The sequence below is a fragment of the Heterodontus francisci genome, chromosome 9, assembly GCF_036365525.1.
Source record: "Heterodontus francisci isolate sHetFra1 chromosome 9, sHetFra1.hap1, whole genome shotgun sequence".
NCBI classification, from domain to species: Eukaryota; Metazoa; Chordata; class Chondrichthyes; order Heterodontiformes; family Heterodontidae; genus Heterodontus; species Heterodontus francisci.
In genome coordinates this window covers 99,033,200-99,088,548 of record NC_090379.1, presented here as the reverse complement: position 1 = coordinate 99,088,548, position 55,349 = coordinate 99,033,200, and the positions used below count along the sequence as shown (strand labels likewise).

The 55,349-nt window shown below is 43.0% G+C and overlaps 1 protein-coding gene across 1 annotated transcript; it reads left to right on the top strand.

The window, feature by feature from the left end:
- The first annotated feature begins 24,148 nt into the window (after positions 1-24,148).
- On the top strand, positions 24,149-54,998 carry ppp1r14d (protein phosphatase 1 regulatory inhibitor subunit 14D). Its single transcript, XM_068039582.1, has 4 exons — positions 24,149-24,730; positions 48,704-48,784; positions 50,559-50,591; positions 54,668-54,998. Exons 1-4 carry the CDS (start codon positions 24,320-24,322, stop codon positions 54,734-54,736), a joined length of 594 nt encoding a protein of 197 aa, XP_067895683.1. The 5' UTR covers positions 24,149-24,319; the 3' UTR covers positions 54,737-54,998.
- The last annotated feature ends 351 nt before the right edge of the window (positions 54,999-55,349 follow it).

Below are 55,349 nucleotides of genomic sequence, written 5' to 3'. Positions count from 1 at the left end.
CTGTTGTATGACACATAATCAGGTGCATGCAGCTGTTATGACATGTCATCATTTACAGACATGTAAGATGCGTTGTCATGTGCACACCATTATATGATAATCAAGTGTATGCCTCTGAATGACATGTAATCTGTGTGTATATAACAATGTTCAATACAGGTTTAGCATGACTTCTCTACTTTTCAGTTTTATCTGTCTCTGGTTTGCTTCATCTGTCACGTATTTGTCCATCCTGTAATTTGTTGCTATTCCCCACTCCCTCAACCACTGATCCTTGTGAAACATTACTTCCCACCTTCTGCCACTGAATAACTAGCCTTCCGCTCTGTTTTCTGTATTGAAGCCAACTCGCAATCCATTCTGCTACTTGTCCCGACTCCACATTCTCTGGCCTTCTTCATTATGGGGCACATTTGAAAATCCAAATAAATTACATCTGTGTACTCTCCTCAAAAAAATCAATCAGCCAAGCAACTTTTTCCCTTTTGAAATCAGCATTTTATTTTATTTTCGCTGCACTATTGAACAATAGTCACACCAACAATATTCAGCCTGAAAATGTTCACACTGACAATGTTCACTCGCAGTAAGGTCATTCTCACTAAGTTCACACTCACAAAGGTCACTGTGACAAATAAGGTCATTCTCATTAAGTTCACTCTATCAATGTTCACTCTGACTGTTCACATTAACAATGTTCACATTGACAATGTTCACTCTCACTAAGTTCACACTGACAAAGGTCACTGACAAATAAGGTCATTCTCATTTAAGTTCACACTAACAAAGGTCACTTTCACTAAGTTCTCTGTCAAAGTTCACACTGACAATGTTCACTCTCACTAAGGTCACTCTCAATAAGGTCATTCTCACTAAGTTCACTCACAAAGATCACTCACAAAGATCACTCACAAAGGTCACTCTCACAAAGGTCATTCTCACTAAGTTCACACTGACAATATTCACACTGACAATGTTCACGCAAAAGGACTAAACCAAATCAGGCGTACATCCCTACAAGAACCTCCACTCTGTGTCTCTAAGTGTAGAGATACGTATTGAAGAGTTTCCCAGACTCTTATAATAGCTGAAATATTTATGACAGCCATAATTATTTTTTAGAAATAGGCTATCCGAAAGATGTTAGTTTTGTTAGTTTTCTATCTTTGTGGGAAAACTAGTTCAATCCTTTGAACCTAAACAAGTGTCGATAAGAATGTCTGGTTTGAACTTAATTAAAGGGGATTCAGAGGGATGTACGCCTGATTTGGTTTAGTCCCTACAAGGGGTTAAAGTCATAAGTCACTTCAGTTCACACTGACAAAGGTCACTCTCACTAAGGTCATTCTCACTAATTTCACACTGACGATGTTCACTCTGACAAAGGTCACTCTGACAATGTTCACTCTGACAATTCACACTGACAATGTTCACACTGGGCTGTGTGCAATTGCACATTGAGCTTTGTGACAATGTACACCAGGCTGTGTAACAGTAAACACCAGGCTGTGTGACAATGGACAACCTAATATGGCACAATGTACACCCTGGAAAGTACCAATGTACCTCCTGATATGCGACAATGTGCACCGGGCTATGTGACATTTTACTCCTGGTCTGTAACAATGTACACAAGGCTGTGGAAAATATACATCAGGCAGCACAACAATATTCACCAGGTATCTGACAATGTACACCCTGGTATGTACCAATGTACACCAGGCAGTGTAACAATGCACACTGGACTGTGTAACAGTGCACACCACGCTGAGTGACAATGTACAGCCCAGTAAGGTACAATGTATCCCTTGTTATGTACCAATATTCACTGGCCTTTGTGGCAATGTACACCCTAGTATGGGACAATGTACATCAGGCTGTGTAATGACGTACACCAGGCTGTGTGACATTATTCACTGGGCTTTGTGACAATGTACATCCTAGTATGGTACAATGTACACCCTGGAATGTACCAAAGTACCTCCTGGTATGTGATAAAGTACTTTGGTCTCTGTAACATGACAATGGACACCCTGGGATGTACCAATGTACACCCTAGTATGTAACAAGGTATGTTGGGCTGTTACAATTTGTGACAAAGTACTGAGTGACGACGCCTACTGTGCATTGTGACAAAGTACTGAGTGACAATGCGAACTGTGCATTGTGACAAAGTACTGAGTGACAACCCCTACTGTGCATTGTGACAAAGTACTGAGTGACAACCCCTATTGCCCATTGTGACAAAAACTAAGTGACAACCCCTACTGTCCATTGTGACAAAGTACTGAGTGACAACCCCTATTGCCCATTGTGACAAAAACTAAGTGACAACCCCTACTGTCCATTGTGACAAAGTACTGAGTGACAACCCCTACTGTCCATTGTGACAAAGTACTGAGTGACAACCCCTATTGCCCATTGTGACAAAAACTAAGTGACAACCCCTACTGTGCATTGTGACAAAGTACTGAGTGACAACCCCTACTGTCCATTGTGACAAAAACTGTGACAACCCCTACTGTGCATTGTGACAAAGTACTGAGTGACAATCCCTATTGCCCATTGTGACAAAAACTAAGTAACAACCCCTACTGTGCATTGTGACAAAGTACTGAGTGACAACCCCTACTGTCCATTGTGACAAAAACTGTGACAACCCCTACTGTGCATTGTGACAAAGTACTGAGTGACAATCCCTATTGCCCATTGTGACAAAAACTAAGTGACAACCCCTACTGTGCATTGTGACAAAGTACTGAGTGACAATCCCTATTGCCCATTGTGACAAAAACTAAGTGACAACCCCTACTGTGCATTGTGACAAAGTACTGAGTGACAACCCCTACTGTGCATTGTGACAAAGTACTGAGTGACAATGCGAACTGTGCATTGTGACAAAGTACTGAGTGACAACCCCTACTGTGCATTGTGACAAAGTACTGAGTGACAATATATTCATTGTTGTGTGCTGCAGCGGCCAATTCAACTGAAAATTTCAAAACATATTATTTCCTTCCTCACTCCCTGGCAATAAAATCAAGCTCTGCCACCTCTAAATACAATTACCTTTCACAAATAAACTTCCTTATATAAAGCTAGTTTTAAAACTCTTTCCTACAACTTTACTTGGGCGAGCAAGGACCAACAAAGGAGGAAAAAATTGGGGCATGGGAGGGTCGCGTGCCCACAGGGCAGGTCACATGATTTCTGTTCACTTAAACAAATGAGCAGAATGTCAGCTGTTCCTCCTTGGCAAATTTTCCTCTATTATATGCAGAGCACATAAATATAATTAGTTAAGACTAATTTTTTCATTATACAGGGGAGACCGTGGCATAGTGGTAATATCACTGAATATCATAGAGGCCCTGGCCAGTGCCACCATGACAACTGGCGAGATTTAAATTCAATTAATTAAATAAAAATCTGCAATTGAAAGCTAGTCTCAGTAATGAAACTATTGTTGATTGTTGTAAAAACTCATCTAGTTCACCACCGCCCTTTAGGAAAGGAAATCTGCTGGGCTACATATGACTCCAGATCCACAGCAATGTGGTTGACTCTTAACTGCCCTCTGAAATGGCTGAGCAAGCCACTCAGTTCAAGGGCAATTAGGTATGGGCAACAAATGCTGCTCCTGCCTGTGACGCCCACATCCCATGAAAGAATAAAAAATTTTTAAATAAATAATTCCTACATTCTGAAGTTGCCAAGCTTAAGCTAATAAAATATTTATGAATGTTTTCAGAAGCATAACTATGTTTGGCCTTTTAAAATGTACTATTTGCAAAAAAAAAGTCATAATTAAACATTAGAGAAATACATAGCTTTGTATCTGCTGCTTGGCTGCCTCCTTCTTTGTCTCCATGTTCTTGACATCTTTTCTTGGGAGGCTTAAAGAAACAATCAACAGGTTAATTCAATGAAACAATTGGAATCAGCAAAGATGAAAAGATTGCACAGCTATATATGGGGTAAGGGAGGGAGAGAGGGAGAAGTCAAACCAGACCAACAACATCCACCTTTGGCAGTGGACAATTGCAGCCCTGTGGCTTTATATAACGTTTAGGGACAACAACATCACAATCAGTGATGTCAAATGCATAACAATGACTGCAGTGTCTGGGCATCATTTCATTGCCATATAAGGCAATAATATCTTACGCATCAGGCTTGGCAAATGGAAACCGGTTAAAAAATCTTTGTTGTTGGTGGTGACCATAGCAGCAAGTGGCATCATTATGATATCATTGTGACATCATGCAGCAACAGAAATTTATTTCAAAATTTAAAAAATAATTTGTGGGGCTACGGGGAAAGAGTAGGGAATTGAGACTAATTCTATCGCTCAAGAGCCAACACAGCATGATGGGCAAAAAGCCCTTCTTCTGTGCTGCATCATTCTATAACTGGTATTATGAAGGAATCTGGCTATCATAACGGGTTATAAGGTTACTGTCCTATGAATTAGGGATTTTAAAAAATTAAAAAGCACAGCTTCATCTGCTTGGAAGGGTAGAAAGGGGGGGGGGGTCATAAACATGCATGTTCAAAGACGCCAATATCCTGTGGCATGTTAACGTTACCTCCTAACACAATGGCAGTTTCTGAAAAACAGGAACTCGCTCCTGAAAAATATGAACATATTCACTTCAGCAAATTGACCACGCCCGAAGTCTCGCCCCCTTCGCGCAATGCCACCACGGTGGCTGTGGTGGGGAAGAGACGATTGCCCACCTCCTCCTGGAATGTGTCTTTGCAAAGCAGGTGTGGAAAGAGATGCAGTGGTTTTTGTCGAGGTTCATCCCAAGCAGCTCTATAACACAGGAGTCTGTGCTCTACGGGCTGTTCCCAGGGACGCACACCGAGACAAACATCAACTGCTGCTGGAGGACTATCAATTCGGTGAAAGACGCCCTTTGGTCTGCCCAAAACCTGCTGGTCTTCCAGCACAAAGAGTTGTCCACGACCGAATGTTGCAGACTGGCACATTCCAAGGTCCAGGACTACGTGCTGAGGGACGCACTAAAGCTTGGGGCAGCCGCAGCAAAGGCTGAATGGGGTAAGACCACTGTGTAAGGTCCCCCCACCAAGGCTGAACTGAGGGGCTGGATCCATGGGAAACCCCTCGAACTGTATCGGGAAAATTTCTATCTCCTGTATAATGTAAAAATGTATCTGGCAGGACAAATGTGAAATGGAAGGGTTGTGAGGCAACTCATAATTGTATAGAAGGAAACTATCACCTTTGCACTGTTTGTATTTTTTGACTTGATGCTGTTTTAAACTGTTTGGGAATGTATTTTTTTACAGATTTTTATGAATAAAGTATATTTTGGAAATAAAAAAAAAATTGCTCAGCAGGGGGGCCAGGTGCCTGCGAGGCTAGTACCAAGTAAAGCTAGTCCACTCGTCTTTAAGCCAGCCTGTACTTCTTAAAGCGAAGGTGCACTCTGGCTGCAGCAGGAGCTGGAAGTGGCTGTGAAAGAGATTCTGAGCAGGGGGACACCGGAGTAATGGATCAGAGAGAGGGCTCCCAGATTTTCAGGTTCAGTGCTGGAGACTTGAGTGTAGGAGGTGGAAAGGAGAAGTCATCATTCCGCAGGGAGATAGGAGGGGGCCCTCCAGACATGGTAGGCAACGGAGCAGATAGGCACACTGGTCAATGCCAGGCATCTGGCCCCCAGGACCTGGACAATGCTGGAAAAAGTTCAATGACTTTCAATGAGGCCTTCAAATGCCATCTCCTACCCATCACATCACTAACCTCACACACTACTCAATGTACCACATCCCCATCATTCATCTATCAACAATCTCGAGCAATCAGGACACATGCCAAACGCTCTCCACCTCAGCCTCACACACTTAGCACTGCTACAAGCCTCACATCCACATCTCACAGCTTCCACATACTTCCAGATTTTCAGCCGTAACAGGCACATCATGCAAACACATTGCAACATGCTCACCAAAACATTTTCCTCTCATGCAGGACACGATGGCCCATAACAGGAGGGAGCAGCAAAGAACCGGCAGGACAGGCATAGCTGCACCTCCGGAGCCATGTTATTCGCACAACAGTCACTGAGGCGTTGCAACCAGCATCACTAAAGCCATCCAGGGTGACAGTATGCTCTGCCTTATGCACCTTCCTAAATCTCACATCACCCTCATCGCACAATCTGGTATGACATATATGTTGTAGACATGCACCTCTCTCTTTCCCCCATCCATTGTCCCTCACTCCAACCCTCCCTTTGTGCATTTAAGCTTTCAGATGCCTAAGAATTGTCGCCTGGCCAGCCAGTGGTCCCTGAAGATAAAAGGCCAGAGGAAGAGCAGATCTATAAAGGAGAAGAACCTTCACTTGATCTGACACTCACAGCCGCAACTCAGATACTGGCACTGTACATACATTAAAAGGTAGAAGAGAGGCAAGATCTGCAGGCGGTGAGTCTTTGGGCACAAGTAGGCTGCAATCAGGCCAGCGGGGATGGACCACCCACATGCCAGCTCACCAGAGTGCATGGTCACATAAGGTTCTACTGCAGAAATCTTAGATGAGGACTGCAATGTGCAGTATACTGGTGAATGCTGATACTCGTGCACACAGATATTTTGATGCACTGGCAGGTCTGTGAAAGAGCCTGCTGTCATTGTGAAGGAATGTGGAGGAGTCCGGCTCCAAATTAGCACAGGGCCCTACGCAGAACATGGAGTTCATCCTTTCCAGCATGGAAGTGGTAGCAAACACCATGAAGGCACTTGTGGACCCAGCCGTGATGCAGCATCTGGTGGTCGCTGTCTCAGCTTTCAATGCAGCACAGAAGATGTAGTAGAAGCTGAGGCTGTGGTCACGAGATCATTGCTTGCTGCCATTGTTACAACTGACAGCTCAAGACGAAGCCCCCGTTCAAAATATATGATTCTGATTGTGGTGGGAGAAATGCACCGTTGATTCAGTCCCGCCCCTCCACAGATTGCCTAACGTATCATTTTAAACTTTCCAAATTAAAGATAGACCCAGCCAAATTGTACCATCTATTAACCCTTGAATGAGGTTAACCAAACCAGATGTCTTTAAATCAACAAATTAACTGTTTAATTAGAAAACTAAATTCTTAAACACTACTAAGATACAAAAAACATTAAAAAATAGAAAAATTAGAGTTCTTGCATATTTACACTCCTGCCAAACTGACATCTTCCAATGTGGAACAGTCCATGGCTGCCTGAAATCCTCACAGCCGTCTGATGGGGAAAAAAAGGTTCTTCAACAGTTCTTCTTCTTTGGCCTCCTTGTCTCGAGAGACAATGGGTAAGCGCCTGGAGGTGGTCAGTGGTTTGAGGAGCAGCGCCTGGTGTGGCTATAAAGGCCAATTCTAGAGTGACAGGCTCTTCCACAGGTGCTGCAGAAAAATTTGTTTGTCGGGGCTGTTACACAGTTGGCTCTCCCCTTGCGCTTCTGTCTTTTTTCCTGCCAACTGCTAAGTCTCTTCAACAGTACAACAGTCCATAGCCTACTTCAGCAGTTGAATTGATGCTTTTATTTTCCAGCGATGAATTTCAGTAATTACAGTTCAGTAGTTAAAGGAATTTGGTTATTATCTTTTAAGAAATTAATTTGGCTTGACATCAGATTTCTGAGAGTATAATAAATAGGGTTTAAATAAACCGAGAGAGAGTTCTCATTTCCTGCAGTATATGTTGGTCCAGCTCTCTGTCTTTGTATCTGTTAACTGTGTCTCAAAAGCCAGTTTTTCAGCCAGTTTCAAATGTCAATTGGCAACATTGTATCTTTGTCCTTGTTCTACGAATGTCTGTATCCTACGGCAACAAGAATGCATTCTTTGACTGAGTCCCTGGAACTTGTTGCCTTAAAGCAGTACTGATCCTGTTACAGCCTAAAAGGCACACCGCATACCTCTTGAAAAAAAAACTACAGGATCATAACACCTCCGCCCCTGGCGGCATGAAACACCATTCCTGAAATGTGTTTCATTGCAATGTGTAAAAAATACAAATTTAAAAAAAAGCTAACATTTTTCCCTGCATTTACAGATATACAATTTCTCTAAAATGGTAAGATTCCAGCAACAAGTTCCACCAGAACATTTTTGGCTTTAAATTTACAAAAAGGTTGTCCCAATTAACCCATTACAAATTTCCAAGGATTGTCTTCCAGTTGTTTCATGTTTTCCTTCCAAGTGTCCCTGTTGTCCATCACCTCAGCCAGGTGAACTGCACATCTAGGAACACAGGCCACTACTGGGTTCACGATTCTCTGAGCTGTTTCTCGAGTACCCCTTAAGCTATATGGCATCACTTGACACTGGAAAACCCTATATGGTGTAACAGAAGCTGATTTTTTTCTCACCCTGGGGTGTCAAAGGAATTTGACAGGTTTCCTCTGACACATTTATCTCTTTAAGACACATGGTATTGCCCATTCTGTCCATACAGTCCTTTAAATAAGAATTTGGGTAGAAGTCTCCCTTCTTTACCACAGTGACTTTTCTAGAGTCAATGCACGTTTTGAGCCGTCCCACCAGGTTTAGGCATCAAGACCACCTGTGAATTCCGGCTGTCCTGACAAGGTTCAACTAAGCTGCCCTTCAGCATGTATTGTACCTCTGCTTTCACTTGGGCCTGTCTGTCTGAACCTAAGCAGCAAGGATGTTGTTTTAAAGGAATGGTGCCCCCCTATACCCACATCATGTGCAGCTAAGGTTGTACATCCCACATTATCCCAACAAACTTTTTGAAACTTGTGAAACCCCTGGTTAGGATTTCATCCTGTTTTTCCTCCAAGTGTAAAAGCCTATTGTTTAATTTTCCTAGTCAATCTGCATTCGCTAATCGGATAGGTGAAGGTTCAATCTGAGAATTTCCTAGGCCTGCTTCTGCCTCATCCTCACTATCCTTTATCTTCTTAACAGTCCTGATTACCTGACATACCAGTACTGGCTGATCCCTCCTCCCTGTGGTAATATTGTTTGAGCATATTAGTGTGACACAATTGGTTCTTTTCCCAGCGATCAGGAGTGTCAATCAAGTAATCTACCTTACCCACTCTTTTGATCACTCTATATGGACCATTGAACCATGCTTTTAATGGTTCTCCCTGTGATGTTAACAATACTTCATCCCCTAGTTTTATGGTAGGTTGTGGTTTTCCCACCATTTGACTGGTATGGCATTTCCTACAAAATGTCCCACATCCTTTGTAAGACCTGTCCAGTAATAATGTTTGCTTATCTGTGATTTGGTATTCCGAATTCCCTTATGTCCTGCAAAAGGAATGTCGTGTGCTAAGCTTAATAATCCTTGTCGATATTTAGGTGGTACCACTATCTGTTCAACACCTGTCCAGTCTTTGTCTGCAGGTCTATGAGGCAGTCTCCATTTCCTCCTCAAATCCCCGTTTGCCATACAATAGCCTTCCAGAACTCCTTTCGTCTCAGCTTATGGCAGAGCCGTTTGTGCTATTCAGTATATCTCTGGATCAGCTTGTTGTGCTGCAATGATAGATGATCTTTTAAACATCTCACTTGGATTATCTAAATCCCCAAATAAGGTTTCAGATACTTGGCTATCTATTTGTGGTGCCCCTTTTACCTGCTACAATGGATCCTGTTTAGCTATTGCTCGGGTAACTACACACGCAGGAAATATTTCCAGAACTTGTTCCTGTAATTATTCCGTTTCCTTAATTTCACATGCTTCCTTGAAACTATAGGAGAAACTGATACTTTTGATCCAGCCAAATCATTTCCTAGGAGTAGATCAATTCCCTTTACTGGTAAACTGTGGACAACACCTGCAGCAACTATCCCAGATATTAAGACACTCTCTAGGCGTACTTTATACAAAGGTATGGGTATATACTCCCTGCCAATTCCATTAACTAAAACTTTAGCATTCAAGGCGTTCTCTGGTGGAAATCTCATATGTTTCCCCAACAAGAGGGTTTGGGTTGCTCCTGTGTCCCTGAGGATAATCATAGGTTTTCCTGCCTCACTTACAGGATATGGTGTTACTCTCCCCTTTGACCGAAAATCATTATAATACTCAGCTATTTTATTCTTAACCTCTACACTCCTTTTAGTTTTAGTATCTGGTTTCACAGCTGTCATTAAAGCTATAGCCTGGTCTGCTATACTCTCAGTCAGTGTCTTTTCTTCTGCACTAACTTTGTGCACCCCAACAAGTCCTATGGGTTTACCTCACAATTTCTAGCACTCTGAACGAAGATGACCCATTTTGTTGCAATGATAACACTTTGGCTTGTGAACCTCATTTCTTCCCTCAGCACCTTCCTTTCCAACCCGAGGAGGTGATCCTGTGGCATTCCCAGCTGTTAATTCTTGTCCCCAGCTAGTGCCTTCCATTCACTCTTCCACTTTCTATCCTTCTCGGGTTTATGGGGGCAACAGGCAAAATAGGTTGGCCTATTCACAAGCTCAAAATCATCAGCAATTTCTGCCGCTTGCCTCGCTTTCAAAACTTTCAGGTTATCTATATGAGTTCTCACTACTGAAGGAATGGAGTTTTTAAACTCTTCTGAGAGAATCAATTCTTGAAGGTTCTCATATGTGGTTTCCATGTTTAATGCCCGTATCTAACGGTCAAAATTCATTTGCTTCACCCTCTTAAATTCTAAATACGTCTGCCTAGTCAATCTCCATAAGTTCCTAAACTTCTAACGGTAAGCTTCAGGGCCTAACTAATACGCAGCAAAAATACCCTTTTTTCGCCATCTCATAATCTGCAGAAGCCTCTTCAGGAAGCATTGCATAAACTTCATGAGCTCTGCCTACCAGCAGTGTCCAGCTTTCTCTCGGCCATTTCATCTGTTTGGCTATTTTTTCAAAAAATATGAAAAATGCCTCTACATCCCTTTCCTCAAACTTAGGAAGTGCCCGTGTAAATTTAAACAACTTTTCGCTGGGCCCTGTGCTAAATTCAGATTCTTCCTGATATTTTTGACTTAATTCCATCTCTTCTGGCCTAAATTCCTTCTCTTTCTCCCTGGCTTCCAATTCAAGTTTTCTCATTTCTAACTGAATCCTAGCCAATACCACTGCATCACTCTCGGACTTACTACTTTCTTGTTCCTTGTTATGCCCTTCATCAGCATCATCATCATCAACTTCTACCAATTCTAGATGTTCGGCTATGATGCCAATTATCTGCTTTTTTGGCACCTAATTTCAATGCCAACCCCAATTTCACTACCAATTCTTTTAAATTGTTCGTGTTAAAGTTGTCAAGTCACTCTGCTTTCCCAGAAACTCTGCTGTAACCACTAATGCCATTACGATGGTATAGACTGTACCCTATTGTGCAAGAGACCTGGTTCTTTTATTTCCTTGTAATTGGCGTTAGATTTAGATCCCAACAATAGAGTTTCCAATTAACCCCAATTTAAATATGTTTCCCCAGAAACGAGCAATTAATATGATTCCAAATGCGAGCCCTCCAAATTAGTCTGATTCTAATCCCAGACGCAACCCACTTAATTAAAATATGGTTCAATCTCAAGCAAGCACCCAATTAATATGATTCAATCCCAGACGAGTCCCCAATTAATATGTTATGACCGACCGCTCAAGACAAAGACCCCAATCAAAATATATAATTCTGATGGTGGTGGGAGAAATGCACCGTTGATTCAGTCCCGCCCCTCTACAGATCGCCCACCATATCATTTTAAACTTTACCAATTAAAGAAAGACTCAGCCAAATTATACCATCTATTATTCCCTGAATGAAGCTAACCAAATCAGATATCTTTAGATCAACAAATTAACTGTTTAATTAGAAAAACTAAAACCATACTAAGATACAAAAAACATTAAAAATAGAAAAATTAGTGTTCTTGCGTATTTATGCTCCTGCCAAAGTGAAATCTTCCAATGTGGAACAGTCCAAGGTTGCTTTAAGTCCTCACAGCCATCCGATGGGGAAAAAAAATGTTCTTCAACAGTACAACAATCCATCATTTAATTCAGCAGTTGAATTGGTACTCTTCTTTTCCAGTGATGAATTTCAGCAATTACAGTTCAGTAGTTAAAGGAATTTGGTTATTTTCTTTTAAGAAATTAATCTGGCTTGGTATCAGAATTCTGAGTGTATAATAAATAGGGTTTAAATAAACCGAGAGAGAGAGATCTCATTTCCTTCAGTATATGCTGGTCCAGCAGTCTGTCTTCGTATCTGTTAACTGTGTCTCAAAAGCCAGTTTTTCAGCTAGTTTCAAACATCAATCAGCAATATTGTACCTTTGTCCTTGTTCTACGAATGGCTGTATCCTGCGGCAATGAGAATGCATTCGTTGACTGAGTCCCTGGAGCTTGTTGCTTTAAAGCAGTACTGATCCTGTTACAGCCTTAAAGGCACACTGCATACTTCCCGGGAAAAAAACTACAGGATCATAACAACATGCATGCCCATCTTGGTGCCATTGCAGGCTCACACTGCTGTCATCATGGCTGCAGATATCAGTCCTCAAAGGCTCTCAGCAATCTATCTCACAATCAGTGCTCCAGCAGATTACTAGGACTGCTGAGACGCCACCCCGGGAGGAGTAACAGTGGCTCAGTGGTGCACGAGTCTGCTATCTTCTCTTAGAATGATAGCATTTGTGCTCTCACCACTGCCACTCAACCTCACCCCCAGACAGCCTCCTCCCTTCGCTGCTCCCTTTTACAGCACTGGGCACCAGCAGAGACTTAACATTTTCTACAATCCAAGTGCTGTTTAGGGCACAGATGAGGAAAGTAAGTCACCTGACAGATTTGCCTCAACATGGAATTTCCATATGCCCACCCATTAGCGAGCAGGTGTTCTAGTTATCCGCTCCCAAACTGACCAGCACTTCCTGAAGAGTGGAGGATCCCAAGTTCTCTCTACTCCTTTGGTCAACCATTCTTCCTAGCCACAGGGCCAAAAAGCCACTTGAGCTAAGGTGGCTGGTACATAGCTGCTCAAGGCAGGTGGATTGAAATAGGCTCAGGATATGAATTCAGGCCTGGAGGCATTCAGAGTTCTGAGGTAATTGAGCAGCTTTGGTCAAGGAGCAGAAGATCAGAAAAGGTTATAAAAGACATTTGCCACTAGTGTATGAAAATTAGTAACACATCTGAAGTGTAATGTAATAACAAATAGGGAGAGTCATAGAGAGATACAGCACTGAAACAGGCCCTTTGAGTCTGTGCCGACCATCAACCACCCATTTATTCTAATCCTACATTAATCCCATATTCCTTACCACATCCCCACAATTCTCCTACCTCTACTAGGGGCAATTTACAGTGGCCAATTTACCTATCAACCTGCAAGTCTTTGGCTGTGGGAAGAAACCAGAGCACCCAGTGGAAACCCACACGGTCACAGGGAGAGCTTGCAAACTCCACACAGACAGTACCCAGAACTGAACCTGGGGTACTGAAGCTGTGAGGCTGTGGTGCTAACCACTGCGCTACTGTGACAGAAGAGCAAATTTCTCAATTTCCAATCTTGAAGTCTTCACCTGTGAGTATACACCTCTCCTGAAGAGGAAATGAGTGACAATCCTCTACAGAGTGATCTGAGGCAGAAGTTTTAAAGAATGAACTTGCATTTATATAAATAAGTTTCTCATGAATTCCTTATTGGGGTTATTGGTGACTATATCATATTTCTGGCCCCTAGTTTTGGACTCCCCCACAAGTGGAAACATCTTCTACTCTATCAATCCTACTGTCACCGGTCCGAGAACTAGATCGCACTCCAGGTGCACCCGATGTACAGGTACAGGCATACATTGCTCTCCAATACCATTCACCACCATTTTAGTGTTCACTACACTCTCTGGGGGAAAGGTCAGGCCTTTTCCCAGTAAAAGGGATCTAGTGGCCCCTGTATCCCTGATGATTACTATGGGCTTGCTTGCCCCACTCGAGGGGTATGGGGTTACTCTCCCTTCAGACACAAAACCCTGATAACCCTCAGGAACCCTATTAAATTTTCCTGCACTTGCAGCGGTAGACTTTCTGGGTCTCACTTTTACTGCAGTTAAAGCCACAGCTTGTTCTGCTGTGATTTCCATCAGGTTCCTTTCTTCACTGAGCAGGTGTGCCCTGATTAAGCCTACAGGTTTTCCCTTTAGTTTCCAGCAGTCAGCTCTTAAATGCCTTGCTTTATTGCTTTATTACAATGGAAGCACACAGGTTTCTGGGTCTCACTCTTGCTCACAGCACCTTCCTTTTTGGCTAGAGTAGGGCCCCCTGTGTCTCCTGCTTTCTTTTCTCTCCCAAGACTGCTTGGGCTCCTATCACCTTCGCACCCTTTTCGGATTTGTGGGGTGACTAGGAAAGGTTCTCCCTAGGAAACTGACATAAATTAAAGCAAATTCATTGGCCAGAATGGCCACTTGCCGGGCTGTCTGGACCTGCTGCTCCTCTACATGGGTCTTTATGGAGAGTGGGAGATAGTGTTTAAATTCCTCGAACACAAATACTTCTCTGAGATTTTCATAGCTGAGCTGTACTTTAAGAGCCCTCGGCCACTGGTCAAAATCCAGCTGCTTACTTCTTTCTAACTCCAGACAAGTTGGTTAGCTTGCTTCGTGAGGGTTCTAAACTTTTGGCAATAGGCTTTGGGTACTAATTCATATGCCCCGAGGATAGCATTTTTGGTCAATTCATAATTTGATGAACTCTCATCTGGCAACAGGGGATAAACCTCATGGGCTTTTCCAGTTAGCTTGCATTGTAGTAAAAGAGGCCAGGTGTCAGCTGGCCATTTTAGCTGCCTTGCCAGTTTCTCAAAGGACACAAACATACTTCTACATCCTTCTCATTGAATTTTGGAATTAGTTGAGCTAGTTTTAACACTTTTGTACCCAGCCATGAATTATGCTCCTCCATATTGGCCTTGCTTTCACTGGGGTTACTCTTTTGACCCCTAGTTATCTCAAGCTGCTTCGACTCTCCCACTTCTGTTATGATCCTGTAGTTGTTTTTCTGGGAAGAATGCGGTGTGCCTTTAAGGCTGGAAAAGGAGCAGTACTGCTTTAAGGCAACAAGCTCCAGAGATTGAGTCAAAGAATGCATTCTCATTGTCCCGGGATACAGCCACTCAGAGACTGAGGATCGAGAGATACATTGTTGCCGATTGACATTTGAAACTAGTGGGAAAACTGGCTTTTGAGACACAGTTAGCATACAGACTGTCTGCCAGCATATACTGAAGGAAAAGAGAGCTCTCTCTCGGTTTATTTAAACCCAATTTATTATACTCTCAGCATTCTGACGTCAAGCCAGATTAATTTCTTAAAAGAAAATAATCAAATTCTATAACTACTGAACTGTAATTATTGAAATTCATCGCTGGAAAATAAGAGCACCAATTCAACTGCTGAACTAGACAATGGACTGTTCTACTGTTGAAGAACATTTTTTCTCCCCCATTGGACGGCTGTGAGGACTTCAAGCAACCTTGGACTATTCCACATTGGAAGATTTCACTTCAGCAGGAGGGTAAATATGCAAGGATATTAATTTTTCTATTTTAAATGTTGTTTATATCTTAGTAGTGTTTAAGAATTTAATTTTACTAATTAAACAGTTAATTTGTTGATCTAAAGACACCTGGTTTGGTTAGCCTCATTCGGGGGTTAATAGATGGTACAATTTGGCTGGGTCTTTCTTTAATTTAGAAAGTTTAAAATGATATGTTAGGCGATCTGTGGAGGGATGGGACTGAATCAACAGTGTGTTTCTCCCATCACAATCAGAATCATATATTTTGATTGGGGGCTTTGGCATGAGCGGTCAGTCACAATACTTCACATTCCTTCTGGAATATTCTTTCTCTCACCCTCTCCTCAAATTCAAGTTTCTTCTGTTCCAATTGTATCTTTGCTAACAATACCCTGTCAGAGTCTGCGTCTAACCCTTTTTCTGCTTCTTCAGACTCAAGGAAAAAATGGTTGGCCACTAACCTTAGGAGTTCAAACTTCCTAGCCTTGCCATGTACAGTGATCCCACACTGCTCAGCCATTTTCTTCAACTCCTCCATAGACAGTGCTTTTAACTTACCCCAATTTACTTCACCCTGGCTTGGGGAGCTACTAACTTTTGTTGCAGACATGTTATTATTCAATCACACACAACCAGATGAAGACCTGTATTGAAATCTTGCTCTTTTTTGATTGGGAACAATTTGGCTTTCCACTTCTAATTTCTCTCGTTTGTCTGTGGGTAAAATCCAGGATGGTAGCACAAACATTTCTGTTACGGCCAGGTGAGAAAGAGGTCTACGGTTCCCTTTCAGCCTTCACCTGGTCTTACTGTCACAGGGTTTAATTTTAATTTTTTTTAGTTCCCCCTTGATGAATCCTTGTTCACCACTGTCCAATTATAAGGCAAAGAAATGAGCACAAACAGGCTTTCTCAGGTTTAAAGAAGAAAAGTTGAAATTTGTTAAACTTAAAACTCTAATTCGGTTAACGTCTACGGATACACGACACACCCACGCTAGCATGCATGCGCGATACACACATGCAAATAGAGACAGAAAAGAGCAGAAGAGAAAGAAAATAGAAAAGTTTAAGGCAATATCTGAAAAGCTTTTGTTATGGTTCTTCGAGCTCACTATAGCATCCTTGATTGTAGGTAGATCTTGCTTTTCTTTGGGGCCCAATATTCTTCTTAAACCTTGTTCACTGTAGGAGACTTTTCTCTCTTGAGGTTCATGTGTCTTCAGTGGATTCAGAGGCTTGTGAGAAAGAGATGGGAGCAGACAGGAGAGAGATCTTCTCAGTCCCGGAGCAAACAGCTTTCTTTACCAAACTGTTTGTACAAATTCAAAAAACTCAGGTTGCCCAGCTAGTTATCCATGTGACTAGTATTGTTTGGCCATGTCCGTTTGTGTATTCGGCCATCTTAGCAGTCAACCTGGGATGCGAGCTCCCCCACCTTCAACGTCTGGTTATCAGAAGTCCATTGTGGGTTGAATGTGTCAGGGATTGGCTACTTTGTCCTTCCAAACACTATCTGTTAATATGCAAATGTCCTTTCCAGCAGCGGCTGATCTGTTTAACAAGTCCTTTCTTCACTCCAGTAACAGTTTAAAATCAATGTTCATGACAAAATTAATGTGCCTCATTCTTGGCAGGTGAGGGCCTATCATGACAAGAGTCTATTTCCTTGGGTGTGGAATCAAAAACTTGTGCGCATCATCTTAAAGTTAGAGCTGGGCCATTCAGGAGTGAAATCATGAAGCACTTTTTCACACAAAGGGCAGTCGGCAACAGGAACTCTCACTCCCCCAAAAGGTTATATTAATGCTGCGGAAATAACTGGACAATTACAGGCGCCTCCAACAGTGTCTCATTCCCTCAGTACTGCTCAAAGTGTCAACCTAGATTATATGCTCAAATCTCTGGAACTTGAACCTCTCAATATTTTGATTCAAATGCTAGAGTGCTACCAACTGAGCCAAAGCTGGCACCAGGACTTATGAAGAATCCGGCCATAATAAGGAGTTATAAGGTTAAAAGAATTATTTTCCTATAAATTAGGGATTAAAAAATTAAAGCAGTGTTGAGCTGTCTGGAAGATTAGAAAAATGGTTTCATAGGCATGCCTGTAACATGCCCCTGTGGTCAAGGACGCTAACAGCCTGTGGTCAAGAACGCAGCAAAATTGCCTCTTCCTAGAACACAATTGCAGGTTCTGAAAAAACAGGAACTCGATCCAAAAAGTCATGAGCATCAACACCTCAGTAAAGCACTGATAATACAGGTTTCATAAATAACCATTACATGTTACTAAAGTTGAACAATGGATTGAATGTTTCCAGCTCACCGCCGAGATTGGGGCTTCAATAATGTCGGGCACACGTGCGAGAGTTACTCCACAGAGCAGCTGCGATATTTAGTGCGGCAGCTCATTTACATGGACGGGGCGGACCAGCCCCCCCCCAGATGATGCGGAGGGGGTGGGCGCTCTGGCCCCGGCAACAGTGTCTGGCACCACTGCACAGTCGCCAACACCTTTTTTAAAGGGCTTCAAGCCATTCCAATTCATTTAATTTTGTAAAGCTCTAGGAAGTGTAAATTAAAAATAAAAACCTTAATACAAGTTTCAATACCCTCTCTCCACGCGCCCCCCCATGACGAAACAAATTATTACTTGCCCTCCCCGCCAAAAAAACTTACCTTGCTGTCCACGATCTCTTCCCCCCCCCCCCCCCGCAAAGTTTATAAACTGTGAACCTTACCCCATCCCACCACTCCCTAGACCACTCAAAAAGGTTTCACCCCGCTCCCCCCCCGCCACACCACTCTGAAAACCTACCTCCACCCCCCCATCCCTCCCAACCAGTGTCCAGTCAGAGATCCGAAGGCGCGGGAGTCCCGGCAACTGGCCAGAATATGGCAGAGGGACAGCTGGCGGCAGCAGGTAGGTAATATTTAAATCCTGCTCCCATCACCGAGCAACGGGTGGCTGCTATGAGGCCTTGTTGCCGCCAGTAATATGGGGCGGAGTCTTGCTGGCATCAAGGCCCTGGGCGGGGCTCTCCTGGTGGCATTTCCGGGAGTCATGAAAAAAAAGTGAACAATGGTCCAAAATTGGCTACTGAAGAGAAAGGGGATTGGCCTTTTGTGTATCCAAACAATCTGACAAAGACAAAGGATAAATCTTCAAAGCCAAAGGGTCTAAATGAACCCCATCTCACACCTATCCTAAAAACTTTCCAGAATTGAATGTCCTCTTATAAAACAAAGGAGGTGTGAAGTAGCTACGTCCTGGGCCATTGTGCATCACCATGGGGACAAAACCATGGGGTCGCCTAACAGGAGGTGAAAAGTGACACAGTTTTATCTGAAAAAAAGACAGCCTAAGAGAGAGGGAGTTAGTGCGAGAGACTGCCCCAGAAGTGACCCACCATTTTCAACAGGACCTTCAATCAGGAGACAAAATCTACAATGATTTCAGGCCTCGTGTGTGTGTGCGTGTGTGCATGTAAGTGTGAAAGAGAATGCGTGATTGGATGCGGTTGTGTCAATTTTGGGATAAGATGTATTGATCAAGAAACATGACATTCTGTTTTTAAAACCTACAAGAAAACCTGTTGCTGTCTGGTTTTTTGTAAAATAAAACACCAAGGGGCTGAACTCTAATACAAATACACTTGCTGTGGTCAGGTAGAGAGTCAGAATCACCCACGTCACACCACTTGGCTGTCACAAGTGGATAATGTGATTTTTTATGGATGGACCGAAATCCACCTGTCAAATGAATCTGGGAAACTGAGTTATAGGCCAGAATTTTACGCCACCCCAACAAGCGGATCTTACGTGTGGCAAGCGGGCGTCCTGGAGCCGGGAAAGGCCACCTGGCAAAAGCTGGAGGCGTCTCAGTGCCCTGGGGGTGTGCACCCCAGTAACCAAGACGCCCCCCTTCCCCCCAAATGACCACCCTTGCCTCGTTGGGGGCCGAACGATTACCCCCGACGAGGCAACCAAAACTTACCTTCGATCCCGGCTCCCAGGCATCCTCTTCAGTCTGCTGGGCTGCAGTCCCAGCAGTGGCCACCGCTCCCGGTGGCGCTGCTAGAACTAAGAGCTGCCGGCCAATCACCCTCGAGTGGGTGGAAGTCCTGCCTCGGAAAAATTAAAGGCTCGGGACCCATAAAATGCAGGACGGATCCCCAGGTGAGGCGGAAGTGGGTTTGCCACCAATGTTTACATCAGTGGCCAGCTCCTGTCCGCCCAACGCAAAATTCAGCCCTAGGACGTTTAGCACCATTTGCGATTTCCAGCATCCTGGCTCTAAAGCTTTGTTGACCAACATCTCTGCTCACAACTTCCTGCTGGCTCAGCCTCCCCTTAGAAATTAAACATTGTGGATTTTAGCTAGAAATAAACAGCTATTCAGCCTTATTCGGGAAATAGAGTGGGATGAACCTACTTGTAAAGAGGTAACACTCTCATACCTAAAAAAAATAGTTATGCAGCTTAGAAACAGTATAAATATTGGAACCACACAGTGGATCTTTAGATTTGTTGGCTCACTCCAGCATTTCTCATGGTAAAGGAATGGGCTATTGGGGTGCGGAGACAATAGTTCTCTCCTTAATTGAGATAGAGGTATCTCACTAAACTCTGTAGCTTTCGACTCAGGGATTTAAGGTAAATGTTACTTTAAATGTTGATGGATATCTTAAATATTTTACTGTAACAATACTTAGTCTTAATAATTGGATTGTGTACTAGGAACAAGATTATACTTTCTTTTCCTAGAACTATCAATATTGTGATTGACTTTCCCATCAAATGTGAATCTGGGGAGGATGCTTGTTGTGGTATGGTCCCAAAAAGGGGCTAGGATTATCCTGCGCTTCAGGCTTAATCTACCCTGCAATAGCAATTTCTGTAGAACCCTATGTATATTCCCCAACTCAACAGCTGAGCTCGGACTGCTGCCCACGGTCATCGAGCATACCCAATTGAATGAAAACAAAATGATTTGCATTTTGTCTGGGAAATGGCAGCAAAATGGAGGATGGAGAGGACTTAACAGAAGAGGCTGGGATTATATACAATGCAAATTGGTTAAATGTTTGACTTGAGATTTGTACCTAAAATCCCATTATACCTTCCAGTCACCATAATGTCTGCCCATAATCTTTACCGTTTGTTGATCCCCTACTACTGCTTGAATTTAATTTTTAAAAAAGGCAATTCTGATGAGTTCCATGCTCATATTCTGCACCATTATCTGAATACAGGGGCTATGGGCTAGACTGACATTAAAGATAGAATAGGGAGAAAGACAACTCTTTGAGCCATTACTTTGCTTGCCTCACAAAGATAAGTCTTTTTAATTGCCTAGGAAAACTTTAGCTCCTAGTCTGTCAGCTTCTACTGAGTGGAGCATCTATGCCCAGTAGGCAGTAAAAATGGCTTCTCCTATTTATCAAGGACACCGATTAGCATAAAGTCAAGAGTGGACCAGCCAGGTCAGGTAGGTGCCTCGGACCAATATTATGATAGCCATAGGGCAGAAAAGGAACAAGAAGTAGACCATCTTACTGCTCCCACACCAACTAGTATCCACCAGGATGGAGGAAGTTATTTGTGAACAACTTGCTTTTTTTTGCTCCACTTCCGTGCTGAATTAGCAGGATGTAGGATGCAAATACTTATTTATAAATTCTTCTCTCCTCTCTCTTTTATTGATGATAAAAGTTATTTTCTCCTCTCTCTTTGAATCATACAGCACAGAAGGAGGCCATTTGGCCCTTTGTGCCATACCAGCTCTTTGAAAAGCTATTGGATTAGCCCCACTACCTCTATTCTTTCCCCAAAGCCCTGCAAATGTTTCCTTTTCAAGTATTTATCCAATTCACTTTCAAAAGTTACTATTGATTCTGCTTCCACCACCTTTTCAAGCAGTGCATTCCAGATCCTAACAACTCACTGTGTAAAAAAAAAAGTCTCGTCTGGTTCATTTGCCAATTACCTCAAATCTGTGCCCTCTGGTTACTGACTCCCCTGCCAATGGAAATAGTTTCTCTCCACCTGCTCTATCAAAACCCTTCAAAATTTTGAACACCTCTATTAAACTTCCTCTTTACCTTCTCTGCTCTAAGGAGAACAATCCCACCTTCTCTGGTCTCTCCATATAACCAAGTCCTTCATACCTGGTATAATCTTGGTCAGTCTCCTCTGCACCTTCTTCAAAGCCTCGACAGCCTTCCTTAAGTGCTCTGCCCAGAATTGAACACAATACTCCAGCTGAGATCTAACTAGTGTTCCTATGCAAACATGACAGGTGTGAACTTAATGGACTGTTTCTGAGTGTGTGGCTGCTATAGAACTGCATTTTGCTTGTTTATTCTAAGCTGTGTGATTCTAATTAGTCATCACCCTGGTAACATGATAGTCTCATTAATATTATACAGCGCAAACTGTAGTGGAAATTGGTCTTGCGTTGCTCAGTCCAAACACAATATAATACAATTATGACTAGCAGGCTGCAAACACGTCGTCTATTTTTGGGTTCCAGTGTGTGACCTGCATAAATATTGAATGTCGATTGCAAGAGGAGGTTGATAAGGTCAGAGGGAGGACTACACGAACAACAACAACAACACCAAGCTACACAAGGAGATAGGGAGCCAAAAGCTTAGACAAAGAGGTTTTGAGAGAGCAAGATGGAGAGGTGGAGAAGATTAGGGAGGAACAAATATAACTGTGTGAACATGCTAATTCATCCATGGAAGGTGACACTGTATTAAGCTCCCATAAATGAATGGCAATTGCTCAATAGTTAGTATCATATAAAACAATTTGTGAAATATTTTACTTGATCTAATTATTCTACTGCCAACAACTTAAGCAGCACCACTCCTTTGATAAGGGTTAATCTCCTTAACTTTCATACATTTGCCAATATAACATTTAAAGTACTCGAGAAACCCATTATATGTGAAGGGCTTTTGTCAGATATGTTAGGTAATTCAAAGTGTCAGCTGTGGCTTGCATATTAATGTTGCAGTCTCTGTGTCAGAAAGCTTTGAGTTCAAATCCCACTCCAAAGACTTGAGTGTAAAATCTAGGCTGTTGCTTCAGTGTTGATGAAAGAACGTTGTGTTTCAGATGTGATGATAAACTGTGATCTGCTCAAGTGGAAGGGAAAAATTCTCATGGCACTATTTTGAAGAAGAATATTTCCCAGTGCCTGGCCAATATTATTCCTCAACCAAAAAAATGATCTCTTTGCCAATAGGTAATTGCTTTTTATGCCAACAGGAGGCGTTGTGTTCCCCAGTAGTAATTGCTGTCTTCATTGATAGGTGAGCTCTCTTCACCAATAGAAAGTGCTCTCCTCCAATAAAAGGTGTTCTCTTCATCTACAGGATACACACTGTGTCCACCAAAAGGAGGCACAATCTCCACCAGTAAGAGACACTGTCTTCACCAATATGAGGTGTTCTGGTCACAGATATGAGGAACTCTCTTCACTAATAGCAGGTGCACTGTTCACCAATAGGAAGCGGTCTCTCCATCAGTAGAAGGCGGTCCCCTCTCCAATGCTGATTGCTCTTTTCAACAACATGAGGATCTCTCTTCACTAATAGCAGCCATTCTCTTGACCAATAGCAATTGCTTCGCTCACCAAAGGGTGCTGATCTTCATAATAGGATGCATTCTCCACCAATGTTGTGCATGGCCTGTTTATTCCCTGCACAATACATTCTGGTTTGCTGCATTCCTGCGGTTCAGAGGGAATGTTGCTCTCCAAAAATAAAAGGAGCTCTTTTCATCTATGGAAGGAACTCCCTTCACCAATAGGAAGAGTTCACTTCATCAATAGGTGGCACTCTCTTCATCAGTAGGAGGAGCTTTCTGGACCAATAGCAGGTGCTCTCCACCAGTAGGAGGAGCTCTCTTCCTCAATAGGAGGTTCTCTTTCCATCAATAGGGGAGGCTGTCTTTGCCAATCGTAATTCCACTTTTCACCAATAGGAGGAGATTTCTCTACCAATAGGAGGAGCTCTCTTCACCAATAGGAGCTGCTTCTCCATCAATAGAAGGAGTTCCCTTTATCAATTGGAGATTCTCTCCACCAACAGAAGATCTCTTCACCAATAGGAGGCTCTCTCTTCACCACTAGGTGGAACTGCCTTCACTAATAGGAGGTGCTTTCTTCAGCAATGGTAATTGCTGTGTTTACCAACAGGAGGTGATCTCCTCACCAAAGCAGCATGCCCAATTCAGGTTCCGATACTGTGCTGTCTGGGGTTTGAATTATTGTTATTTTATTTATACTGATAAGTTTACAGCGCACTGTAAATATGCAAAAATGTGGAAGCTACCTGTGGTGTGATAAATGCCAGTGGTAAAAATGTTAATGATTCTGCAACAAAGTAGAAATTTATGAAGGCAACAACAACTTGCATTTACATAGCACCTTTAACATAGTAAAAAGTCCCAAGGTGCTTCACAGGAGCATTATAAAACAAAATTCAACACCGAGCCACATAAGGTGATATTAGGACAGGAGTCCAAAAGCTTGGTCAGAGAGGTAGGTTTTAAGGAGGGTCCAAAAGGATGAAATGTAGTGCAGGGAAAAGGTTTAGGGAGAGAATTCCTGAAAATCTTAAGAAAAAAGACTGCTATTTAAACTGCGGATCTGTGAGCTGCTTGATTAGCCCTGGATGAATTGATTATATCACGTAGCAACCGTCGACTGGATTATTTTAATCTGTATAGCTTTATTAACGCAATAATCATTGAATCTAACAACAATTCATGCTAACAAGACCGGGCCTGTGCCATTGTTTTCTCAGGGTATTGTATGTCCAGACTGTCAGACAGACTGTGTTTGTGAGCTGGTGTCTTCCATCTGCCAGTGAAGAGAAGGGGGAGGGGAAAAGGAGTGACGGCTGCACTCCTCCATCTCACACGCATGCACAGGGCTGCTGCAGCTCAAACCCTGAGGTGTTTTATTGCACTAATCAGTCAAGTCAGGTCAGTCCCACGATGGCGGAGCCCAGCACCCAGTCCCGTGTCTATTTCCAGTCCCCGAGCAAGGAAGAGGAGCCTCAGTCGCAGCGGAAACTAGGCAAGTTCACAGTCAGGTACGACAGGAAGGACCTGCAGAGGAGACTGGACATCGAGGAATGGCTAGACTTTCAGCTTCACCAGTTGTATGGATGTGAGGTGAGTGCCCAGTGCAGCTAATCCTTCACCTTGACTCAGGTTGGGCCTGTGCGTGGATACTAAAGAGCTCATGCGGGTTTATTATTAACTCCTGTCGTGGTTATGGGTCTTTCAGAGAAATACTGTGGAGAATAATACCGGCCTTCTCCAGCACTCTTTCAGCTGCTAGGCTGTGTTAGGTGAAGACCAAATATAAAATCTGTGAATGCCAACCATTTGCACGTGTCTTTATCACAACAGTGTGAAGCGTCTGTGAACCTCAAATCAGATTAAAACACTTCTGTAAAACAAAGCTGTTATTTTTATAGATTACTGAATGAATCAGTCTGATTACATGGTTCACACCGATAGATTAGCAATCTTATTGAAAGCTCTGTGTTTGTGTAACTGTGCAAGCGTGGCTTTGTGGGAGAGTGAGAGTGTGGGTCTGGGGAATGTGGATGTGTGGGAGAGTGGGAATGTGGGAGTGTGGGGATGTGGGAGTGTGGGAGTGTGAATGTGTGGCAGTGTGGATATGTGGGAATGTGGGTGTGTCGGAATGTGGGTGTGTCGGAATGTAGGAACGTGGGAATGTGAGAGAGTGGATGGAGTGTGGATGTGTTGGAAGGTGGGAGTGTGAGAATGTGGGAGTGTGGATGTGTGGGATTGCGAAGGGTGGGAATGTGCATGTGTGGGAGAGTGGGGCTGTGGGGGTCTGCGGCAGAGTGAGAGAATGGGGCTGTGGGGATCTATGGGTCTGTGGGGGTGTAGGAGAGTGGGAGTATATGGGGCTGTGGGGGTCTGTGGGAGTGTAGGAGAGTGGGACTGTGAGGGTCTGTGAGGATGTAGGAAAGTGGGAGTGTATGGGGCTGTGGGAGAGTGGGGCTTTGGGGATCTATGGGGCTGTGGGGGTCTGTGAGAGTGTGGGAGAATGGGAGAGTGGGTGTCTGCAGGAGAGTGAGAGAATGGGGCTGTGGGGATCTATGGGGCTGTGGGCGTCTGTGGGAGTATGGGAGAATGGGGCTATGGGCTTCCATGGGGCTGTGTGGGTCTGTAGGAGTGTGGGAGAGTGGGGCTGTGGATGTCTATGGGGTTGTGAGGGTCTGTGGGAGTGTGCGAGAGTGGGAGTGTGTGGGGCTGTGGGAGTCTGTGAGTCTCTGGAAGTGTGTGGGTGTCTGTGGGGCTGTTGTTATCTGTGGCGGTGTGAGTGTCTGTGGGTGTATATGGTGTGCCAAAATGAACATATGGTTATTACAGGCTAGTTGCCACTCACAAGCTCTCGGGTAATGAGAAAGGTAACAGCCCAACCAATATAAATACTTGAATAATTCAGTAGACTGCAACACAGACGTGTTTCTAGAGCTGAGTAGTAGGTATCTCTAACTATTTGTTGGCTTGGAGTTGGAAATAGTTTAATGGTTACCCAGTGGTAAGATGTGAGATGACAGACTGAAAATGTAATTTATGATTCAGATTGTGGGGAAGTAAAATCATGTAATAACACACTAAACAGGAATTGATGTGAATACAGTCTAATAGTAATCAAGAATAGTCAGGCATTAATCAGCATTACAATGGATACAATTGATTACTGAATATGAATTGGAAATGATTTTGGATCCAACCCGGACACTAGTTCCCCATGCATCAGATGCTGTTAGGATTGGATCCAATTGAACACTGATCAGGTTTGGATCCAAACAAACACTGATCTGGAATGGGAGTGGATCCAATCAGACAGTGGTCGGTAATAGACTCAATCCCCTTGCAATTATGGTCAAAAAACCATTTGCCTTCCTAATTACTTGTTATCCCTTCATGTTAACTTTCTGTGTTTCTTGTACAAGGACACCCAAATCTCTGAACACCAACATTTAATAGTTTCTTACCATTTTCTATTCCTACTGAAATGAATAACCTCACATTTCCCTACATTATATATTCCATCTGCCACCTTCTTGTCCACTCACTTAACCTGTCTACATTCTTTGACGGACATTTTATGTCCACCTCATGGCTTACTTTCCCACCCTAGCTTTGTATCATCAGCAAACTTAGATACATTACACTCAGTCCCTTCATCTAAGTCATTAATATAAATTGGAAATAGCTGAGGCCCCAGCACCGATCCTTGCGGCACTCCACTAGTTACAGTCTGCCAACTTGAAAATGCCCCGTTTATTCTCATTCTCTATTTTTGTCCTTTAACCAATTCTCTATCCATGCTAATATATTACCCCAACTCCATGATCCCTTATCTTGTGTAACAACCTTTCACATGACACCTTATTGAATGCCTTTTGTAAATCCAAATACTCCACATCCACTGGTCTCCCTTTATCGACCCTGCTAGTTAAACCCTCAAAAAAATCGAATGGGTTTGTCAATCATGATTTTCCTTTCATAAAAGCATGTTGGCTCTGCCTAATCATATAATGATTTTCCAGGTGGCCTGTTACTGCTTCCTTAATAATGGGTTCCAGCATTTTCCTGATGACTGATGTCAGGCTGACTGAACTGCAGATCCTGTTTTCTCTCTCCCTCTTTTTATGAGCAGTAGTGTTGCATTTGCTGTTGTATAATCACTTGGACCACTCCAGAATCCAGGAATTTTGGAAAATTATAATGAGTAATCCATCATCTCTGCAGCTATCACTTTTAAAACCATAGGATGTAAGCCATCAGGTCCTGGGGATTTGTCAGCTTTCAGTCCCATTAATTTTTCTAGTATTTTTTCTTTACAAATATTAATTACTTAAGTTCCTCATTCTCTTTAGACCCTTGTTTCCCCGCTATTTCTGGTATGTTTGTTGTGTCTTCTATTGGGAAGACAGAAACAAAATATTTGTTTAATGTCTGTACCATTTCCTTATTCCCCATTATAATTTCTCCTGCCGCAGCCTGGAAGGGGCCCATGTTTACTTTCACTATTCTCTTCCTTTTTATATACTTGTAGAAACTCTCACAATCTGTTTTTTTGCTAGTTTACTCTTATTCTATTTTCTCCCTCTGTCATCTTTTTGGTCATCCTTTGCTGGTAACTAAGATGTTCCCAATTCTCAGGCTTGCTACATTTCTTGGCAATATTATAAGCCTCTTTTTTAATTGAATCCTCTCCTTGACCTCTATTTCTCAATGGAATGTAGATTAGTTGAGAATTATGAAATATCTCTTTAAATGTTCGCCGTTGCTGATCTACAATTATACCTTTTAAACTAATTTCCCAATCCACCTTAGCCAACTCACCTCTCATACCTCTGTAATTGGCTTTATTTAAGTTCAATGCTCTAGATTCAAATTTGTGTATGCCACTCTCAAATTCAATGTTAAATTCTATCCAGAGGAGTGCTTACTATGAGATTACTAATTAAGCCTGTCACATTACACAAAGCTAGATCTAAAATAGCTTGTTTCCTGGGCTGTTCCATGAAGTATTGCTCTAAGAAACTGTCTTGCATGCATTCCAATAACTTGGCCTCCAAACTACTTTTGCCACTTCGATTTGTCCAGTCTATATGAAAATTAAAGTCCCCCATGACTATTGCATTACCTTGTTTCAAGATCCTCTTATTTCTTGATTAAAACTCTGCCTGCAGTATAACTAGTGTTAGGGGGCCTGGAAACCACTCCCAATAGTGTTCTCTGCCCCATGTTATCACTTTTCACTCATACTGATTCTACTTCCTGCTCTTCCGAGCCAAGGTCCTTTCTCACAACTGCCCTTATGTCATCCTTTATTTTCAGTGTTCCCCCACCTACTTTTCAATAGGTCAAGTTCCCTGGAACATTTAGTGGTGATTAGATAAAAAACCTCTTTGTGCTATAATTCATCTATCTTGTTGTAAATGCTTTGTGCATTCAGATAAAGCGCCTTTAATTTTAACTTTTTACCATTTTCCCCTGACTTGACCTTATTCACCGATGCACTATTACCATTAAACTTTTTTGTCCCTTCTTGTCACACTCTGCTTATCTTTACCCAAATCGCTACACTGTTCTGTGGCCTTGACGTTACTCTTTCAATTTATAAATTTCCCCTGACTTGTACTCTTTCCTCCAACCCCATTTTTAGTTTAAAACCCTAGCTACAGCCCCAGTTATAAGATTTGCAAGGACGCTGATTCCCATCCCAACAGCACAGCTCGCTCTTTCCCTTTTTGCCAGTGTTCCATGAATCAAAATTCCTGTCTTTCACACTACTATTTGAACCATGCGTTCAACTCTCTGATCTACTGACCCTATGCAAAAACTGATCAGGATTGGATTCAGTCAGACACTGACCAGGAATAGACCCAATCAGACATTGACAGGGAATGGATTTAATCGGATAGTGATCAGAATGGATATAATCAAACTGACCAGGAATGGATCTGATCAGACAGTGAATGGGAATGGATTTAATCAGGCACAAATCGGGAATGAAACTAGTCACTGATCGGGATTGAATCCAATCTGACAGTAATTCGGATTGGGTCCAATCGGATGGTTATCGGGAATAGATCCAATGGTACCGTGATCCAGTATGGCTCCTATCGGAAGTGATCAGGATTGGATCCAATCAGACACTGATCCATGGATCCAATCAGACAGTGATCAGGAATGAATCCAATTGTGACTGGGAATGGGTCCAATTGGACACTGTTTGGGAATGGGAGTTTACATAATCATTTGGAGATAGGGAATCAGAATGAATATGGTCAGCTGTACATCAGGAACAGGAATGCAACTGGACATAACAATGATTTGCATTTGTGCAGCATCTTTAATTTTCTATTAAAATCATTGTCTCAAGGAATCCCATATAGATGGAAACAGATGCCTAGCAGTAGAGTTAAGAGAGATGACCAAAATTGTGGTCAAAGAGATGGCAAATGGGTTAGATGCATTTGAGGAAGCTAGGTAAGTGCATAAGGGCGAAATGAACAAAAGAGATTGGGTGAAATGAAGTAAGGTGGAAGGAGGATTGCATGATGCATAAACATCAGCATAGACCTTTTGGGTTGAATGGCCTGTTTCTGTGCTGTAAACTTCTATGTAACTGAGCCACAGCTGACACACGAGAAGACAACAAGGCTTGGCCATCAAAGGTGGAGTGAGGGGCATAGGGGAGATGGGGAGTGGGGCAAGAATCCAAAGGAAGCCAGAGTCCAAGGAGCAAAGAATGCATGTTGGCACACGAGTCTGGAAGTGAGCAGAAGGATGAAGTGAGGCTGTCGAAGAAGGAGGCTCAGGATTTTGAATTCAAGGTATGCAGGAATGGGGAGGCAATGGGGCTAGTCAAGGCCAGGGTAATAGAGGACCGAGCACAGAGGAGGAATAGGCTGAATATAAGGTAGAGTTAGAGGACCATCTCACTATCTGTGGTCATCTAATGCAGTTGGATCTGATAAGTCCATGACTGTTTTATTGAGAACAGTGATGTACTCTTGAGGATACAAATGCTCAGTTTGCAAACATGAGCACCTAAGCTCAATTAGTCTTTCATTTAATCTGAGCAAAGACGTGGAATTTTCCTGGACATGATAATGTTTTGAAGGTATGGATTGACTATATGCCATACGTGACAATCCAAAATTGGTTTGGCTGCCTTGATGGCTTTGGGTGTTTATTCTGGAATCTAGGATGAATCCCTGTCTGTTCTGCGTTGGATTAGTTGATCCTAGCTTGGGGCAGTGCTAAGGATGCTTTTTTTGACCCTTGCTTAGGGATTGGTAAATTAGCCAGGGTTATTGCACATCCATGTCAACCAGCAGCCCTGCTCATACAAAAACTTGTGTTTAAATGGAGCCTGTCACAAACTGAAATATTCCAAGTCAGATATGAGAACCTAGCAGGTATTGGAGTTCAGCTCTGAGCCAATTTTATGTCTGAAACTCCTGTGAAACACCTTGGGACATTTACTATGTGAAAGGTCTGATATAAGTACAAGTAATTATTGTTGTTCCCCTCAGCGATGTGACTCATGCTAAGTAAAACCATAGGAGAGCTGCCAGTGAGTTATAAACACATTGTGACAGTACCAGATAAATTTCACGTATACGGGAATAGGAAATGAATTATTTTACAGTCTGGCATTAACTTTGATTAAATTAGGATATTTAATTGAATTGATTCTTTAAACAATAATCACCCCATGCCCGACGCTGACTCGCTCCAAACCGATGAGATTAATGGGCTGTAAAAGACCAGTTTATTCATCAAGCCTACCCTACACACCCTGATGGCTGTAGCATTGTGATTAGACATTTCCTACCCCTTGAAGGCTTGCAGAGTGTGTACCCTCTACACCAGTTGGCAATGTATTCCAGAGGCTCCCTACTCCCTGGGAAAAGAAGATCTGCCTAACATCTATTCCATTCTTGCAGATCTTAAACTTGTGCCTCCTGGTCCTCCCCAACCGTTTAACTGGAATAATCTATCATTGGAGGTCCTATCCAGCCCTTTCATTATTCTGTAATATCTCTATCAGGTCACTTTTCAGTTTATGCTGCTCTAAAGTAAATAGATCAAAGTTCTTGAACCTGTGTGAGATTCTTTATCTAGGAATTTCTCCCCTTCCCCTCTCCCCCCCCTCTCCTTTCCCCTCCCCTCTCCCCCCTCTCCTTCCCCCTCCCCTCTTCTCCCTCCCCTCTCCCCCCTCCACTCCCCTCCTTCCCCCCCCCCCCTTTACAACTCTCCTCTAGACGTTTTCCAAGGCCACTATATTGCCCACCATATATAACCCGTTTAAAAATTGGGACCAGCATTCAATTTGTTGCAGCTCTTGATTGGCAATTAAGATTAAACCTAAAACAAAAACAAAGTGCTGGAAAAACCCAGCAGATCTGAGGAGAGAGAAGCAGAGTTAATGTTTCAGGTCAGTGACCTTTCAACAGAACTGGCAAAGGTTAGAAATGTAATAGGTTCTAAACAAGTAAAGTGGGAGGGGGTGGGGAAGAGAACAAAAGGGCAGATGTGCGATAGGACAGAGGGTCGGACAGATTAACTGTCAAGGACATGGGACAAAGACCTGATGAGCTTTTCCAGCACGTTCTGTTTTTGTTTCAGATTTCCAGCATCTGCAGTATTTATCTTTTATATTGGATTCAACCTAATTATGTTATGGTTAGAAGTGGCCAGGCGTTCTCCCACATGGAGGTTTGATCCTGCACATAAGTCACTGCTAAAAGGCAGATCTAGATTTGGTTTATTCTTCATTAACTCACCAACATGTTTTTAAAATAATTCATTCTCCGGATGTAAGCATCACTGGCAAGGCCAGCATTTATTGCCCTTTCCTAGATACCCCTGCGAAGGTGGTGGTGGTGGGCCTTCTTCTTGAACCACTGCAGTCCATGTGTTGAAGATGCTCCCACAGTGCTGTTAAGTGTGGAGTTCTCTGCCTCTGAGGGCTGTGGAGTTTCAGTCATTGAGTACGTTCGGCTGAGATCGATAGATTTCTACATATTAAAAACAAGAGTTATGGCGAATGTGCAGGCAAATGGTGTTGAAGTAGAAGATCAGCCATTATCTCATTGAATAGCGGAGCAGGCTCGAAGGGCTGAATGGCTTACTCCTGCACCTATTTCTTATGTTCTACTTTCCGTAAACATGAGGCCATCCAAAACTCTGCCGCCTGAGTCTTAACTCACACCAAGTCCCATTGCCCTATCACCCCTGTGCTCGCTGACCTACATTGGCTGCCGGTCAAGCAACATCCAGATTTTAAAATTCTTATCTTTGTTTTCAAATCCCTCCATGGCCTTTCCCCTCCCTATCTCTGTAATCTCCTCCAGCCCCACAACCATCCAAGATATCTGTGCTCCTCTAATTCTGGCCTCTTGTGCATCCCTGATTTTAATCACTCCACCATTGGTGGCTACGCCTTCAGTTGCCTAGGCCCTAAGCTCTGGAATTCCCTCCCTACACCTCTCTGCTTCTCCCCCTCTCCACTTCTCCCCCTCTCCACCTCGCTTTCCTCCTTTAAGACACTCCTTAAAGCCTACCTCTTTGACCAAGCTTTTGATCATCTGACCTCATGTCTCCTTTTGTGTCTCGGTGTTGTACTTTGTTTTATAATGCTCCTGTGATTCGTCTTGGGATGCTTTATTCTGTTAAAGGTGCCATATAAATATAAGTTGTTGTTGATGATGGAATGGAGCATTCTCTACTCTGAGGGAGAGATGGAGTTTGCTGTACTCTGGGGGAAGGAGTGATGGAGTTTTCTGTACTCCGAGGGAAGGAGGGATGGAGTTTTCTCCGCTCCGAGTGAGGGATGGAGGGATGGAGTTTTCTGTACTTCGAGGGAAAGAGGGATGGAGTTTGCTGTACTCCAAGGGAGGGGTCCAAGTACTGATACTTGAACAACTTGCTGACTGGGAGTCGCTCTGTCGATTCTGGATCTACTGGAAATGGAGGAAATTGTGAGGATGGTGAGAGTAGGGATTGGTGAGGTGAGTCTTCTCCTGCTTGAAGCTATGGTGGGCTGTGGGAAAGGCTCACATTTACCTCTTGTGGCAAGGGGACATGAAAGAGGTTGAAGCGGTGGGGGCTGGATCAGGTGGTTGTTGGAGGTGGTGCTTGATCTGTAATCTCAATCTCACAGCTGAAGGTCTGGCCTTCTGGCAGGAGTACAAAGGAGGCGAGGGCCTTCATCTCATCGAGTCTGAAGGTCAGCTTATGAGGTCATGGCTCCCACTCCTTTGGTAGTTATGTGGAGAGACTAGGGAAACTGTGGTTGGTCTCCTAAGAGTAGAAAATGTTAAAGGCAGATTTAATAGAGCTGTTCAAAATTATAAGGGATTTTGATAGAGTAAATAAGGAGAAACTATTTCCACTGTCACGAGGGTTGGTAACCAGAGGACACAGATTTAAGGTAAAAGAGCTAGACAGGTGATGCGAGGCATTTTTTTGTCCAAAAGTTTTTGTTATGATCTGGAATACACCGCCTGAAAGGGTGGTGGAAGCAGATTCAACAGTAACTTACGAAAGAGAATTAAATATATACTTGAAAAGGAAACATTTGCAGAGCTATGGGGAAAGAGTAAGGGGATTGGGACTAATTGAAAACTCTTTCAAATAGCCAAGAGAGGCAGGATGGGCAGAATGACCTGCTTCTGTGCTATGTGATTCTATACATTGGAGAGGAAAAACTGTCCCAGTTTTAATTAAAGGCCGCAAAATTGCAAACTGGAGATTTGCTGAGTGGTTTTCTAGGATGAAAATTGCCAAGTGACTCAACTTGGGGTCTAAGCTTTCTGCATCCAAACAGAATGGAAAGCTATCTTATTTGAGCTCTTTGCAGAGAACCGACACTCCAGTGCAGTACTGAGGGAGTGCTGCATTCTTGGAGGTGCTGCCTTTTGGATGAGATGTTTAAACCCAGGCCCTGTCTGTCTTCTCAGGTTGATGTGAAAGCTCCCACAGCACTATTGGAAGAAGAGTGGGTCGTTATCCCAGTCTCCTGGCCATTATTTATCCCTCACCCAACATTACTAATCCAGTCATATTATATACTGTTTGTGGGAGTTTGCTGTGCTCAAATTGGCTGCCGCATTTCCTACATTACAACAGAGACTATGCTTCAAAAGTACTTGATTTGCTGTAAAGCGTTTTGGAATGTCCTGAGGTCATGTAAGGGGCTATAAAATTGCAAGATGTGGATAAACTCTTTCGGAATGTTCCCCACAATAAATAAATTCAAAAAATAATGTTGCATTTAGATTTTGTCTTTTGCAGCCATGAAATGATTAGCTTGGGTTCGTGATCCATGATGCACCACTGCTACTGATTGAAGGGAAGGATAGCTTGGTGCTGGGCATTGCAGCTTTAATACCAGAGCAAGCTTGCACTGGATACAGATGCTACAATAAAATCCAAATCTGAATCATTGACAGTGAGCATTCTTGAATTTTGGCAAGAAACCGGTTCCTTTCCAAAATTTGACTGGCCAACTCCCCCTCTCGTATGCTCATTTTAGTCTACTATGGTCAGATGAATGTTTCTCCCCCTTGTTTCTAGTGGACTGTACCACAAAATGATGTCATAAGTTGTATATCACCTTATGAAATCATGCAGTGGACCAGTCCATATAAAGAGCGGGGAGCTATATTTAATGGGGATTGATGCCATGGAAACAGACAGGATTTATTGTGTTGGTTGTGAATGGGGACTGACGCAATAAATGTCATCGTATATTAAGCTTCACATCAGCAATCTTCATTATTTATTGAATGAAAACCAAAACTAAAAATTTTACAAATCCATTACAAACATTTACACAGGGCAATTTGGCAAATTGGATCCAAAATTGGCTCAGTGGCAGGAGGCAGAGGGTGATGGTCGAGGGTTGTTTTTGCGAATGGAAGCTTGTGACCAGTGGTGTACCGCAGGGATCGGTGCTGGGACCCTTGCTGTTTGTAGTGTACATTAATGATTTAGACGTGAATATAGGAGGTATGATCAGTAAGTTCGCAGATGGCACAAAAATTGGTGGTGTCGTAAATAGTGAGGAGGAAAGCCTTCGATTACAGGACGATATAGAAGGGCTGGGAAGATGGCCGGAGCTGTGGCAAATGGAATTTAATCCATAGAAGTGTGAGGTGATGCACTTTGGGAGGACTAACAAGGCAAGGGAATAAACAATGGATGGTAGGACCCTAGGATGTACAGAGGGTCAGAGGGACCTTGGTGTACTTGTTCATAGATCACTAAAGGCAGCAGCACAGGTAGATAAGGTGATTAGGAAGGCAAATGGGATACGCCTTTATTAGCCAAGGTATAGAATATGAGTAGGGAGGTTATGATGGAGCTGTATAAAATGCTATTTAGGTGACAGCTGGAGTACTGTGTACAGTTCTGGTCACCACACTGTAGGAAAGATGTGATTGCACTGGAGAGGGTGCAGAGGAGATTCACCAGGATGTTGCCTGGGCTGGAGCATTTCAGCTATGAAGAGAGACTGGATAGGCTAGGGTTCTTTTCCTTAGTGCAGCGAAGGCTGAGGGGAGACCTGATTGAAGTCAATAACCAGGGGGCATAGATTTAAGGTAAGGGGCAGAAGGTTTAGAGGGGATTTGAGGAAACATTTTTTCACCCAGAGTGTGGTTGGAATCTCCCTGAAGGGGTGGTGGAGGCAGGAACCCTCACAACATTTAAGAAGTATTTAGATGAGCACTTGGAATGCCATAACTTACAAGGCTATGGGCCAAGTGCTGGAAAATGGGATTAGAATAGATAGGTGCTTGATGGTCGGCACGGACACGATGGGTCGAAGGGCCTATAGGGAAAACTCTATGACTTCTGTATGGTGTCTACAAATTACCAACAAACCTTATAATTGGCCTTTGAGCAGTACTTCTTTTTTATTCATTCCTGGGATGTGGGCGTCACTGGCTATGCCAGCATTTATTGCTCATCCCTAATTGCCCTTGAGAAGATGGTGATGAGCTGCCTTCTTGAACCATTGCAGTCCATGTGAGGAAGGTACACCCACAGTGCTGTTAGTAAGGGAGTTCCAGGATTTTGACCCAGTGACAGTGAAGGAACGGTGATATAATTCCAAGTCAGGATGGTGTGTGACTTGGAGGGAAACTTGCAGGTGGTGGTGTTCCCATGTATTTGCTGCCCTTGTCCTTCTAGTTGGTAGAGGTCGCGTGTTTGGAAGGTGCTGTCTAAGGAGCTTTGGTGCATTGCTGCAGTGCATCTTGTAGACGGTACACACTGCTGCCACTGTGCATCGGTGGTGGAGGGGGTGAATGTTTGTAGATGGGGTGCCAATCAAGCGGGCTGTTTTGTCCTGGATGGTGTCGAGCTTCTTGAGTGTTGTTGGAGCTGCACCCATCCAGGCAAGTGGAGAGTATTCCATCACAGTCCTGACTTGTGTCTTGTAGATGGTGGACAGGCTTTGGGGAGTCAGGAGGTGAGTTACTCGCCTCAGGATTCCTAGCCTCTGACCTGCTCTTGTAGCCACGGTATTTATATGGCTACTCCAGTTCAGTTTCTGGTCAATGGTAGCCCCTAGGATGTTGATAGAGGGGGATTCAGCGATGGTAATGCCGTTGAATGTCAAGGGGAGATGGTTAGATTCTCTTTTGTTGGAGATGGTCATTGCCTGGTACTTGTGTGGCGTGAATGTTACTTGCCACTTATCAGCCCAAGCCTGGATATTGTCCAGGTCTTGCTGCATTTCTACACGGACTGCTTCAGTATCTGAGGAGTCACGAATGGTGCTGATCATTGTGCAATCATCAGCGAACATCCCCACTTCTGACCTTATGATTGAAGGAAGGTCATTGATGAAGCAGCTGAAGATGGTTGGGCCTAGGACACTACCCTGAGGAACTCCTGCAGTGATGTCCTGGAGCTCAGATGATTGACCTCCAACAACCACAACCATCTTCCTTTGCGCTAGGTATGACTCCAGCCAGCGGAGGGTTTTCCTCCTGATTCCCATTGATCTCAGTTTTGCTAGGGCTCCTTGATGCCATACTCAGTCAAATGCTGCCTTGATGTCAAGGGCAGTCACTCTCACCCCAAGGTCAGGAGCTGAGTGGCCCTGGCGGAACCGAAACTGAGCATCACTGAGCAGGTTGTTGCTAAACAAGTGCCACTTGATGGCACTGTTGATGACACCTTCCATCACTTTACTGATGATTGAGAGTAGGCTGATGGGGCGGTAATTGGCCGGGTTGTACCTGTCCTGCTTTTTGTGTACAGGACATACCTGGGCAATTTTCCACATTGCAGCGTAGATGCCAGTGTTGTAGCTGTACTGGAACAGCTTGGCTAGGAGCGCGGCAAGTTCTGGAGCACAGGTATTCAGTACTATTGCCGGAATAATGTCAGGGCCCATAGCTTTTGCAGTATCCCATGCCTTCAGTCGTTTCTTACTATCACGTGGAGTGAATCGAATTGGCTGAAGTCTGGCATCTGTGATGCTGGGGACTTCAGGAGGAGGCCGAGATTGACATTAACTCGGCACTTCTGGCTGAAGATTGTTGCAAATGCTTCAGCCTTATCTTTCGCACTGATGTGCTGGGCTCCCCCATCATTGAGGATGGGATATTTGTGGAGCCACCTCCTCCAGTTAGTTGTTTAATTGTCCACCTCCATTCACGGCTGGATGTGGCAGAACTGCAGAGCTTAGATCTGATCTGTTGGTTATGGGATCGCTTAGCTCTGTCTATCGCATGTTGCTTACGCAGTTTGGCATGCAAGTAGTCCTGGGTTGTAGCTTCACCAGGTTGACACCTCATTTTGAGGTATGCCTGGTCCTGCTCCTGGCATGCCCTCCTGCACTCTTCATTGAACCAGGGTTGGTCTCCTGGCTTGATGGTAATGATAGAGTGGGGAATATGCCGGGCCCTGAGGTTACAGATTGTGGTTGAGCACAATTCTGCTGCTGCTGATGGCCCACAGCGCCTCATGGATGCCCAGTTTTGCATTGCTAGATCTGTTCGAAATCTATCCCATTTAGCATGGTGATAGTGCCACACAACACGATGGACGGTATCCTCAATGTGAAGGTGGGACTTTGTCTCCATAAGGACTGTGCAGTGGTCACTCCTACCAATACTGTCATGGACAGAAGCATCTGCGGCAGGCAGATTGGTGAGGACGAGGTCAAGTATGTTTTTCCCTCGTGTTGGTTCCCCCACCACTTGCCGCAGACCCAGTCTAGCAGCTATGTCCTTTAGGACTTGGCCAGCTCGGTCAGTAGTGGTGCTACTGAGCCACTCTTGGTGATGGACATTGAAGTCCCCCACCCAGAGTACATTTTGTGCCCTTGCCACCCTCAGTGCTTCCTCCAAGTGGTGTTCAACATGGAGGAGTACTGAGTCATCAGCTGAGGGAGGGTGGTAGGTGGAAATCAGTAGGAGGTTACCTTGCCCATGTTTGACCTGATGCCATGAGACTTCATAGTACGTTCCAACTAATCCCAGAACTAAGATCCCATTCCCTCCCTGCTTTCAGTTTCTTCTCATTCCTTTCCCTCACTTCCTTCCCATTCTCTTCCCCCATTTCTTCCCATTCACTCCCTCCTGATTTCTTCCCATTCCCTCCCCTCAATTCCTATTCCCGCCCTCTCCAATACCTTCCCATTCCCTACTTCCCTTCAATTCCTTCTAATTCCCTCCCACTCCCTCCAATTCCTTCCCATTCCCTCCCTCCCCCGAATTCTTTCCAATCCTTCCCTCAATTCCTCCCATTCTTTCCACTATGACAGAAATTCTGAAGCCTGAGTGTTAACTAGAAATAGTCAATTTGCCCTCTATGGTTGAGTGGGCAAATGCACAGACTGGAACGTTACTGAGTCAACAAGTTCCCAGTCTGTGGTGAGCTAGCTGTTGTCCTCATCTGGGGCAGCAGTTGGAGCAGTTCAACTGATGTCAGCGTCTCCCCACCAGCCCCCCCCTGTCCTCACCAAGCTCCGGTGACCTCCTCCCACAAAGTATGCACAGGTGGATAGAGGGTGAGGATAAGACTGGATGCCATTGACTGTGCTCATCATCAGAGGTCATAGGTGAAGAATAGTCACATGGGGCAAGGTTCCAGTGCAGGGACTTTGCAGCTCTAACAACAGCAACTTGTATTTATATAGCGCCTTTCATGTCATAAAACATCCCAAGGTGCTTCACAGGAGCATTACCAAACAAAATTTGACACCAAGCCACAAAAGGAGGTGTTAGGGCAATCAAAAGCTGATCAAAGAGGTAGGTTTTATAGAGCATGTTAAAGGAGGAGACAGAGAGAGAGACACACACACAGAGATTTAGGGACTCAACACCATAATGCGGCGCCTAGGCAACTGAAGACATGGCCGCCTATGGTAGGACGAAGGAAATTGGGGATGCTCAAGAGGCCAGAATAGTAAACATTTATTTCACTGGGAAAGATCAAAGTCCATTGAAATATCAAAAAACCTTAATGTAGAATCCACTTCCTGCTAGGAAGACAAGGCAGTTTGTCAAGGAACTTATTAGACCTGGATTCCTCTCATGTGAATTCCAGTTACTGCTGGCTCTCAATGCTCATGAATTCTTCCTGGATGAAGTTATTCCACATGGTGCAAAGGTCTATTCAGTCAATCATTGCCCTCCATAAGCCTTTGTTTGGTTACATTCCTTTGGTACTGTTAAATTTTATTGTGGGGCAGTTCTGAGTTAGTCAAGGATAGTTGGAGAACAGGATAGGTCAAAGGTTAATCCCATCTGCAATTTAAGATTAACTATTTATTTGTCAGTGTTAATTTGAGCTTGTCAAAGTCTCCGCTGCAGTAAGTCTTTGCTACATCACCTGCAACTCCCTCTCTTAATCGTACCTATGTAAAGCTTTGCTGCTACCCTCTGCCACACATCAATTATAGCTTCTGAACAGGGAAGCTATCTGATTCTCTTTAAATCCCCACTCAACATCATCTCCTTGTAACACAACCCTCACTATAACTCCCTTTCTGTAACACAACCGAGGGGAGAGGGTACCAGGTGTGGCACAAACTGAGGGGAGAGAGAATAAGATCATACAAACCAGTCAGTACATTAGGCTCGTAAAGTATCTGGTCTGGTTCACCGCCTTCACTGGGGAAGAAGTGAGTTCAAACACCCGGAAATCCAATTCGGTTCAGGTCAGGATGATGCCAAATAAATGTAACCTCCCTGTGTAAAAAGTCGAGGCTTAAAATAGAAGCTAATTCTAAATAGACCTCTGCATCCTGTGTGAGACAACCTCAATTATCCCCTGAAATTATGAGGGGTTTTGGTAGAACACATAGGAGTAACTGTTTCCATAGGCAGCAGAGCCCGTAACCAGAGGGCACAGATTGAATATACCTGTGAGGGGAGGAGAATTGACATTGCAATTGGCAAAACAACCAGAGGCAACATGAAGGGAAAAAAATTAAGCAGCGAGCTGTTGAAATTCTGGAATGAGATTGTAAGAGCTTTTATAATTACATAAAAAGGAAGAGAGTAGCTAAAGTAGACATTGGTCCTTTAGAGGCAGAGACAGGAGAAATCATCATGGGGAATGAGGAAACGCTAGAGGCATTGAGCAAATATTTTGTGTCTGCCTTCACAGTAGAAGACACAAGTTCTACACCAGAAATAGGCAGTAACCTAGGGGATAAAAAGAGTGAGGAAATTAAGGATATTGATACCAGCCAAGAAAAAGTATTGGAGAAACTTGAGGGACTAAAATCTGACAAGTCCCCGGGGCTAGATGGCCTACATCCTAGGGTTCTAAAAGGGATAGCTGCAGAGATAGTGGATGCACTGGTAATGATTTTCCAGAATTCCTTAGACTCAGGAATTGTCCAGTCAGATTGGAAGTTGGCAAATGGTACAATGCTTTTCAAGAAAGGAAGTAGAGAGAAAACAGGGAACTACAGGCCAGTTAGCCTAACATCAGTCATTGGGAAGATGCTGGAAACTATTATTAAAGAAGTCTTAACATTGCATTTGGAAAAGCATAGTATGATCAGAACAAATCAGCATGGTTTTACTAAAGGGGGATCCTGTTTGACAAATTTATTAGAATTTTTAAAGGATGTAACTAGTAGGGTAGATAAGGGGAACCAGTAGATGTAGTTTACCTGGATTTTCAAAAGGCATTCAATAAGGTGCCACATAAAAGATTAATAGGCAAGATAAGGGCTCATGGTGTTGGGGGTAATATATTAGTGTGGATAGAGGATTGGTTAACAGACAGGAAGCAGAGAGTGGGAATAAATGGGGCATTTTCAACTTGGCAGGCAGTGAATAGTAGGGTGCTGCAAGGATCAGTGCTGGGGCCTCAGCTATTTACACTCTATATTAATGACTTGGATGAAGAGACAGAGAGTAACGTGTCTAAGTTTGCTGATGATACAAAGCTCAGTGGAAAGGTAAGATGCGGGTAAGACATAGAGAGACTGCAAAGGGATATAGACAGGTTAAGTGAGTGGGCAACAAGATGACAAATGGAGTATAATGTAGGGAAGTGTGAAGTTGTTCACTTTGGTCATAAAAATAGAAAAGCAGAAGAAAATAGCAGAAAATAGAAAAGAGGTGGTAGAGGCAGGAACCCTCACAATATTTAAGAAGTATTTAAAGAGCACTTGAAATGCCATAGCATACAAGGCAATGGGCCAAGTGCTGGAAAATGGGATTAGAATAGGCAGGTGCTTGATGGCTGGCACAGACACGATGGGCCAAAGGGCCTGTTTCTGTGCTGTATAACTCTATGACTCTGTGACTCTATGATTGGAGTACAGGAATAAAGAAGTCTTACTAAAATTGTACAGGGATTTGGTGAGAGCGCACGTGGAATACTGTGTGCAGTTTAGGTCTCCACATTTAAGAAAGGATATACTTGCACTGGAGGCAGTGCAGCAAAGATTTATTAGATTGGTCCCTGGGATGAGGGGGTTGTCCTATGATGAGAGGCTGAGTAAATTGGGTCTATATTCTCTGGAGCTTAGAAGAATGAGAGGCGATCTAATTGAGATATACCAGATTCTGAAAGGGCTTGATAGGGTAGAAGCTGAGAGATTGTTCCCACTGGTCAAGGAATCTAGAACACAGGGACACAGTGTCAGGATAAGGGGCCAATCATTCAGAACTGAGATGAGGAGAAATTACTTCACTCAAAGGGTTGTGAATCTTTGGAATTCTCTACCCCAGAGGGTTGTGGATGCTCCATCATTGAATACATTTAAGACTGAGACAGATAGATTTTTGGTCTCGCAGGGAATCAAGGGATATGGGCAGTGGGCAGGAAAGTGGAATTGAAGCCTAAGATCAGCCATGATCGTGTTGAATGGCGGAGCAGGCTCGATGGGCCATATGGTCTACTTCTGCTCCTATTTCTTGTGTTCTTGTGCACTGCCTAAAAGGGTAGAGTAAGCAGATGCAGTAATAAATTTTGAAGAGAATTGGATAAATAGTTGAAAAGGAAAAATTTGTAGGGCTATAGAGAAAGACTGGGGGCAGTGAAATTAATTGGATAGTTCTTTCAAAGAGCCGGCAAGGGCATGATGGGCTGAACAGCCTCTGCCTGTGCTGTAGGATTCTACGAATACTAAAACAATAACAACTTTCATTTATATAGCACCTTTAAATATGGCACTTCTCTTCACACTGTTCTCCGCTTTTCCCCCTGATCCCAAAAAGTACTTCGCAGCTCCTTTGCTACACGTAGATGAAGAACACAAATCACATTGCATTGACCTTTGCTCCCAAGCACTTTGCTTTATCCATTGCCGGTCATCATGTTGCTCAGTGCTGCTCCTCCATGTGACGATCAGTGCGATTCACCATAATGCAACTTGGCCTACCTTAGAGGTTGGGAGTATCTCCCAAAGCTCCATTGCTACTCCCACACATTCCGACATTCAGGAGCCGAGCCTTTCCGAGCTCCTGATTGCTTTTGGCCGTGGTTGATGAGCATTTCCAGACCTTGATTTTCCCCATTAAAAAAGCAAGCCTTGTATTTATACTGCGACTCTCACAACCAAGTGGTTTACAGTCAAAGAAGTCCTTTTTGATGTGAAGTCACTGTTGTAATGTAGGAAATGTGTCAGAAAAGTTTCACTCAGTAAGGTCCCTCAAACAGCAATATGATAATGATCAGATAATCTATTTCAGTGATATACATTAAGGGACAAATCTTAGCCAGTATACTGGGGAGAACTCGTGTTCTCTTCCTCAAATTAATGCCATTGAATCTTTTACATCTAGCTGAGAGGACAGACAAGGCCTTGGTTTAACATCTCATCTGAAAGGTGACACCTCAGTGTAGTACTGGTCACTTCACTCCGAATTATGTGCTCTGGAGTGGGATTTGAACCCATAATGTTGTAACTCAAAGGTGAAAACTTTACCACTGAGCCACAGCTGGCATTTGCAACACAGCATAGCAGTTCTGATTTGGATCTATTGTTTACACTCAATCCTGCTACTAAACCTCAAAGGGTTAAGTTGTTGAACAAAGCTTCCTTCTGATGATGGTGTTTTCCTTTGCAATGTAAATGAAAGGACTCTGTGTGAAATGGATTTTCTTTTGGACAAACACAGTGACTTTCAGTTTTTCCCATCAGATGATGCCAGCAGTGGCTGACACGACCTAGAACATTCTGGGCCTTGTAACATCAGCTCAACAAGTAGAGCATTAATAAAGGAAGTCTTGGTTTTTTCCCCCTCCTGTTCTGAAGGTGGCAAGGCCAGCATTTATTTTTTTTCCAAAAATATACTTTATTCATAAAAATCTGTAAAAAATACATTACAAAACAGTTCCAAATTGACATTCCAGAAAGTGAAAAGAAAATCAGTTTTCTTCAATACAGAACATGAGTTGTCTCACAACCCTTCCATTCCATTTTACATGCAATGTACATTTGCATTATACAGCAAAACCATATTTTGGTGTATTCAACCCAAGGGGTTTTATACAGGTTCCAGCCCCTCGGTTCACTATAGCGGGAGGACCTTACACAGTGGTCTTTCCCCATTGAGCCTTTGCGGTGGCTGCCCCAAGCTTTAGTGCGTCCCTCAGCACGTCATCCTGGACCTTGGAATGTGCCAGTCTGCAACACTCGATCGTGGACAACTCTTTGCACTGGAAGACCAGCAAGCTTCGGGCAGACCAAAGAGCGTCTTTCACTGGGTTGATAGTCCTCCAGCAGCAGTTGATGTTTATCTCGGTATACATCCCTGGGAACTGACCATAGAGCACAGACTCCTGTGTTACAGAGCTGCTCGGGATGAACCGCGACAAAAACCACTGCATCTCTTTCCACACTTGCTTTGCAAAAGCACATTCCAGAAGGAGGTGGGCAGCAGTCTCTTCCCTACCACAGCCACCTTGAGGGCAGCGTGTGGAGGTGGTGAGATTCCGAGCATGCAAGAAGAATCTGACGGGGAGGGCCCTTCTCACCACCAACCAAGCTACGTCTTGGTGCTTGTTTGAAAGTTCTGGTGATGAGGCTTTCTGCCAAATGACTTTGGCGGTCTGCTCAGTCTCTTGTGTGGCTTGAGAGTGTTAACTGTTTACTTCCTATTTGCAATGAGTCCTGTACTGCTATGTGATCTTCATGGATATATCCATAACTGTCTCTCTAAGCGACCTTTAATATACAAGAAGGTTTATAATCTTCCAATAACGATCTAAATGAAGTGGACGTGCTTCTTTGCCTCCACTCCTCTGACCACATTAATTCACACCAATGGTCTGGTTCATTGATTATACCAAGGGAGCCATGTTGATGATCAGTTAAAAGCAGGTTGTGGTCTGGCCAGATTTTCATGCTGGCTCCAGCCGGTGACTCTCTTATTTTCTTGGTCTCTTTTATTCTTTCCCTCTTGTGTAGGAATGCCAACGCTGAGTGGTCATAGTCCTGGAGGTTTTGTCATCTCACCGCCAACTAAACTCTGCCATTGGCCGCCCGACATGTCCATTCTCGTGGTGCCCCACCTTCCTGTGGCCAGTTGGGAAACAAACATGCTCACTGTTCCTGATTGCATGACTCTTGACTGTCAAGCAAATAGCCTTTGTTCCATCTCCAATGTTTTCCTAATTAATAAAGGAAAGTATTCAAGAAAGATCACAACCTATTTATTGCCCTATGATTTTTCTCCAGGATTGCTCGCTCCAGTGTTCTGGAGATTAAGCTTCAATTCCTGGAGAATCCAGGACAACCCTGAAGGGTTGGCAACCCTATACTTGCAGCTTATTCTGTATTAGCAGTGTCAGCCATGGCTCAGTGGGTAACACTCGCTTCCTAGTTAGAAGTTCATGGGTTTAAGTCCCACTCCAGAGACCTGAGCACAAAATCCGAGCTGACGCTCCTGTGCAGTGCTGAGGGAGAGCTGCATTTTTGAGGGTGCCATCTTTCAGATGAGGCGTTAAACTCAGGCCACGTCTGCCTTTTCAGGTGGAAGTAAAAGATCCCAGGATGCAATTTGAAGAAGAGCATAGGAGCTCTCCCTTGTGTTCTGGCCAACATTATCTCTTGACCAACATGACCAAAAACAGATGATCTAGTCTTTATCACATTAATTTCCTCATTTCCTCTGTTACAACAGTGTGAATACTTCCAAAGTAGTTAATTGGCTGTAAAGCACTTTAGAACTTCCTCAGGTCATCTGTTCTTTAGTCATATTGGTTTAAGGGATAAATGTTGGCCAGGCCACTGGGGAGAACTCCTGTGTTCTTCACAACAGTGGATCTTTTAACATCCACCTTCGACAATATACGGGTCTTTGGTTTAGCATCTGCTCTGAAGGACAGCATCTCCGACAATGCAGCACTCCTTCAGTGCTGTCCTGCAGCGTCAGACTGAATTATGCGCTCAAGCCTTTGGAGTAGGACTTCAAACCACAATTTTCTAACTCGCAGTCGAGAATCCTACCACTGAGCCTGATGAAGGAGAGGCTGTATGGTGAAGGAGAGGCTGTATGGTAAAGCCTCCTGTCTGAATGTCCTAATCCAGCCACCCATTTTGCAAATGGAAAAGTTGGAATCTAGTTCGGCTTCAGTGGAAATGGTGCCCCAATGTTGACTGAGAATTGATATCCACTGGAGGTGATTTATGACACTCAAAGCTGTTCCATCACAGTGGATTCCAGGCAGACAAACTGACGGAGCCCTGCATCGATGCTCAGAACACCACAGCAAGTTGATATAGCTACTTTCTGGGTGCAGTGGTGTCAGTCTTCCATTGGGATCGATTCATGCTGCCCTGTGTTTATTCAGCCCATTGCGACAAAGCACCCTCTTGTGGTCAAGACTGAGATCAATCTATCTCTCACGTGTTTATTGCTTCAATCTCTCTGAAGAAAGGCACTTAGGGAGATGAATCATTAAACAGCATTATTCGCACGTCGGATGCCAGAGCAACGACTGAATCCACTTAATTCGATCAATGCTATTTGTCGCTGAATAATACAAAAGAAAGAATATGCCACACATCCTGTATCAGTGACTCTTTTACTTGACCAAAACAATTGCTTGTGGTTTCCGCTCGATTGCGTTATTTCTTTTTTGGTGCAATTCGTCCCGTTATCAGTGTAACCAACGCAAAAGATTGTGGAATTCCAGGTGCAAATTGCATTCAGTGCAACTTTGAGTTTCTGCCATAGTTTGTAAAACATTCAGCTAGAAGCAGGCTCTGCCCACAAAACCGGTTACTCACCCAAGGGAGTTGCTCCGAATTGCGCTCGATGGAACTTTTAGGCGCAAGGACACTAATTGGAACATTTGGAAAGATTTTGCATAATTTGCTAAGGAACTGACATCTGGACGCCCATCTAAGTGGAAAATGGTTTTGTATTTTTTTTTAAAGTCAGTTCAGTAATTAACAATCGGGTTGCACACAGCTGGAGGATTGACATTTACTGTTGTAGTAATTAAACTGCCCCAATTTACTCGCTCTTAATTAGATCAAGGAATATTTTTAAAAGCAAATTTTTTTTTTTCACATTTAGAAAGCTGCCTGTGCTTGCTCATGGCAGATTTTGCATTCAAAATGAATTTGAGCAAAATAATCAAGGAACAATTTAGGAGCCAATAAATGTCTGGACTGCTCGTTGTGCCCAATTGGTTAATGACCTTTCCGCCCTGTCAGCTGCTAATCGAACCTGATACCATCCTCTTCTGCACCCCCCATGTGCCTCCAAGCGCCCCCCCCCCCCCCCTCCATTTAGAAAGTAGCTTCATGTAAAGTTCAACTGAAAGTGGCCTTCCGTCCCTCAACTGCATAATATTGATCCCTCTGGGGATATTGTTTCTGATCATCCTGGGCAACTGTATCCAAGACTGGCATTAATACGTGTTCTGTAAAATACCTACAGCCTTTTTTAAATATGCGAATCCACTTTGTTTTAAAATCTCACATTTAAAAGTAACTTTTCTTTCAAATTGGTGAGCGGGTATTCAAGAAGAATGTTGACATTGATCTCAAGGGAGCTGGAATACAAAGGGGAGGCAGTTCTGCCTCAGCTGCACAGAGCTCTGGTTAGACCATATCTTGAGCATAGTGCTTAGTTCTGGGCACCAAACTTCAGTAAGGATATATTGACTTTGGCGGGGATACAGCACAGATTCACCAGAATGATGTCTGGGCTAAAAAGGTTACATTATAAGCACAAAACATATAACAAAATCGGAATCACCAGTTTAAAAAGCTATGGTCCATTAGGGGTCTGCTGGCTTCAGTGAAGAATTCAGATACAGGATGAAAATTAATTATGAGATAAGTTACCATTCCTGATTTAAAAAAAATAAAGCTTAGTGCCAAGAAAGCACACTCTGTGTACCATTATCTCTATGGGCTACATGCTAGGTAGTTGACGTACGTGACAGCACAACGTTTTTGGGGTCAAGGGTCACTGTCTTGGAGCTGCTTACACACAGAGTCTTTACAAATTGTGAATTGTTGGTTGTTAGTGTTGGAGATGTTGGCCTCGAAATTAGTCAGGGGCCTGAACCAAGGCCAAAGGATTGTTGGAAATTGGTGTTTGTATCTGTGTGTGTTACTGTGGTGGAGAGTGGGAAGAAAGCACATTGCTGTGGTCCCAAGGACATGAACAGCTTTTTAAACGCAGGATTTGTGCTCTCACAATAGGGAAACTTTTTCCCTGTGTGCTGTGTAATCATAAATCAGTCCATTAATAATTTTTTTTTTACACACAGTGCACAGAGAAAATCTTCTCCCAGGCTGAGCTAACCCAGGATGTGTGCAGTAACGGTGGACCAATTGTGCCTCCATACAGCACTAATGCCAACCCAGCTGGCACAGTGGATGAGTCCAGGCTGAGCAAAGGCCACGCAATGGCTAACATACTGGGGGCCCCAAAATTATGTGGCTACCTCTGGTTGTGGAAGGGAATCGAATGCATTTCCACTCGCATAAATGCCAGTGCTGAGCATCAGTAACCTATTGGAATTCAGTGCTTGTCTTACTGGACTGCACTCCTCCCATTGTCTCCCGTTGCCTGTTCCCAGATCTGCTTTCCTTAAGTACTTTGCTTATTCCTAAAGGAGGAAGAAATCCCAGAACTGGAGATCGACATTGATGAACTGCTAGAAATCTCAGATGAAGACCAACGTTCCAAACTCCAGGTAACTGCTTGCTGTTGGAAATCCACTTTGCAGTCAATAACAATCCAGCTTCAATTCTATTTTGATCCAATTCTGTCATTTCATTTGTTTCAGTCAGTCTAACAGTTTAAAGAGATGGTCTCCCCACTATAATCACATTGAAGAGTCTCCTAACTATGACCCCATTAAAGTGAGTCTCCCCATGATGTCTCCATTAAAGGGAGATTCCCCACTATGACCCCATTAAAAATAGAGTCTTACCACTAGGCCCTGTTCCAAATTTCAATCTGCCTTAGGTCCCTTCTTGGGTTCAGTGGCTTTACTTGCTCCAGTAAGGGGTCTATTCATTGTTGGATTGCACTGCCCTGTATTTGACTGCACTATTGTGTAATCAGGAGTGAGGGGTTGCAACAATGGTACGTTCCGCTGATGCAAACCCTATCTTTCTGTCCTCTTATATTTCTCTGATTGCTGACCAAGCGAGTAACACATCGATATGCTGCTTTATTTCTCAATAAGCTGAACATAGAATACTGCAGTTATGACCCGACTCACTTAATTTGCTTCATACATAATCTTTGCCTAATCATACAAACTAAAGAGCACGTTACACTTCACCATATCCTGATTTATCTTGTCTTCCTTTTTACTCTATTCAACCTTGATGGTGTCCTGCACAAGGGGGATCGGCCTCTTATTTTGATGTTTCAAGGGTTATTAGCACCCACTTAGGCTCCGAGGGAAAGTCACACAGAACGTGGCCTGATATTTTTTACATATTGTCATGAAGACCCCACCTGCCAAGAATGAGACATATTAATTTCATCATATGAAATATTAATTTTAAACTGTTACTGGACTGAAGAGATGAATTGTTTAAAGAGTTCAGCAGTGGCTGGAAAAATTTACATACGAAGAGACAGTTGCTTGGAGAGACAATAGAACAGCTCCCTGATCCAATTAACCCAAATGGATTTTTATCACCAGACATTGAATGTGGAACAAGCTAGCATTCCATTCCTCCACCCCCCCCCCCCCCACCCCCACCCCCACCCCCACTAACTGTGGGTGTCTACTAAGATGAAAGAAATGCACAAAATGCAGGGGAGTTTGTTAAAAAAACAACTAGTCACATGACTAACCTGCTGGCCCAGGTTTGGTTTTGAACTGCTCAGAGAACAGTTTCGGTCAGACTGCAACTGAGCTTGAAGAAAAAGCCATTCTCCTGCCTGGCTCTCTCTCTCACGAATTTCCAGATCCACTGAAGTCACTTAAACCTCAAGAGAGAAGCCTCCTATATCGAAACAAGTTTGAAAGCGTGCACTGGGCCCTATTGAAACAGCAAGAGCTACCGGCAAACAAAGACTCTACATTGAACTCAAAGGGCAGTAAATAAACCCCAGCTATTGCTTCAAACCTTTCCCCTTTATTCTTTCTACTTTTCTGTCTCTATCTACATATATGTTTCTTGCGTGTATGCATGCTAGCATGATCACGTCGTGTACTTGTAGTAGTTTTAACTGAATTAGAGTTTTAAAGTTAATAAACTTACACCTTTCTTGTTTAAATCTAAGAAAATCTGTTCGGTTAATTTCTTTGCTTTACAATTGGAGAGCCGTGAACAAGGATTCACTGAGGGGGAGCTAAAAATACAGTGTTTTAAAAATTAAACCCTGTTACAGTCAAACCAGGCAAAGGCTGAGTGGGAACCCCTAGACCCCTTTCTCACCTGGTCGTAGCAATATCTTTTCTGATGCCTCTGCTTTAAACTGACAGTTCTGTTTTTTCCTCACAGGAGATGCTTCACGAATGTTGTAAACCCACAGATGTAAGTGAAATCTTCTACTCAGTGACCTCTCTCTCTCATTACGACTTTACTTGCAGGAAGAGCAGAATGGAGGGTTAGCTGGGTGATTCACTGGCCTGGGTGGTTTAATGGGCTGGGTAGTTTAATGGACTGGGTGATTCACTGGCCTGGGTGGTTTAATGGACTGAGTTGAAGTGATTTATGACCTTAACCCCTTACAGGAACTAAACCAAATCAGGAGTACATCCCTATGAATCTCCTTTAAGTTCAAACCAGACAAATTCTTATAGATACTTATGTGGGTCCAATGAATTTAACTAGCTTCCCCTCAAAGAAAGAATACTAACAGAGAAGATCACCACCTTTCAGATAGTCTACTTTTAATAATTATGGCTATGTCATAAATGTCCCAGATATTATAAGGGTCTGGGACACTCTCTTCAATACGTATCTCTCCACTTAAAGAGACATAGAGAAGGGGTTCTTGTAGTTGTATACAGAATACTACATGAGATGATTTATTAATTTTTATATATTTATTAAAAAATTTAACATGCAATACACTGTTAAGTGGATAAGTATATCATAATATCAAAGATTACTAAGAGATGTAACGCATCATCTTATTTCTAACATAGAATCCAAAAGTTTAACCATGCTAATGTTACAGCAAAATATCTTAGAATATCCATCAAAATTTAAAGTAAACTTTTACCTTAAATTCCCCGAGTAACCCATAGAGTGAGAAGTATTGTTTGAGGAATTCAACATTTCTAATATTTGCTTCTGAAACTTTCATGTTTATACTGTTTCTGAGGTATCCTCTGACCTTTTACCCTTTTTGACCAGATAAATGCTCACAACTTCAAGAGCAGGGGAATTCCAGCAAAACATTAAGTGGAGATGTTAGTTAATGATACTCCCATAAACGGATCTTGAAAGCATAAATAACACACAGAGAAATGTAACACCTTTAAGAAGGTAGAGTTAGAAATTTCAAGGTCTTTCAAGGTCCCTGTTACAATAGAATATGAACCAGAAACAGTTTTTAAGTTGGGAAATCCATTTCAGTGTCTCTGTTGCCAGGGAAATGGAGAATAAACACACATTGAAATATCCCTGTATGACATCAGTAAGAGGTAAGTACTTTTCTAATTTATTATTTTATTATCTATAATTATGGTATATAGTAGGTTGGACCCTCTTTGTGGGTCAATCTGCCTACATTTACCAACACCATCAATTAATTAAATTTATGGCTACCTCTTACTGATGTCACACAGAATATTTCAATGGTTTATCCTCCAATCCCCTGGCACAGAGCCACTGAAATGGATTTCCCAACTTAAAAGGTGTTTCTGGTTCATATTCTATTGTAACAGGGACCTTGAAATTTCTAACCCTACCTTCTTAAAGGGGACTGTCAATAAGTCTTGAAAACTGCCCATTCATTTAATCTTTAATTCTAAAAGGGATAATATATTAACTATATCTAAATTATACATAATTAAGCCTATTATACCTCTATTCCATCACAGGGCTGTTTAATGGACTGGGTGGTTCAGTGGGCTGGGCAATAAATGCCAGCCTTACTGCTGACACCCACATCTTGAGAATGAATTTTTAAGAAGTCCTAGTGGGCATGGGTCCTTCAATACAAACTGTCCCTAATTTGGCACAGATTAGAAATCGCATGCAATGAAGTGAAGGTTCTGAGGTGGCATCTCTGAGTCAGAAGGTTGTGTGTTTGAGCCTCACTCCCGAGACTTGAGTAAATAATCTATGCTGACACTTCCAATGCAGTACTGAGGGAGTGCTGCACTGTCGGGGGTGCCATCTTTCAGGTGGGATGTTAAGCCAAAGTCTTCTCTGCCTATGTGGTGGGCATAATAAAAGATTCAATGGCACTATGTGAAGACCTAGTGAGTCCGGGGCAATACTTATCCCTCAACCAAAAACAGATTATCTGGTCATTTATCTCTTTGCTGTTGGTGGGAGCTTGCTGTGCACAAATTGGCTGCTGGATTTCCTACATTACAACAGTGACTGCACTACATAAGTACTTAATTGGCTGTGAAGCACTTTGGGATATCCTAAGGTTGTGAAAGGTGCAATTTCAATCCAAGTTTTTATTTCTTTTATTAAAGCCTATTGTTGGGGCAAAGTTAAAGAGATCATTGACTTGTTTCTTGTTGATTGGTTGATATTGATTGAGTGACTGATCATGGTGCTGGCTGGGTAGGGACAACATTCTCCTCTCAACAATGTGATCCCATTCAACCCTTGTCATGTTGCAGTCTCTCAATCAAAGTCAGCTTTATTCAGCATGACTACAACAAGTGAATCACCCAATAAAGATGGTACATTATTATTTTGACAGAAAGGTGGGAAATTATACTGCTGGTTTCACATTCTGTGTAGTCAAGGAGATTAGAGCTTGTATAAGCTATTTCTAGAGAAACAGAATTCAAAATCAGAAAAAGTTGTGTTGTACTTTGTACAGTTCTGGTTTCCATATTATAAAAAAGATGCAAAGGCACTTAGGAAAGGTGTAAAAAAGATTTGCAAGGATAATACCAGAATTCAGAGGGTATAACTATCAGGCAAGACTAAACATGATGGGGCTCTATTCTCTAGAAAAGAGAAGGCTGAGAGATGGAGGTCTTAGGATTATGAAAAATCTTGATAAGGTAGATGTAAAGATATTCCAACTTTTGTGAGAAATGCAAAACTTGGGGCTATAAGTATAAGATAGTCACTAAATAAATCCAATAAGGAATTCAGGAGAAACGTCTTTACTCATAATGATTAGAATGTGGAACTCGCCACCATGTTGAGTAGTTGAGGTGAATAGCATGGATGCATTTAAGGGGGAGCTTGATAATCACATGAGGGATAAAGGAATAGAAGGTTATGCTGATGGGGTGAGATGAAGCAAGATGGGAGGAAGGTCATGTTGAGTTAAATGACCTTTTTCTGTGTAGTAAATTTGATGTAGTTCTATCAACGAAAAGTAAAACAATAGAAGTTTCTCCCGCCATAGTGAAATCAGTATGAATTTAAAATGGCACAAGACTGTCTCCTGGAGGTGAGCTGCAGCCACTTGTTAAAACAAAAAGCATTGTCAACTCAGGAACTTCACTGCATGTTTTTGCATCAATGTGAGGCCAAAATGTATAAAGTAACTAACCTGTTGTAGAAATGTTTGAAAGTAAAGTATCAAAGAATACAATACACTATCTTTATTACCATTCAATGCCTTTCTTTCCCAAATATCAATCTGAATCTGACAACACCATACCCATTCTCACTTCTTAGCCCTAGGTAGTCCATTCCATATTTTGACATATATGACTATATGTTCACCTTCCCTTTTCTGAGCTTGGGTCAATTGCCTCCAGGTGTAGACTTTGTGATTATAATAAATCACAACTTGCATTTATACAGCATCCCCAGGTACTTCACAGGAACATTATCAGACAAAGGTCGACACTGAGCCAAAGAAAGAGATGCTAGGAGAGGTGACAAAAAAACTCGGTCAATGAGATGAGTTTTAAAGAGGGTCATAAATGAGGAGAGAGAGGTGAAGAGGTTTAGGGAGGGAATTCCAGAGTTTAGGGCCAAGACAGTTGAAGGTTCAACTGCCAATGGTGGAGTGAAGGAAGTGGGGGACGGTCAAGAGGCCAGAACTGGAGGAGCACAGAGATCGCAGTGGTTTATAGGGCTGGAGGAGGTTACAGAAAATGGGAAGAGGCGAGGCCATGGAGGGTTTGGAAAGCAAGAGTCAGAATTTTGAAATCGAGGTGTTGCTTAGCAAGGAGCCAATGTAAGTCAGCGACCACAGGGTGATAGGTAAACATGACATGGTGCGATTGAGGATATGGACAGAAGAGTTTTAGAGGAATTCAAATTTACAGAGAGCAGAGAATTAAGGTCAATTTATCCATATCCTTTATAATCTTGAATACTTCAGTATTCTCTCTTGCTTCTCTGCAATGTAAAATATTCCAAGTTCCCATAGCCCCTTTTCCCCCCATTGAGTAGGAAAAGATCTGAGAATAAAACCTGTTTTCTTTGTTGACCCCACCCCGATCTAGGATTTTATTAATGAGCTGCTAATTAGAATAAAGGGCCTTCGGAAAATGACGGTTTCACAAAAGAAGTGACATGGAGGAAGTGACATGGAGGACCACCACCAACAGAATGGAGTCACTGAGACTGAATCGAGCGCGCGGTCAGACAAGCCTTGCTCGTTATTATGAAAAGGGTCAAAAAGGAACCAATCATAGGACTGAAATCTCTGAAGCATGTCAGGCCATGGGTCAAAGTTCACACATTTGTAAAAAAAAAGAGAACGAGCAGGATATGTTTGTGGTTATTTATGGATGTTTTTGTTAAAATGTTAATAAAAGATGATGTGTAAGTGTACTTTCTGCTCGGCTCCTGCTCAAGCGAAGTCGTTTTTAATCCTCTTGGTACACCTCTTATCTGAGTCAAAAGTTCATAGGTTCAAGCCACACTCCAGGGATATAACCTATGCTGACACACCCAGTGCAGTATTGAGAGAAAAAAAGCAGGCGAGTTATCCCCGGTGTCCTGACCAATATTTAACCCTCAATAAACAACTAAAAGATAAATTACCTGGCCATTATCACACTGCTGTTCGTGGGAGCTTGCTGTGCAAATTGGCTGCTGTGTTTCCTGCATTACAACAGTGACTATACTTCATTGGCTGTAAAACATTTTGGGATGTCCTGAGGTCGTGAAAGGCGCGATAAA

Excerpts from the sequence above, each read along its gene's own strand:
- ppp1r14d (XM_068039582.1), top strand. The coding sequence starts at position 24,320 with ATGCTAACAAGACCGGGCCTGTGCCATTGTTTTCTCAGGGTATTGTAT. Across the intron at positions 24,731-48,703 it reads ACCAGTTGTATGGATGTGAG|GAGGAAGAAATCCCAGAACT; the intron begins GTGAGTGCCCAG and ends TTATTCCTAAAG. Across the intron at positions 48,785-50,558 it reads ACCAACGTTCCAAACTCCAG|GAGATGCTTCACGAATGTTG; the intron begins GTAACTGCTTGC and ends TTTTCCTCACAG.